General features: G+C 40.1%; 1 long non-coding RNA gene and 1 other non-coding gene across 3 annotated transcripts; one reads left to right on the top strand and one right to left on the bottom strand.

The window, feature by feature from the left end:
* The first annotated feature begins 28,128 nt into the window (after positions 1-28,128).
* LOC104106776 (uncharacterized) lies at positions 28,129-55,267 on the top strand. Of its 2 annotated transcripts, XR_011415514.1 has the most exons (9): positions 28,129-28,314; positions 28,394-28,522; positions 40,666-41,833; positions 43,338-43,420; positions 44,363-44,429; positions 51,241-51,323; positions 52,292-52,358; positions 52,857-53,642; positions 54,739-55,267. It is a non-coding gene; the product is annotated as an uncharacterized lncRNA (long non-coding RNA). The 2 variants fall into 2 exon arrangements; XR_004509719.2 differs by lacking the exon at positions 51,241-51,323.
* On the bottom strand, positions 41,158-41,264 carry LOC117279307 (small nucleolar RNA R71). Its single transcript, XR_004509720.1, has one exon. It is a non-coding gene; the product is annotated as a small nucleolar RNA R71 (small nucleolar RNA).
* Positions 55,268-72,089: the final 16,822 nt, after the last annotated feature.

The following is a 72,089-nucleotide window of genomic DNA, read 5'->3' as shown; positions in this document are numbered from 1 at the left end:
TTATGGGTAAAGTTTATCTTCAAAAATTTTCGGAATCCGGGCACGTGGGCCCGATGGTGATTTTATCGAATTTTTGAGCGGAGTTGGAAATTATTATAAATTGATTAATTATGAGTATTAGAGTATATTTTGATTGGGCTGCATCTTATTTGACTAGTTTTGTATCGGCGGTCACCGGTTCGAGGTGTTAGGGCTGTGTTGGAGCCAAATTTGGAACGTCGGAGTGAGGTAAGTCTCCTGTCTAACTCTGTGAGGGGGAAATTACCCCTAGGTATTGTATATTGATGTGTGCTATTGTTGTGGGGGGGGGGGGGACAATGTACGCGCGAGGTGACGAGAGCCCGTATGTAGCTACATTCATGTTATTGTCCGGGTAGGCTTAGGTTCACATCATGCTATAGCTGTATTATTTGAGCAATCTCTCACCTATTAAATTCCTCTGTTTTACATTACTACTCGAGACTAGACTTGTTATTGTAGAGACTTCACGAGTTCATGATTAGTCACCAAATAATTCTACTCCTCTTACGGTATGTTTTCGCTATATATATACTTCATTGAAAAATTTTTGTTAAAGAAATTACAACTCACACGTTTATTCGTGAGTGTGGTCAAGGACCCGTCAAGGCTTCTTACTCTTATGGGATCGGGCCGTTCGCCTCGGCAATTTAATAGATGTATCTATGGTTCGGGCCGTTCGATCCTCGACAGTGCACAATTTAAACTTTTATGTTGGATCGGGCCGTACGCCTCGGCATTTCCTATATCATATCCTCATGGATTCATGCGTAATATTTGGCAAAAAGCCAGTGTATCTGTGAGTTTTCCCGATTTGAGTTATGACGATCTATCTGATGAGATCCACACACACACACACACACACACACACACACACACACACACACACACACATATATATATATATATATATATATGCTCCGGTTAAGGAGAAAATTTCTAATGGAGAGCTTAAGTTCCTTGTAAAGAGGGGGAATTTGTACCACGTGATTTATTACTTGTTTACCTCATTTATTTACTCTGCCTTATATTTACTGTACTTGATATTATTGGACCATTAGTGAATGTCTATGTCGACCCCTCGTCACTACTCCTCCGGGGTTAGGCTAGATACTTACTGGGTACACATTGATTACGTACTCATGCTACACTTGCTGCATATTTTTGTGCAGGTACATATGTGACTAGTGGCCTTGTAAGAGCAGAGGCGTGTATGCATACGGGGACTAACGTGAGCTGCATTTCACATTACGACCCGCAGTCGGTAGAGTCTCCTTCAGAGTATTTATATTTCTTCTGTCCAAATTTGTATTCCGGACAGATGCTGTATTTTATTTTATATTCCTAGTTGATGCTCATGCACTTGTGACACCGGGTTTTGGGGTGACTATGAGTTGTTTTGTATTGAAATTTGTTAAAAATATTATCATTTACTCTGTAAATTCCATATTCTATTGTTTAATGAAAGGAAAAATATGATTTCAAAATATTAAAAAGAGAACCAAATTGAGTATTTATTATTGGCTTGCCTGACATCGGTGTCCGACGCCATCACGACCTTTAATAGATTTTGGGTCGTGACAATATGGTATCAGAGCGCTGGATTCACTTAGGTCTCACGAGTCATGAGCGAGTCTAGTAGACTCTTGCGGATCGGTACAAGGACGTCTGTACTTATCTTCGAGAGGCTACAAGGCTATTAGGAGCACTTCCCTTCTTGATTCCTCATCGTGTGAATTGATTCTTTTGAGGCTTGTACCGTTATTTATTTCCTATAAAATCTTATGCAACATGAAGCGCTTGTTATAAATTGGGAATTAAGGAATTGTAATGGTACTACAGATGTGGTGCATGATGTTTCTCCTTGCGTATTTGATTGTGCTAGAGTCGTCGCCTTGCGGAAGGCCGTCCTGTCGTTTCAGCTCAGCATCAGTATTTCTTATGGTTTTGAGATTTGGCATTGATTATTATGACGATTCCTGCATTGTTATTGCACCGTGATTGTGTAATGGTAGGATGCCTGTCTATGCATCGAGGCAATGAATGACTTGAAATGAGGTTTTAATCAGTGCATGATTCGGAGGCTCAGTGTTTTATTTCCAGCGGAGGAAAGGCAATCGAACTATGAGTGTTTAGGTTTATGGAGTAACGAGACTTGGTATTTTGAGAGTGGTGGAATTTCATCTGTGATGTGGTGTCGTCGTCCTTGATTGAACTTGTTAAGCTCGCCGGTGTTACGGTCTTCTTCAAATTGCCTTCGGGGTAGGGTGATGTGAAATGACGCTTGAGATGCGATTGCTAGAGATAACGGAGTGTAGCAATTTCGGAATCGAATTGGTACTTCTAGTATTGATGGCTTGAGAAAGATGATCTTCTAAGAGGTTTAGAGTTGGTGGCGACTCATATGTTCGGATATTACAAAGAGGGATTCGGGTTTGGAGCAACAATTGGGCAGTGAAGGACGAGGAAGTACACGTGGGAGGTGTCTTGCGGTAGTTGAATTGATAGGAGGTCACGTGTGAAAAGTAGAAGTCGAGGAGTTGCTTAAAGGAGAGGGTTTGACCAAAGTGGGAGAGCGGCAGAGTAGCATATGGGTTCCGTGGTAGGATAGCCATACGCCTTGAGGGAAGCTTAGAGCAATTTGGGAATCGTGATGGGCAGTGACTAGGACCATGGATTTTATTTGGATGCAACATGACTTCGAGTTTGGAATGCGTTGTTAGACTTTTAGCTGATGTCGATAGGGAAGAAGGAACCTTGGCGGGTCCCAGGGTTATGTAATTGTAGCTTCAAGCTAAGTGGGAGAACCCTACCGTCTATGATTAGATTGTGTTATTGTCACCTTGTGCGGTTTCTGGTTATCGGTGTATTGGTGGGTTATTACGGCTAAGGAAAGAAAACATCAGTGGTAATTTGAGCAAAGGATTTGGGGGAATGTGTGCTATATTTGGCCTTGTCGATTCGTGTTCAGGCTTTGGGAAGACTCAGAGTTTATGCTTCATGTAGATATGATATACAAGGAAAGAAATTCAGCCGGTTGCTTCTTTGAGAAAGTGTTCATGTGCTAGCAGAGCCTTGGAGTTTGATTATATTCGGGGACAAGTCAGCGTGGGTGACTCTCAACAATGGTCCTAGTAGGTTCAAAATTAAAGTGCGGTGCCTAAGGATTTCGAGCCAGTAGTATGGTTAAATATCGAGCTTTTGCAGTGGGTTATGATAGGGGCTTGGAGTGTTCCATCTTATGTTCAGTCTGCGGTGTAGCATTAGAAGAATGGGGAAGGTAACTTCGGATTCATGAAGATATTATCAGGATGGGTGTACCAGTTGAAGATGCGAATATGCGCACAAGGAGGGTATGAGATGGTTCGTGGGTCTTGAGACAATGTGGTCTCGTGAAATAAGGTCACTCGAGATGAGTGCGAATTTGGGTTCGTTATGTTTGAATGGGACTATTATTATTCCTAAGGCAAGTCCAGAGTAAATTAGAAGAAGTCGGATCAGTTAGCAATGGTTGAATTGGTATGATGGCGGCAATGGTCAGTTTCTTCAGCGTGTTAAGACATACATGTGATGTGTGGCAGTATGTGCGAGACTTGGAGACTGCTGTAATTGATTTTATTTGGAAGCATTCGAGTATTAAGACCTGTTATGTGTAGATGGGTCCGGGGAGAGTTATGGAGGTTTAGACCACTACTTGAGGATTGTATTTTCTATGGTGATGGGAATTCAGTCGCGTGTTACAATGGTTCTCCTGAAATGAGTTAATTGAAAGGTTTTTATATGTTGAAGTGTGTACCCTATTAGTGGTTCAGGAGTTATGATGAAATTCTTGTACTCTTGCGTAGTGGTAAGTTAGGTGCAGTGAGCAGCATGGGAATTGGAAGTCGAGGATCAAAGTTGCGGTTCGGGGTTGGCAAGGATGTCACGAGCTCGAATGAGTAGGAAAGAATTCAGATGTTTAAAGTAAGCTGATATTTTCTTTAGCGACGCCTGAGAATTGTGTCCTGTGTAAGGGGCTTTGCGTCCTAATTTGCGGATTTCTGATTTGCTTTACAATATTTGTATGGTCGGTGGAATGGGTGTGAAGACTTGTTACCTGGTGCAGAAGGTCATGGGAGTGTGTCCCATGGGAAGATGGTATAAGTATGACCTGTAGTCACTTGATTGATTGAGGATTTGAGACCAAGTACGGAGATTTTAGTACTATCGCTGATGTGAGAGTTTAGGCGTGGAAGGCGCTCTATTCATTGGGTTGTGAATTGTGGAAATTTGTTTCGGATTTGATAGTTGTTCTTGTGTATCATGGGAAAAAGATTTGTTGTGGATCCTTGAAATGTTATTAGCGCAGTGCGGTATGATCAGAATTGACTTGAGTTTTGTGGATGGATCTAAATGTGAATGTGGGCTCTATATCAGGCCGGGTGTGTTCATTTCGGCATAGCGCTATTTTTGGAGGGGTCTTCGAGTCTTGGATGTTATTTCTGTTTTCGGCCCTTCCGTGTAGTCTCTATTGTACCATTGGGTTATGAGGCAGTTTGATTATTTGCGCTCGTATTGAGATCCCGGATAGTTTGTGGTGTATATGAGCAGGATGGCTCCCGAGATGCAGGTCATTTATTGCACCTTAGTGGTGCTTGAGTTTTATAGCGTATGGCGCTACCCGTCTTCCCAGGATTTGTATTATGCACTTGGCGTGCTTATGGTTGATATTCGGGCATTTCTTGACTATAAGCGTTACGGCTCGATGCGTGTTTTCTTTTGATTATTATATGTGGATCGGGTGGCACGCCGCCACAGGTATATGGTTGGATTGGGTGGCACGCCACCACAGATATGTTATTTGGATCGGGTGGCATACCGCCACGGGTATCATGGTTGGATCGGGTTGCACGCCACAACGGTATCATGTGTGGATCGGGTTGCACGCCGTAACCGTGTGATGTTGAGCACAGTTCCCTATATCTATTCCTGTGTGTTTTATCATTTTCTGAGAAAGATTCATGACACCTTTTCGATTGTTTAATTAGTTACGTGGGTTGAGTAGTTCTTTCCAGAGTTCGTTTTTCTTATGTACCATATTCAAGTTTGTGTATTATCTGCACATGGTGGCATCATATGAGACCTTTGGTTGTGTTTGTGGTGGCTTATTGCCGGAACGACTTGTACTGGGTGCGACGAGATTTTTGGACCTGGGATCAGTGCGATCAGATTTATATGAAGCATTTAGAGAGAAAATATTGTTATTTGGTTCATAATGAGGTAATGGTTCTTGTCAAGAGAAGACACCCAATGATTTGTTGACTCAGCAGTTGGTTATGGATTTCTGCATATCTTTTCCATCGTGGCAGCATTGCAAGTGTTGGAACAGGACTTATACGTGTCATGAGGTGTAGCACGGGAGGTGCACGAGGTATTAAACAGTGATTTTGGACAAACTCCAGAGCAGTTCTTAGCACGTTCGAGGACAAACGTATGTTTAAATGGGAGAGAATGTAACGACCCGACCGGTCATTTTGAGCTCTAGCGCGTCATTCAGCGGTTCGAGACTCTGAGTAGCTTCACTTCAGGTATTATGACTTGTACGCGTGGTCGAAATTTAATTTCGGAAAGTTGAGAGTTGATTTGGAAAGAAAATTCTAATTTCTGAAGCTTTAAGTTGGAGGAATTCACTAAAGTGTGATTTTTAAGTAGACGACCTCGGAATCGGGACTTGAAGGTTCCAACAGGTTCGTATGATGATTTTGGACTTAGGCATATGTCCGAATCGAGTTTTGGATGACCCGGGAGCGTTTCGGCGCCTATTATTGAAGTTGGCATTTTGGAAGAATTTCATAAATTTGAGTTGAAGTGAATTTCAATGATATCGACGTCCTTTTGGGTTTCCCAGTCTGGGAATAGCTCTGTATGATGATTCCGATCTTAGGAGCGCGTCCGTAAGTGGATTTGGAGGGCCGTAGATCATTTTGGGGTCATTTGGGCGAAAGTTGGAAATTTGGATAATTTTAAGAAGTTTGACCGGGAGTGGACTTTTTGATATCGGGGTCGGATTCCGATTTCGGAAGTTGGAGTAGGCCCGTAATGTCGAATGTGACTTATATGCAAAATTTGAGGTCAATCGGACGTGATTTGATAGGTTTCGGCATCGAATATAGAAGTTTAAAGTTCTAAAGTTCGTTAAGCTTGAATTGGGGTGCGATTCATGATTTTGATGTTGTTTGATTTGATTTAAAGGCTCGAACAAGTCCGTTTTATGATTTCAAACTTGATGGTATGTTTGGACGGGGCCTCGGGGGGCCCCGATGCCGTTCGGACGATGCGCGGATTGAGTTGGAAACTTAAAAGGGCTGCTAGTTGCATCAGTTCTGGTGTAACCACACCTACGAGCCTTGGGCCGCAGGTGCGAGCCCGCAGGTGCGAGTGTTCAGTCGCAGAAGTGGCTCTAAAGCGTTTGGCCAGGGACCGTAGGTGCGGAATTTCGTACGCACCCGCGAATGCGCAGGTGCGAGGAGGAAAGGCGCAGGTGCGGGACTGGGTGCAGAAGCGGGCTCCCGTCCGTAGAAGCAGCCCTCCCTGGACTTGAAGGCCTCCGCTGAAGCGGACCAAGCACTGCAGGTGCGGTACCGCAAATGCGGCCAACGCACCGCAGGTGCGAAGATCGCTAGGCAGTGAGGTTTTTATAAAATAGGGTTTTGGCCATTTTCATTTCATTTCCTCCATGAGAGCCGACCTTGGAACGATTTTGGAGCACCATTTTCACTGTCCATAATGAGGTAAGTGATTTCTACCACTTGTGAGTTAAATATACGAATTTAGGCTTGAAAATATATGGAAATTAGTAGAAATTTGGGATTTTGAAGAAAAACCTAGACATTGGTATTTTTAGATTTTTACCACGAAATTGGACTTGGAATTTGGAATAAATTATATATTTGAGTTCGTGGTGTTATGGGTAAAGTTTATCTTTGAAAATTTTCGGAATCCGGGCACGTGAGCCCGAGGGTGATTTTTTTGACTTTTCGAGTGGAGTTGAAAATTATTATAAATTGATTAATTATGAGTGTTAGAGTATATTTTGATTGGGTTGCATCTTATTTGACTAGTTTTGGATCGGCGGTGGCTGGTTCGTGGTGTTAGGGCGGTGTTGAAGCCGATTTTGGAACGTCGGAGTGAGGTAAGTCTGCTGTATAACTCCGTGAGGGGAAAATTACCCCTAGGTATTGTATATTGATGTGTGCTACTTTTTGTGGGAGGCTACGTACGCGCGAGGTGAAGAGAGCCCGTGCGTAGCTACATTCATGTTATTGTCCGGATAGGTTTAGGTTCACATCATGCTATAGCTGTATTATTTGAGCAGTCTCTCGCTTATTAAATTCCTCTGCTTTACATTACTACTGGAGACTAGACTTGTTATTGTAGAGACTTCACGAGTTCACGATTAGTCACCGGATAATTTTACTCCTCTTACGGCATGTTTCCGCGATATATATACTTCATTGAAAGGTTTTTGTTAAAGAAATTACAACTCACAAATTTATTCGTGAGTGGGGTCAATGACCCGTCAAAGCTTCTTACTCTTATGGGATCGGGCCGTTCGCCTCGGCAGGAATTTGTATTTCACTCTTATGGGATCGGGCCGTTCGCCTCGACAGGAATTTGTATTTCACTCTTATGGGATCGAGCCGTTCGCCTCGGCATGATTTATGTACCACACTCTCATGGGAGCGGGCCGTTCGCCTCAGCAGTTTAATAGATATATCTATGGTTCGGGCCGTTCGACCCTCGGCAGTGCACAGTTTAAACTTTTATATTAGACCAGTCCATACAGTTCGGAATTTCCTATATCATATCCTCATGGATTCGTGCGTAATATTTGGCAAAAAGCCAGTGTATCTGTGAGTTTTCCCGATATACATATATATATATATATATATATATATATATATATATATATATATATATATATATATATATATATACACACTCGCTCCGGTTAAGGAGGAAATTTCTAATAGAGAGCTTGAGTTCCTCGTAAAGAGCGGGAATTTGTACCACGTGATTTATTACTTGTTTACCTCATTTATTTTCTCTGCCTCATATTTACTTATTTTTTTTACTGTACTTGATATTATTAGACCACTAGTAAGTGTTTATGTCGACCCCTCGTCACTACTCCTCCGAGGTTAGGCTAGATACTTACTGGGTACACGTTGATTGCGTACTCATACTACACTTGCTGTACATTTTTGTGCAGGTACATATGTGACTAGTGGCCTTGTGAGAGCAGAGGCGTGTATGCATACGAGGACTTACGTGGGTTGCATTCTACATTACGACCTGCAGCCGGCAGAGTCTCCTTCAGAGTATTTATATTTCTCCTATCCAAATTTGTATTCTGGTCAGATGCTATATTTTATTTTACATTCCTAGTTGATACTCATGCACTTGTGACACCGAGTTTTGGGGTGACTATGAGTTGTTTTGTATTGAAATTTGTTAAAAATATTATCATTTACTTTGTAAATTCCATCTTCTACTGTTTAATGGAAGGAAAAATATGGTTTCAAAATATTAAAACAAGAACCAAATTGAGTATTTATTATTGGCTTGCTTGACAGCGGTGTCCGGCGCCATCACGACCTTTAATAGATTTTGGGTCGTGACACTTTAATTACAATTAGTGCAAAAAAGGTTTAAGCAAATTTGTAATTATAGATAATATTTTAGAACATTATTTTATGTATGTTTCATTAGGACTAAGCATGAAAACCTAATCAAAGCTAACGGTATAACACTAGAGAAGAAAATGAATTTGAGTGGATTTTATTTTCTAATTTCTCATGTTATTCAATGAGAATACAAGTTATACCTACTTTTGAAATTCGAATTACAATTAAATTCTAGCTTTCTAGATATTGTTTTTGTATAATATTTGAAAAGTACACTGATCAATAAAAAGATAAATTACTAAAAAGATATTTAATAATATAAAAGATCTATCAACTCAAAAATCTAAAAGTGCAATATTAGATTAATTTTTTATTCTTCAAAAATTGGATAAAATTAATAACTACAATTAAATATTTAAAACTATGAATGAGCTAATATATTAAGAACTTGAATGAATAAAAACAATGTTAAAAACAAATAATTAAGTCTTTGAATTACTAATTATCTAAAGAATTCAGTTAATTATTTTTTAATTCATCATATAAGTAAATTAGTTTTCAAGTTAACAAAAATCTTAGGATACATAAATTTATCCCCATAAAAAGAGTATTAGCGGTGAACAAAATGAACAAAATTAGTTAAAATTAGAATTAAGAATCAAATTAGTAAAAATACAAACTTAAAATAATAAGGATGAAATAGTGAAAGACAATATATTCTAAATAAGTGGACATAAATTATTACTATTATTATTATTATTATTATTATTATTATTATTATTATTATTATTATTATTATTATTATTATTCCAAAAATGGCAACTTTTACAGTTTCTGTATATTAAGTTAATAGTTGTAAAATAGTAACTCAAGACCAGTTATTTTTAGATTTTATATTGTCACTTATTAATTTTTTCTATGAGCTATAAAACCAACCTCATCATTTCTAAAGACCAAAACATTCAATTTTTCAAATTATTTGAGTTATCTTCGTTAATAAAAATATTTTATGTTATTTGTTTGTTTTCAGTATTAGGCTATAGAAATAATAATAATTTTCGTAAGATACTCCCATAGAAATTCTTAGAAATCACAATAAGGTATACGAGGATTTTTATTGGCAAGATTCCTTCCTTTATTGAGCTAACAAAATGGGATCACCAGTCATCATTTTCAAGAACTTGTATTTTTCTTTAATTTTAATTTTATAAGTCAAGTTATTAGTTAATAATATTTATATTTATTTTTTAAATTATATATTCAATGATATAGACACACGCGCAAAGCGCGTACCCTAAGACTAGTACTATATTAAAAGCACGAATGCCCTATCGAAATATCGTTCGCCTTTTTTTACCCTTTAATATTAAATTTCGCGCTAGACAAAATCGTAATTTAATTATTTTTCTAATATTTAAGACTTTAAAATCAACTAAAATTATGATTTTAAGATCTTTCCTTATTTTAATAAGATTTTACATCCTTTCCTAGAATTTAGGACCCTAGGAATTTAAAGTTTTATTGCATTTGTCGTAAGCTTTCAAAGTTTATTAGGAGTTTAAATAGGAATTCCATAATTATTAGGACGAAAATATTCTTAATATATAGAGGTACCAATTTACTGCACTTTGGAATATAAAATCCTAATTGGTGTAGATGTCCAGTTCCCAACATCAAGATTTCAAGTGTTTGTTTTATGTACCAGTTTGGTTATAAGAGAGGATATTTTGATGGCTTCATATTAGTTGGAAAAAAAATAAAAGGAGGTGTTAACGATACTTTTTGAAGATTCCATATATATGTTAATAATAATAGATCCAAGAAACATGACTTGGAATTAGATAAGAAATTTAACACTAAATATCAAAGAAGTCTTGCTAAATTTTGTCAATTGTTCATCAAAACTACAGGCTAGAAGCTACGGCGGAAAAGTCCTGATAAATTGGCTTTTTTTTATTGTTCCTCTTGTATTTTTATCTTCTAGCTTCAAAATTCATAAGTTTTAAATTGAACCGACTAGTTTCTTGGTACTTGGTAGAGATGATTGTTTATATTTTTGGTTAGATAATTTTATTTTAATTTTATTATCTATTGAATTAACTTGACATCTTAAAAGCTGATGAAACAATGTAATCATAATATATAACACAAAAGGATAAAAAAGAGTGCAAGATCAAGTTCCTAATTTCGTTTGCTAAGCCGGAAAAATCTTGGCGACAAGAGTATTACTTCTTCAGTATGTGGCATTTATATTGACGCGTCCAGTATCAGATATGCATATGTTTGTCAAGGTATAATTCTAAAAAATTATTCATCCTAGAATTTGAGATATGAATTTACTTATGTATTAATTCTTTTTTTCAAGAGTCAATGAAGGAAAAGTACAATTATTACTTCACAATACGCTCCTTTAGACTTTTTTTTATATATGAAATTGTTGAGTTTCTTGAATTTAAAGGCCTCTTTTTTTTTTTTATGGAGCAATTAAGGTGATCATTTTGATGGACAATTATTGGCAAGAGATTAAAAAATATGTCAAAGTGTGTTATGCTGCCAATAGGTAATTTTTCCTCATGACTTTACAAATATGGAGTTATTTTGTTCAAGGTCAGAGAGGGTTCAAGATTTTCAATTGTCTTTTGCATAGACTTTATTATTTTGGTAATATAGATTATAAAATCAAGAAACTCAAATAAAATATTAATCGATGTTTTTATTCTTTAAAAATAAATTTCACATTGGATATTCTTATATAGTTATATCGGTAATATCTTAAAGAGTTAAGAAAAAATAATTTTTAGGACTCAATGACAAGAAACTCCCCATCCCTACTTTCTTGATACTTTATTTTTAATTTTCTTCTAATATATATTTTATAATTAAAATATATTTTAATAATATTTGTTTATGTCATTTTAAAAAAAAATATGGGGTACACGCGTAATGTGCGTACCCTAAGACTAGTATACCTAAAACACCAACATATATAACCTTTAATCATCTTTTTATTTTTCTATTTACTTTATTTGATAAGGATAAATTGTTACCTTTTATATTGTCTATCCAATTTTAAATGTAATGAACTAAACATCCAAAAAAAAAGTATATGCACTAAATAATTAAGTGATTATGTATTAATCTCTATATTCCAGTTATTGCATTGTGCTCCAATCTGCCAACCTAATGACTCAAAGTTCTTTGCAAGTAAAACACTTCCACCGTCATTTATTATGAAACATTACCGGCAAGGGATGATGCTGCAACCAGGCGGCTTGACCGTATAATTTCAGAATAGTGATTTAGCTATAATAGTTGTATGTGCATGAAAATTTGGTGAGTCATTGAAGGTCATTTCCTCATAAACATAACTCTTAAAGTGTGTGGTGCCAGGACCCGGCCGGCTTGGATAAAATAGGTATTTGACAATAAAAAAATTAAAAAATTTAGTTGAGTGGCCTTCCGAATGTTATAGGTATAATTAAGTGACTTTGCTGTTATAAACGAAAGAAAAATAATTTTAGTAGGTAATTTCGGATAATTGAGTGATCATTTGAGTAATGGACTCCCAACATGAGTTAGTCAACATCCAATCATACTCTATCATTGTCAATATTCTCCTTATATACTTATTTCAAAGTGTACCCCCGTATTTTGCTGTTAATTCTACACTTGTTAAATGTCGAGTTTAACAAAATATGGATTAAAGTTTGTATTTAATAGCCTTTTTAATTAGGCATTCTTTTTGGAATTATTATGATAATGGGAATAGAATAAGTTAAGAGAACTTTCCATAGCCTTTCTTGTTTGACTCTTTTATGTTTTTGTCGCGGAAGATTGTGGGTTAACTAGCATACAATCAAACACAAAACAAATAGAGAAGACAAATCGACACAAAGATTTAACGAGGTTCAGCTAAGCCTAATCCTCGGGGCAGAAGCAGAGAGAGTTTTTCACTGTGAATGAGAAGAAAAACACAATACCATCTATAGAATCCCCAACTATAACCCATATATATAGATCCCAAATAACCCCAAACCTATAAGAGAAAGATTTCCCAATTTGACAAGGAATATAGGTTTTCCTTTCCCAAATCTATTAGGACAATGGGTTTTCCTAAACCTATAGGAATTATGGGTTTCCTAAAAATACAAGGAAATAATTCAAGCCACAAAATAACAAATCTTTCCCTTGGCTTGAATTCTCTTCATTAACAGGAACAACGTCTCTCTACCTTGCCCTCAGCCCTTACGAGGGCTCTATTCATTGTCGCACACATCAACCAAGTCTAGGCAACGCCTAAACTTATTAAGAGACTCAATCTTTTTAGCCATAATACTAATCCGTTGATTAGGTTCTGTATTCGGAATAGCTTCTGGATAGCTATAACACTCAAACGCATCAACGTTCTCTGTAACTGCCGAAGCAAATCCCACAAGATTCATATATCCAAGAAGATTCCCATAAATTATATTTGCAAACCTTTGCGGTCGGTTGATCGCTCTCTTCTCTCTGCGTGTTGCAGTGCTATATGGTTGTTGTTGCGCATGTGCATCAACATTATCATCTTGATCAATATTTTGCACCTCCTCTACTTCCTCTACTTTAGAACTACTGGGCTGTGCTAGTGGAGATTCAATTTCTAGATCTATGCGGTCACTGACACCACGATCTGTTTCTGCTATTGTCTTCTTCCTCTGACTGTCCAGTGAGGCAGATTCATTGAATATAACATCCCTACTGATAATTAGCCCTGGAGTCTTTTGATCTGTGCACCGCAACCTATAACTTTTCACTCCAGTTACTTACCCTAGAAATATGTACTTTTTTGCCCTCGGCTCAAGTTTTTCATCCCTCACATGAGCATAAGCAGGACAACCAAATATCTTTAAATTTGAATAATCAGCGGGCGAACCAGACCATACCTCAAAAGGAGTTTTGAACTCAAGTTGTGGATGGAGATCTGTTGACCAAATAACAAGCTGTATTGATTGCTTCAACCCAAAATTCTTACTAAAACATAAGTGTGAAAGCATGCTCCGTGCCCTATCACAAAGCGTTATGTTCATACATTCTGCAATACCATTTTGTTATGGTGTTTTGACACAAGTGCGGTGTCTCACTATGCCCTCTCTGTTGCAAAAATTATCGAACATAGAATTGCAAATTCCAACCCATTGTTAGTTCGAAAATGCTTAACTTTCTTTTCGTCTGCCTCTCAACCATCGTCTTCCATTTAACAAATGTCGGAAATGTCTCATATTTTATTTTCAGAAAATACACCCACACAATCCTTGAGTAATCATCAATTAAAGTCATAAAATACCTGGCACCACTCTTGGAGGGAACTCTATTTGGACCCCACAAGTCTGAATGTATATAATCTAACTTGTCTCTAGTCTTGTGCTCGGACTTCTTGCTGAACTTTACCCTTGTCTGTTTACCAAACACAATGCTCACAAAAAATCAAAACTTGATTTTTGTACCCATTCAGCAAATTCTGCTTACTTAACAAAGACAATCCCTTATCTGTCACGACCCAAAATCCATTAAAAGTCATGATGGTACCTAACACCGCTGTTAGGCCAGCCAACCTTGACTAATTAATTTAATTACTCATTTTAGTATTTTTGAATCGAAAATTTCTTCAATTAAATAGTAAAGATAGAACTCATAGAGTAAGTGATAAATATTTTAGCAACTAAATTACTAAACAACCCATAACCACTCCTAAAACCCGGTGTCACAAGTGCATGGGCATTAACTAGAGAGTAAAATAAAATACAACATCTGTCTGGAATACAAATTAGACAGGAAAATATCAATAACTCTGAAGGAGACTCTGTTGGTTGCGGATCGTAATATAGAATGCAGCTCACCTAAGTCCCCGCATTTTAACCACAGCTCTACGCCCACAAGGCCGCTAGACATATCTGTACCTGCACAAAAATGTGCAGCAAGTGTAGCATGAGTACGTAAATAACATGTACCTAGTAAGTATCAAACTTAATCTCGAAGAAGTAGTGACGAGAGGTCGACTTTGACACTCACTAAGGGTCAATAATATTAAAATAGAAATATTTAAATCATCATGATTTATAGAAATGACAATAATGTTCCTTAACCGACATAAATAATTAATTCATTAAATTTCAATAATTTTCCATTTATCAATTTACTTCACAAGCTGCAATAAAATATCAAGGTATCGTGTAATTATTATTATTAGGTACGATGTCTGCTGAGGTCGTTCAGCCCGATCCAGAGTATCGTGTACACTACCGAGGGACGTGCGGCGCGATCCATAGATGCATCTATACTGCTGAGGCGTTCAGCCCGCTCCTCAAGGAAGGAGGACATATATATATATATATATATATATATATATATATATATATATATATATATATATATATTATAACGCAGGAGGATGTATAAATTTTTTGCAACAGTTAATTATTCTGAACAAAATTTCAAGTATGTGAGATTTCACTCTTTTACCATTTCCTCTAACAATTTGCAACATAATTCTATTGCTTTAATTAAATAGGGATACAAGTATCATAAGAAATTCATGATTTGAGTCCTAAACTACCCGAACTTTAGCAATATTAGTAGCTATCCACGGACTCTCGTCACCTCGTGCATACGTAGCCCCCACAATCAGCAACAATTATTAATTTAAATCACCTATAGGGTAAATTCCTGCTTACAAGGTTAGACAAGAGAATTACCTTGTCTCAAAGCCCACTTCCTATCACGATGTCGTTTAAAAATCCCAATTCGGTACCGAAAAATCCGAAACTATTCAAATGTTATATAAAATAATTAATACACGCTCAATAATTTAAAATTAGACTATTAAATTAATTACCCAACCCCAATATGGTAAAATTCTTCAAATTTAACCCGGGCCCACGTGCCCGGATTCCGGAAATTTTCGGAGGAAGACGTTACCCATAATCTCAAGAACTCAAATATACAATTTCCATCCAATTCCATGCCAAAATTCGTGGTCAAAATCCAAAAATACAAATTTCTAGTTTTTTTTTAAAATCCCAAATTTCTACAAATTTTCATGTTTAAATCCATATGTAAACCAAGTACTTAACTTACAATAGGTGGGAATCAGCGGCTCGCTTCTGCGAGACCGCTTCTGCGGTGCATGCGCCGCACCTGCATTGGATCCCGCTTCTGCGGTCGCGCATCTACGCCCCTCTCGTCCGCACCTACGACTTCTGGGCTGCCAACACTTGGCCGCTTCTGCGAGCTTTGAGCTTGCTTCTGCGAGCTCGCACCTGTGGCTAGCCCTCTGCAGGTGCGGTTACACCAGAAGCCTGGTGCAACAACTGCTCTTCAAAAATCCAAACTTGATGCGTTTACCGTCCGGAATCCACCCGAAGCCCTCGGAACCTCAACTAAATATACCAACATGTCCCAAAATATATTACAAACTTAGTCGAGGCCTCAAATCACGCCAAACAACATCGAAACTACGAATCACCCTCCAATTCAAACTTAATGAACTTTGAAATTCCAAACTTCTACGATCGATGCCGAAGCCTATCAAATTACGTCCGATTGACCTCAAATTTTGCACACAAGTCATAATTGACATTACAGACCTACTACAACTTCCGGAATCAGAATTTGACCCCGATATCAAAAAGTCCACTCCCGGTCAAACTTTTCAAAAATCATCCAAATTTCCAACTTTCGCCAATTGACGCCGAAATGACATACGGACCTCCAAATAAATTTTTGGACACGCTCCTAAAACCAGAATCACCATACAGAGCTATTCCCAGGCTCGGAATCCCAAACGGACATTGATAACATTGAAATGCACTTCATCTCAAATCTATGAAATTCTTCCAAAATGCCAACTTCCATAATAGCTGCCGAAACGCTCTCGGGTCATCCAAAACACTTTCCGGACATACGCCCAAGTCCAAAATCATCATACGAAACTGTTGGAACCTTCAAATCCCGATTCCGAGGTCATTTACTCAAAACTCATACTTTAGTCAATTCCTCCAACTTAAGGCTTTCGAAATTAGAATTTGTTTTTCTCCAAATCAACTCCGAACTTCCTGAATTTCAATTCCGACCACACGTACAAGTCATAATACCTGAAGTGAAGCTACTCATGGCCTCAAACTGCCGAATGACGCGTCAAAACGACCGGTCGGGTCGTTACATTCTCTCCCACTTAAACATACGTTCGTCCTCGAACGTGCTAAGAACTGCTCTGGAGTTGTTCGAAATCACCGTTTAACCCTCGTGCACCTACCCGTGCTACCACAACTCAGTTGAGCACATTAGCTCAAGAAAAGCTGAAGATCCTCCCTTTATTTAGGCAAATAAGTCTTAAATCCAAATTCCAACATCCGAAATTCTCTACTAGGCCTGCTTCCAACATACGAACACCGTTTCAATGACTACACGATGTACCACTACGTGATTGTATACTCTCACTGAATTCACACCATGTACCGCGTTATTCATATGACCACAATAACATCCTCTGACAACAATAGCCAAAATTCCACGAATCCGATGCTCACAACACACCTCATGATACATATAAGTCCTGTTCCAACTCTTGCAGTACTGCCTCAACGGAAGAGATGTGTAAAAATTCATAACCAACTGTATAGTCAAAAAATCATTTAGTCCCTCCTCCTGACAGGAACCATTACCTCATTATGAACCAAATAATGGTATTTTCTCTTTAATATGCCTCATATAATTCCAATCGCATTGATCCAGGTCCAAATATCTCGCCTCACCCAGTATAAGTCGTTCCGGTAATAAGCCACCACAATCACTACAAAAAGTCTCATATGGTGCACCCCAATCCACACATGATACCGTTGCGGCGTGCAACCCGATCCAAACAACATACCCGTGGCGGCGTGCCACCCTATCCACACATGATAATAAATAGTGAAGTACCCATCAAGCCAAGATGCTTATACCTACGAAATACCTGAATGTCAACTACAAGCACGCCAAGTGTACAATACCATCAAATAGCGCCATATGCTACAAAACTCAAGCACGACTAAGGTGCAATAAATGACCTACATCTGGAGAGCCATCCTGCTCATATAACACCACAAACTATACGGGATCTCAATACGAGTGCGAATAATCAAACCGCCTCACAACCCACATGGCGCAATAGAGACCACATGGAAAGGCCGACAATAGAAATAACATCCAAGGCCCGAAGACCTCTCCTAAAACAACGGTATGCCGAAATGAACACATCCAGTCTGATATAGAGCCCACATTCATATTTAGATCTATCCACGGACCTCAAGCCGATTTTGATCGTACCGCACTGGGATAATAACCTTTCAAGGATCCACAATAACCCTTTTTCCCTTAACACACAAGACCAACCGTCAAATCCGAAACAAACTTCCACATTCTAAAACCAAATAAACTGAGCGCCCTTCAGGCATAAATTCACACATTAGCGATACTACCACAATCTCCATACTTTGTTCTAAATCTTTAATCAATCAAGTGACTACATGTCACACTTATACAATCTTCCCGTGGGATACACTCCCACTATCTTCCACACCAGGTAACAAGTCTGCACGTCCATACCACCGGCCACACTGATGCTGTAAGGCAAATCAGGAATCCGCGATCAGTACTTAAAGCCTCTTACACATAACACCGATCTTAGGTGATGCTAAAGACAATACCAGCTTACTCTAACCATCTGAATCCTTTCCTGCTCATCCGAGCTCTTGACATTCTTGTCATACCAAACTGTAACCTTGATCCTAGACTCCCAATTCCCATGCCGCTCACTGCACCTAACATACCAATACGCGAGAGTACAAGAATTCCATCATGACTCCTGATCCACTAATAGACTAAACACTCCATTACATAGCAACCTTTTACTTAACACATTTCAGGAGAACCATTTCAACACGCGACTGAATTCCCATAACCACAGAAAATACAATCCTCAAGTAGTGGTCTAAACCACCATAACTCTTCGGGATCCATCTACACATAACATGCCATAATACTCGAGTGCCTCCAAATAAAATCAATTACGGCCGCCGCCAGGTCTCGCACGTACCTCCACCAATCACATGTATAACTTAACACGCTGAAGGAACTGATCATTGCCACCATCCTGCCAATTCAACCATTGCTAACCGATCCGACTTCTTCTAATTTTACCCTAGACTTTCCTTAGAAATAACAATAGCTCTATTTAAATTATATCGAACTCACTCCTCACTTGCGCCGAGTGACTCCATTTCACGAGCCCACATTACCTCAAAACCCACGTACCATCTCATACCCTCTTTGTGCTCACGTTTACATCCTCAACTGGTACACCCATTGTGATAATTCCTCTATGAATCCGAAGTCATTTTCTTCCATTCCTCCCATGCTACACCGTAACCCAAAGATAATGTAGAATACTCCAAGCCTCTTTCATAATCTGCCGCAAAAGCTCGATGCTTAACCATTCTACGGACTCGAAATCCTTAGGCACCACACTTAAATTTCTCAATCCACTAAGACCGTTATTGAGAGTCACTCACCCTGACTTGGTCTCGACTATAATCAAACTCCAAGGCCCTGCTAGCACATGAACACCCTCTCAAAGAAGCATCCGGCTAGATCACTTTCCTTGTACATCACCTCCACACGAAGCATAAACCCTGAGCCTTCTCAAAACTGAACATGAACAGATAAAGCCCAAGTATAGCACACATTCCTCCAATCCTTCGCTCAAACTACCACTAACGTTTTCTTTCCTTAGTTGTAATAACTCACCAATATGCAGATAACCAGAAATCTCACAAGTAGATAACCATGCAATCCAATCGTAGACGGTGGGGCTCTCCCACTTAGCTTGAAGCTACAATTTCATAACCCTGGAACCTACCAAGATTCCTTCTTCTTCATTGACATGACCTCGCACAATCGACTCGCCAAATTTCTCGAAATCTTTCTGTTAACCATTTCATGAACACTCTAAATCACTAGCCACATTTACATGCTCGACCTCTTACCGGATAGCCAGTAAAATTCTTCGTAGAAACTTCGTCAACCACGCAACTGCTAACCTGCGCACAGGAGATATCCCACCTGCGGAAATTCAATGCCGACATCCTCCAACCACGCTGCACCGAGTACAATTACCACGAAACCAATAAACCATCCTGAGCCCGTGCTCGTTCACCAGCTGTACAAGTCCGTTCACTCCTCATGGACATCAACTAAAGGTGCGACAATACATTCCAATCCAAAGTCATGTTATATCCTTCTTCATATCACGCAACTCCTTTCTGTCGCATCCAATCCTCCGCCATATAATAGCCAGTATTCTCATTATGTCTGTAGACCCAGTCAGTGTCCACCATAAATCCCAAATGACTCTAAACTTTTCTCAAGGCGTATAGTCATTCTACCACAGAACCCATATGCTACTCTGCCACTCTCCCACTTTGGTCAAACTCACTCCTTTAAGCAATTACTCGACTTCTGTTTCTCACGCTTGGCCTTCTAGAAGTTTAATCACCGCGAGACACCTCCCACATGTCCTTCTTCATCCTTCGCTGCCCAGTTGTTGCCTTAAATCAATATTTATCTCTGTAGCACTTGAACTAATAGACCGCCACCAACTTTAAACCTCCCCAAAGATCATCTTCCTTGATCCATTAACATTAGGATCACCGATTCGATTCTGAATCACAGCACATTACGACCCCTAACAGCCGCTTCCCCGACACTATTCACAATACTCTGCCCCAAAGGCGAATTGAAGATGACCATAACACCGACGAACTTAACGCATTCCATCAAGGACGACGTCACCACATCATAGATGAAAAATTCCACCACGCTCGAAAATACCAAGTCTCGTTACCCCATTGACCTAAACCTGAGCATTCGTAGTCCGATTGCCTTTTCTCCGCCAGAAATAAAATACTAAATCTCTGAATCATGCACCGAGTAAAACCTCCTTTCAAGTCATTCACTGCATCGACGCATAGATAAACATCCTACCATTACACAATACTGTGCGATAGCAACACACGAATCGTCATAACAATCAATGCCCAATCTCAAAACCTTAAGTAATACTAATACTGAACTGAAACGACAGAGCGACCTTCTGCAAGGCGACGACAATAGCTCAATCAAACACGCAGGTAGAATCACCCTGTACCACATCTGTAGTACCATTAAACTTCCCCGATTCCCAATTTATAACAAGCGCTTCACATCGCATAAGATTGAATAGGAAGGAAACGAAGGCATACGCCTCAAAGGAATCAACTCGCACGATGAGGAATCAAGAAAGGAAGTGCTCCTAACAGCCTTGTAGCCTCTCGAAGATAAGTACAGACGTCTCCGTACCGATCCGCAAGACTCTACTAGACTCGCTCATGACTCGGGAGACCTAATTGAACCTAGTTCTTTGATACCATGTTGTCACGACCCAAAATTCATTAAAGGTCGTGATGGCGCCTAACACCGCTGTCAGGCCAGCCAACCTTGACTAATTAATTTAATTACTCATTTTAGTATTTTTGAATCAAAATTTTCTTCAATTAAATAGTAAAGATAGAACTCATAGAGTAAGTGATAAATATTTTAGCAACTAAATTACTAAACAACCCATAACCACTCCCAAAACCCGACGTCACAAGTGCATGAGCATTAACTAGAGAGTAAAATAAAATACAACATCTGTCCGGAATATAAATTAGACAGGAAAATATCAATAACTCTGAAGGAGACTCTGTTGGCTGCGGATCGTAATATAGAATGCAGCTCACCTAAGTCCCCGTATTTTAACCATACCTCTGCACCCACAAGGCCGCTAGACATATCTGTATCTGCACAAAAATGTGCAGCAAGTATAGCATGAGTATGTAAATAACGTGTACCCAGTAAGTATCAAGCATAATCTCGAAGAAGTAGTGATGAGAGGTCAATTTTGACACTCACTAAGGGTCAATAATATTAAAATGGAAATATTTAAATCATCATGATTTATAGAAATGACAATAATGTTCCTTAACCAGCATAAATAATTAATTCATTAAATTCCAATAATTTTCCATTTATCAATTTGCTTCACAAACTGCAATAAAATATCAAGGTATCATGTAATTATTATTATTAGGCACGATGTCTGCCGAGGTCGTTCGGTCCGATCCAAAGTGTCGTGTACACTACCGAGGGACGTGCGGCGTGATCTATAGATGCATATATATACTGCCGAGGAGTTCAACCCGCTCCACAAGAAAGGAGGACATTTTTTTATGAACCTCCGGAATGAGAATATATATATATTTATATATATATCTACCGAGGGACGTGCGGCGTGATCCATAGATGCATCTATACTGCCGAGGAGTTCAACCCGCTCCACAAGAAAGGAGGACATTTTTTTATGAACCTCCGGAATGAGAATATATATATATTTATATATATATCTACCGAGGGACGTGCGGCGCATTTATGAGATTAACGCATAAGGATGTACAAATTTCTACAACAGTTAAATATTTTGAACAAAATTTCAAGTATGTGAGATTTCACTCTTTTACCATTTCCTCTAACAATTTGCAACATAAATCTATTGCTTTAATTAAATAGGGATACAATTATCACAAGAAATTCATGATTTGAGTCCTAAACTATTCGGACTTTAGCAATATTAGTAGCTACGCACGGACTCTCGTCACCTCGTGTGTACGTAGCCCCCATATAACAATAATTATTAATTTAAATCACATATGGGGTAAATTCCCGCTCACGATCACGATCACGATGTTGTGTAAAAATTCCAATTCGGTGCCGAAAAATCTGAAACTATTCAAATGTTATATAAAATAATTAATACATACTCAATAATTTGAAATTAGACTATTAAATTAATTACCCAATCCAATATGGTAAAATTCTTAAAATTCAACCCCGGCCCACGTGCCCGGATTCCGAAAATTTTCGGAGGAAGACGTTACCCATAATCTTAAGAACTCAAATATACAATTTTCATCCAATTCCATGCCCAAATTCGTGGTCAAAATCCAAAAATATAAATTTCTAGTTTTCTTTAAAATCCCAAATTCCTACAAATTTCCATGTTTAAATCCATATGTAAACCAAGTACTTAACTTGCAATAGGTGAGAATCACTTACATTGCATTGGATGGCAAAAATACTCCCTTGAAGAGCTTCAAAAACCGCCCAAGCCGTGGGGAAAATGGGTGAAATGAACCCAAACCCAGCTTTAAAAAAATATTCTGCCCAACCACGATTTTCGCTTCTGCGGCTAGCCAATCGCATCTACGGAAATAACCTAGTAAATGCGGCTTTCCCCCTTAGCCGGCTTGCCCGCTTCTGCGATCAGCGGCTCGCTTCTGCGGTGCATGCGCCGCACCTGCATTGGATCCCGCTTTTGCGATCGCGCATCTACGCCCCTCTCGTCCGCACCTGCGACTTTTAGGCTGCCAACACTTGGCCTCTTCTGCGAGCTCGCACCTGCGGCTAGCCCTCCGCAGGTGTGGTTACACCAGAAGCCTGGTGCCTTGATCCATTTATCGTGCGGAATCTACCCGAGACCCTCGGAACCTCAATCAAATATACCAACACATCCCAAAACATATTACGAACTTAGTCGAGGCCTCAAATCACGCCAAACAATATCGTAACTACGAATCACCCTCCAATTCAAACTTAATGAACTTTGAAATTCCAAACTTCTACGATCGATGCCGAAACCTATCAAATCACGTCCGATTGACTTCAATTTTGCACACAAAGTCATAATTGACATTACATACCTACTTCATCTTCCAGAATCGGAATCCGACCCCGATATCAAAAAGTCCACTCCCGGTCAAACTTCTCAAAAGTCATTCAAATTTCCAACTTTTGCCAATTGATGCCGAAATGACCTACAGACCTCCAAATAAATTTCCGGACATGCTCCTAAGAACAGAATCATCATACGAAGCTATTCCCAGGCTTGGAATCCCAAACAGACATTGATAACATTGAAATGTACTTCAGCTCAAATCTATAAAATTCTTCCAAAATGCCAACTTCCATAATAGGTGCCAAAACGCTCCCGGGTCATCCAAAACCTGCTCTGGACATACGCCTAAGTCCAAAATCATCATACGAACCTGTTAGAACCTGCAAATCCCGATTTTGAGGTCGTTTACTCAAAACTCATACTTTAGTCAATTCTTCCAACTTAAGACTTCCGAAATTAGAATTATTTTTTCTCCAAATCAACTCCGAACTTCCTGAATTTCAATTTCGACCACACGTACAAGTCATTACCTGAAGTGTAGCTACTCATGGCCTCAAACTGCCGAATGACGCGCTAGAACTCAAAACGACCGGTCGGGTCATTACATTATCACTCATATGACCAAGTCATAAGTGCCACAACTGAGACTGATTCAGATCACTTTTCCCAGAAGCTACAACAACTTCTCCTTCAACTACACTGGCCTGAAAATGATACAATTTAGAATGCAGTTTACCCTTCATGAGTACCATGGAGCCTTTACACACTTTAAGTATTCTATTCTCGGAGTGAAATTTATACCCTTGATCATCCAAAGTCGAAAGAGAAATCAAATTTCTCTTTATCCGAGGAATATGCCAACACTTAATATTTCTGATAATTCCATCGAACATTATCAATTTGATGTTACCAATCCTCTCTACTGGTAATGGATTATCATCTCCCATGTAGACAATCCTACTCATTTGTTTGTAAGTTGCAAACCAATTCTTGTGTGAACACATGTGGAAAGTAGCACCAGAATCAAGAACCCAAGAATTCTGCCCATGACTAGAGCTTACAGCACAGACTTCCCCTACATAGTCACTATCATCAGAATTATTTCTAGTGTCAACAATATTTGCCGAATTATCTATTTTCTACTTCCCTTTTTTCTCCTTCAGCTTAGGACAATCTCTCTTGTAGTGACCTTGTTCCCCGCACTCATAACAATTTTGCTTCCTTGCTCTAGACTTTGATCTGGAGGTTGACTTTTTTCTGTTAAAGCCCTTTTATCGTATTCTTCCTTTAATCACAAATCCTCGTCCTCATGAATTCTGCTGTCCGGAAAGCACTTTTTCAACTCTTTATATTTTAGTTCATTACTAACATCTTCCAGTAAAATATTATCTTTCCTATATAGCAGCATATCGACAAAAGTATAATAAGACGATGGTAAAGAATGTAACACAATCAAGGCCTGACCCTCACTCTCAATTTTGATATCCACATTCTTCAGGTTTATTATAATTGAATTAAACTCATCAGAGTGAGTTTTAACAGATGTACCTTCGTTCATACAAAGATTGTATAACCTCTTTTCCAGGTAAAGGCGATTTGTCAGTGATTTCTTAGAATACAGATCTTTCAGCTTCTTCCATGCCATTGCTGCAGAAGTTTCTTCAACAATTTCCGGAAGAACGCTATCTGTAACGCTCATGAAGATCGCACTCAAAGCCCTCTCCTTCAGGTCTGCCTTCTTTGACTCTTTCATCTCTTCAAGAAAATTCTCATCAATTGGCTTCCACAACCCTTGTAAGACCAGGGAAGATTTTATCCTAATCTTCCATAGACTGAAGCTAGAACCCCCGTCAAAATTTCTGTACTTCATACTTTGTTGAAGATGATGAAGATATCTTAACCCTAGATTATATGTAGAAATCAGAACCTTGCTCTGATATCAATTATTGCGAAAGATCGTGGGTTAACTAGTACACAATCACATACAAAGAAAATAGAGAAAACAAATCAACACAAGGATTTAACGAGGTTCGGCTAAGCCTAATCCTCGGGGCAGAAGCAGGGAGAGTTTTTCACTATGAATGAGAAGAAAAATACAATACCATCTATAGAATCCCTAACTACAATCCCTATATATAGATCCCAAATAGTCCCAAACTTATAAGAGAAAGGTTCCCCAATTTGACAAGTACTATAATTTTTTCTTTCCCAAATATATTAGGACAATGAGTTTTCCTAAACCTATAGGGATTATGGGTTTCCTAAAAATACAAAGAAATAATTCAAGTCACAAAATAATAGTTTTCAACTTTGAAATTAAGAAGAGGCACTTCACACTATTTTATTTATGTATAGTTTAAAGTGTTAAAAGTATACGTAGCATTAAAGATCAATAAATTGAATGAAGTTTGTATATTCTTGTTATCATTACCAGTGTTTTAAAAGACGTTTTCGGGGCGAGGCGCACCAAAAATGCCCCGGGGCGATGGTGTGGGGCAAAAGTCTCAAGAGGCGTACGCCCAACAATTCGGGGCGTACGTCCGGGCGTTCGGGGCGAGTTTTTTCAGTGAGGCGTAAGCCCCCAGAGATTTTTTCAAATTAAAATAAAATTTATTGAATAAGTCCTTCATATAATACCCAAATTTTCAAAATTCAGCTTAGTAATTATTCAAAAGTTTTAAAAAAGGAATTGAAATATATTAAATTAAAAAGACAAGACCTTTTCTTATTGATTGAAGGCCCCATTCATAATTTTTTCCAATGCTTTATCTTGTCCGCTAGTCTGCTAATATCTCCCAAAAGCAACGAGTATTTTTTTTTTTATAAATACAAAGAGAACTCCATTCTTCTTCATAGCAGCACGTTCAAAGTTCAAATTGAAGGTTAGTCATCCTTTTTGTTCCTGTATGTAGAAAACTTTATTCTTTTCGACTCAAGTTACTTGAGCTTCTAAGTAGCGTATAATAAATTATTTTGACTATATATATAGATGTGCTTCATCCCCATAAAAAACTAGTCAAAATAATCTATTTTATATATATATATATATATATATATATATATATATATATATTTCACATATTTAGTTTTCTTTATTTTTATGCAGTTTTACCTGTTTATAAATATTTACTGTAATTATATTATTTTATAAAATATTAAAAATTAAATACCTATGGGGCTTACGCCCCGTGCCTCGGAACTTATGCCTCGCTGAGGCATATGCAAAATATCTCGCCTTACGCCCGTGCCTTTTAAAACACTGATCATTACTACTCTTTAGAAATGGGAATCGAGAGGAGCTTATGGTTCAAGTGAATTGCCAAAACAACCAAGTCAAGAATAATCAGGCAAGCTCTCGGTCAGAGCATTAAAATCGAGAAAAGTTATTATTAAAATAATATTATGAGCATTAAGTATTTAGGTCTAATATTATGAGCATTAAGTATTTAGGCCGCTCATCCTCTTTTTCCTATAGATACATTTTTGAACTACTATTATTATTAATATATGTGTTAAGGTACTACGTATTTGATACCTTTTATATTTTTACTGTTAAAGCTTTATAACGAAGAGATCATTTAATTTTATATTGAAGTTTGAAAGATAATGCAACGAGAAGTATTTTCCTTTTTCAAAGTTAATGGAATAAAAGATGGCGAAAATTTAGCAAATCTGATAAAGGAAGAATCACTAAGTATACACAAAAACTAATTATTTAATGCGAAATATCATATTAGTCATAACATTATTTACTAAAACAAGAGAGTAAGTCAATTCTCTTTCTAAAATATTAAGATTTTTCATAAAAAAAAGTACTGTAGGAAAATTTGAATCTCAACGTGCTTTACATTTATAACCAAACATGATAAGGGCATTTTTGAGTGCAAAGTGCTAACTTTTATATTAAATATTTCGTACTTGCAATCTCCGGTTTGAGTAATTGGCTTTACATAAATTGAAGAATTTAAATGGTTTATTATTTTGAAAGAGAATGAAGTAACGTCACCAATTATTTTCTTTTTAAAATAAAAACACTTGAGTGTACGCATAATTGACACCAATAGCATTGGAAAAAAATGTTAGTTAAGTTATTTATTAATTTTAATTATTTTAAAGTTTTTCTTACTTTCTTTTGTCTTTCCTTAGATGAGATGAAATAAATAATTAAAATTTGAAAACACTCAAATTGTCTCTAATTTAAAATTACAAATTCGAATATAATTTATTAAAAGTTATAAATTGTATTTACTTAGGAACTAATAAATAATTAAATAATTATGATAAATAATGTATATTAAATAAAGCGTACTTAAAAAGTTCCTTAATGATACCATGATGGTGTAAGAATCGACAGAGAAATAATACGATATAATAAAATTTAAGTAACAATCAAAAAAAATATTTTATTTAAAATAACAATACGATATAATACAACATGTAACAAATATCCAAACAAGCCGTAGGATTCGACAAAGAAAAAATTAAATCAAAATATATATCTAGACACAAAGTGCTCACATTGCCCTTGGGCCCACGCTTAGCTCAGGCATAGCTACACTAGTAAGTTAAAAAAGTTAAATTACTTTTTCTTTCATGCTAAATTAATTGATGGTAGTTAACTGTTTCTTTCAATTGAGTGCAACATATAGACTAGAACAAATTATTTACTAGGACGTGAGTATATATTGTTACTGATTTGGGTCAATTTATAATTTCGCCTCATCAAGAAATTCCCTTCAGCGCTTTGTTACTCGTTCCAATTTCTCTGATCCCTCTGCTGGTTTCCTCCTAGCCGCCAAACATGCAGTAAATACTCCTTCTCCTTCGCCTCTATTCTTTCTTCTTGTAAAACATGCGAATTGATCTGTGTTTCTTTGTATTGTAGGTGGATTCTTATGTGAAGAGTGGTATGGTAATAGGATTGGGCTCAGGTCATGCTTCTGCTTTGGCTATACAATATCTAGGTCAGCAACTTGGGGTTGGTGCTTATAAAAGATGTCACTGGCATACCCACGTAAGTTCAAATGTCTAATTACCTAAATGTCTTGATGCTGGTAGTACACTTATTACACACATGCTTCTTGGTTACAGTCCCTTTAACATAAAAAACTGTATTTTGCTTCGGCTGTTGTATTCCAATTATATGAAGATCATTTACTGCGATCACAAAAGGAAATATAAAGAAGGGAAACATGATACGATCATACAATTTGATTTTGGTTTGTGTTCGTTTCGAGTGTTTTCCTTGTTGTAGTTCATAGTATAGATTAATTTGCCTGTTGAATAGACATACTTCATGTATATTTTTTTCCTTATCCCGTTTTACTTCATTTTCCTTTTAGGTTCTGTTTGGTGTGTAGGAAATGCTTTATCTCGAAAAATCATTTGTGGATCATTTCCAGTAAAAAGGGCAGCCCAGTGCACTAAACTCCTGCTATGCGCGGGTCCGGGGAAGGGACTGACCGCAAGGGTCTATTGTATGCAACCTTACACTGTATTTCTGCAAGAGGTTGTTTCCACGGCTTGAACCCGTGACCTTCTAGTCACATGACAACAACTTTACCAGTTACGCCAGAGCTCTACGGAGGGAATTTGGGGTCATGACAAGTTGGTATCAGAGCTCTAGGTTCATAAGTGTTATGAGTCACAAGCAGGTTTAGTAGAGTCTCGCGGATCGGTACAGAGACGTCTGTACTTATCTTCAGGAGGCTATGGAACTGTTAGGAAAATATTCACTTCTTTGATTCATTATCGTGCGCAATTGTTAACTTAAAAATTTTAAACCATTGTCTTTCTATTCTCTCACAAATGGTGAGGACACACACAATTGGATCCGAGGATCAGACACCCATGCCCCCTGCTGGAGCCGCAAGAGGCCGGGGTCAGGGCAGAGGCCGAGCCAGGGGCCAAGGAAGACCACGTGGTGCAGCCAGGGCACCTGTACGAGCTGCTGCAGAGGAGCCACCAGTAGCTCCAGTTGGAGAGCAGGCACCTGAGACGCCTGTTACTACCCCTGCACTTCAGGAGACTCTTGCCCAGTTTTTGAGCATGTTTGGCACTCTAGCTCAGGCAGGGTTGATTCCATTTGCTCCTGCCACATCTCAAGCCGGGGCAGGAGCACAGACTCCCACCGCTCGTACCCCAAAGCTACGGGCCCAGGTTGACCATGCCCTAGAGGTTATACTAGTGCAGCCAGTTGTCCCAGTTCGGCCCGAGGCTAGGGCAGCAGTTTCAGAGGGGGCGGGGGGGGGGAGCAACTCATGCTCGAGAGGTACAATAAGTACCACCCTCCCACATTCTGCGGTTTAGCTTCAGAGGATGCTCAGGGGTTTCTTGACGAATGTCATCGTATCCTCCGTACTATGGGTATTGTGGATTCTAGTGGGGTTTCTTTCACGACATTCCAGCTTAGAGGAGCGGCTTACCAGTGGTGGCGAGCATACGAGTTGGATAGTCCGGCTGAGGCAGCTTCACTCACTTGGACTAAATTTTCAGAGATGTTCTTGATGGAGTATGCTCCTTAGAGACTTAGAGATGCATTGCACGCATCGTTTGAGCAGCTGCGCCAAGTTTCTATGACTGTATCAGAATATGCGGCCCGATTTAGTGATTTGGCTAGGGATGCACCAGCCGTAGTTGCTACTGTTCGAGAGCGGGTTCGTCGATTTATTGAGGGGCTCCACCCTAGTATCAGATTCAGTATGGCCCGAGAACTGGAGATGGATATCACATACCAACAGGCGGTGTCAATTGCTAAGAGATTGGAGGGTATGTGAACTCAAGAGAGAGAAGAGAGGAAAGCTAAGAGACCTCAGGATTTGGGCACATATAACAATTCTCGTGCCCCAGCTGCAGCCCGTCATGATAGAGGCTATGTGAGTCGTCCTATTCATTCAGCACTTCCAGCTTCCAGTGGTATTCCGGCTACTCCCAGACCTCAGGTTCTATATTATGCACTGCCGGTGTCTATTGTACCTCCTGTACGGGGTGCTTTTAGTGGGTAGTCTAGTCGATCAAGCCCGAGCCAGTCCCAGCAGCCACGTCCTCCGATGGCTTGTTTTGAGTGTGGTGACACTCATCATATCATGAGGGATTGCCCCAGACTTAGGAGGAGTGCACCTCCATAAATTTCTCAGGCCCCACCTATTCCACAGGACCCTCAGGCTTCTCAGGCCATGATCACTGCACCAGTTGCTACTCCACCTGCACAGCTAGTTAGAGGTGGAGGTCGGACAGGTAGAGGTCGCCCTAGAGGGGGAGTCCAGGCCAGATATTATGCCCTTCCTGTTAGGACGGAGGCAGTTGCATCTAATTCCATTATCACAGGTATTATTCCGGTCTGTCATAGAGATGCATCAGTCTTTTTTGATCGAGGCTCCACTTATTCTTATGTGTCATCTTATTTTGCCCCGTATTTGGACGTATCCCATGATTCTTTGAGTTCTTATGTTTATGTATCTACACCCGTGGGTGAATATATTATTGTGGATAGCGTGTATCGGTCGTGTTTAATTGCTATCAGTTATTTAGAGAGCAGAGCTGATTTATTATTGCTCAGTATGGTGGATTTCGATATTATTTTGGGCATGGACTGGTTGTCTCCCTATCACGCTATCCTTGATTGTTACGCCAAGAAGGTGACGTTGGCTATGCCAGGTCTACCGCGGCTAAAGTGGAGAGGTACCTTGGATCATGTTCCTAGCAGAGTTGTTTCATTTCTTAAAGCTCAATGAATGGTTGAGAAGGGGTGTGATGCGTATCTAGCCTATGTGAGAGATGTTAGTGTTGGTACTCCTACCGTGGAGTCAGTTCCTGTAGTAAGGGATTTTCCTAATGTATTTCCCGCGGATCTTTCGGGTATGCCACCCGACAAAGATATTGACTTTGGTATTGATTTGTTATCGGGCACTCAGCCCATTTTTATTCCACCATATTTTATGGCCCCAGCAGAATTGAAGAAATTAAAGAAGTAGTTACAGGAGCTGCTTGATAAGGGTTTTGTTCGGCCCAGTGTATCGCCTTGATGTACTCCTGTCTTATTTGTGAAGAAGAAGGATGGTTCAATGCGGATGTATATTGATTACCACCAGTTGAACAAGGTTACAGTGAAGAACAGGTATCCATTGCCATGTATTGATGACCTATTTGATCAGCTTCAGGGTGCCAGAGTGTTCTCTAAGACCGACTTGCGTTCAGGCTATCATCAGTTGAAGATTAGGGAACCAGATATCCCGAAGACTGCTTTCAGGACTCGGTATGGTCATTACAAGTTCCTTGTGATGTCTTTCGGGCGGACCAACGTCCAACAACATTTATGCATTTGATGAATAGAGTATTTCAGCCCTATCTTGACTCCTTCATCATTTTATTTATTGACGACATTCTGGTGTATTCCTGGAGCTGGAGGATCATGAGCAGCACTTGAGGACTATGCTTTAGACTTTGAGATAAAAGAAGTTATATGCAAAATTTTCAAAGTGTGAATTCTGGCTTGATTCAGTGGGATTTTTGGGTCATATAGTTTCGTGCGAGGGGATCAAGGTAGATCTGAAGAATATTGAAGCAGTACAGAGTTGGTCCAAACTGTCCTCAGCTACGAAGATCCGGAGTTTCCTTGGTTTGGCAGGGTATTATCGCCGATTTGTAGAGGGTTTCTCTTCTATTGCTGCACTTATGACCAAATTGACCCAGAAGGGTGCTCCGTTCAGGTGGACTGAGGAATATGAAGAGAGCTTTCTAAAGCTCAAGACAGCTTTGACTACAGCCCCAGTATTGGTATTGCCTACAGGTTTAGGGTCTTATACTGTGCATTGTGATGCATCACGCATTGGTCTCGGTGCAGTGTTGATGTAAAATGGTAGGGTGATTGCCTATGCGTCCAGACAGTTAAAGGTATATGAGAAGAATTATCCAGTCCATGACCTTGAGTTAGCAGCTATTATTCACGCCTTGAATATTTGGCGGAATTATTTGTACGGTGTCCATTGTGAGGTCTACACCGATCACCTGAGTCTACAACATCTGTTTAAACAGAAGGATCTTAATTTGCGGCAACGGAGATGGTTGGAGTTGCTTAAGGATTATGATGTCAGCATTCTCTATCATCCTAGAAAGGCCAATGTAGTGGCCGATTCCTTGTGTAGTAAGGCGGAGAGTTTGGGCAGCTTAGCTTATCTACCGGTAGCAGAAAGGCCTTTAGCCTTGGATGTTCAGGCGTTGGCCAAGCAGTTTGTCTGATTGGATATTTCTGAGCTGAGCAGAGTTTTGGCTTGTGTGGTTTCTCAGTCTTCTCTTTATGATCGTATCCATGAGTGTCAGTATGATGTCCCCCATCTGCTTGTCCTTAAGGGCACAGTTCAACACGGTGATGCCAAAGAAGTCACTATTAGAATGACGGTGTATTACGGATGCAGGCAAGCTACGTGTACCCAATATAGATGACTTGCGTGAGTTGATTCTCTAGGAGGCTCACAGTTCGCGGTACTCCATTCATCTGGGTGCTTCAAAGATATATCAGAACTTGAGACAACACTATTGGTGGAGGCGGATGAAGAAAGAGATAGTGGAATATGTAGCTCGGTGCCTAAATTACCAGCAGGTGAAGTATGAGCATCAACGACCGGGTGGATTGCTTCAGAATTTGGATATTCCAGAATGGAAATGGGAGCGGATCACTATGGATTTCGTTGTTGGGCTCCCACGGACTCGGAGGAAGTTCGATGCAGTTTGGGTGATTGTGGATAGATTAACCAAGTCAGCTCATTTCATTCCTATGGTTACTACTTACTCTTCGGAGCAGCTGGCTCAGGTTTACATTCGCGAGATTGTTAGGCTTCATGGCGTACTGGTATCTATCATCTCTGACCGGGGTACATAGTTTACATCACGGTTCTGGAGGGCCGTACATCGTAAGTTGGGTACTCGGGTAGAGTTGAGTGAAACATTTCACCCTCAGACGGACAGACAATCATAGCGTACTGTCCAGATATTGGAGGATATGCTTCGTGCGTGTGTGATAGATTTTTGGGGTGCTTGGGACCAATTCTTACCACTTGCGGAGTTTGCCTGCAACAACAACTACCAATCGAGCATTCAGATGGCTCCGTATGAGGCCTTCTATGCTAGGTGGTATCGGTCTCCAGTGGTTTGGTTCGAGCCGGGCGAAGCTAGACTATTGGGTACGAACTTGGTTCAAGATGCTTTGGAAAAGGTTAAATTGATTCAGGATCGGCTTCGTACAGCTCAATCTAGATAAAAGCGTTATGCGGATCGAAAGGTTTGTGATGTTGCATTCATGGCTGGTGAACGGGTCTTGCTCCGGGTTTTTCCTATGAAGGGAGTAATGATGTTCGGAAAGAAGGGCAAGTTGAGCCCTATGTATATTGGGCCTTTTGAGATTCTTGAAAGAATTGGAGAGGTGGCTTATAGACTTGCACTACCACCTAATCTCTCTGTAGTTCATCCAGTGTTCCATGGTTCCATGCTTCAAAAGTATCACGGCGATCCATCTCATGTGTTAGACTTCAGCTCAGTCCAGTTGGATAAGGATCTATCTTTTGTCGAGGAACCAATGGTCATTTTGGACAGACAGGTTAGAAAGTTGAGATCGAAGAGCATTGCCTCAGTAAAAGTACAGTGGATGGGTCATCCGATCGAGGAGGCAACTTGGGAGACCGATCATGATGTGCACAACTGTTATCCTCATCTATTCACCACTCCAGGTGTAATCCTAAACCCGTTCGAGGAATAACGTTTGTTTAAGAGAGGGAGGATGTAACGACCCGGCCTGTCATTTTAAAAGTTGTAGCCCTATTCCCATATTTACTACTCATTCTATGCTTTATAACTGTTATGTGACTTGTCGGGGTATTCAGTTCGGGTCCGGAGAGATTTCGAAATGAATTGAGACACTTAGTCTCAAGGTTAAAAGCTTAAGTTGAAAATATTGATCGGATGTTGACTTATGTGAAAAAGACCCAGGAATAGAATTTTGATGATTCCAATAGCTCCATATGGTGATTCTGGACTTAGGAGCGTGTCCGAAAATGTTTTTGGAAGTCCGTAGTGGAATTATGCTTGAAATGACGAAAGTTGAATTTTTGGGAAGTTTGACCGAGGAGTTGACTTTTTGATATCGGGATCGAAATCCAGTTCTGAAAATTTTCATAGCTCTGTTATGTCATTTATGACTTGTGTGCAAAATTTGAGGTCAATCGGACTTGATTTGATAGGTTTCGGCATCAAATGTAGAAATTAAAAATTCTTAAGTTCCTTAAACTTGAATTGGGGTATGATTCGTGGTTTTAGCGTTGTTTTATGTGATTTGAGGTTTCAACTAGACTTTTTGGTGTATTTGGTTGAGGTCCTGAGGGCCTCGGGTGAGTTCCGGATGGTTAACGGATCAATTTTGGACTTTGCATTCCAGCTGAAGAATGTTGGTTTTCTGTCACTGATTTCCTTCTACGCGATCGCACGAGAATGTCTGTGATCGCGTAGGCTAAGTTGGAGCAGTGTTATAAGGTCTGGGTGTTGAAACGCATGCGGTGAGATAAGGGTGGCTTGATACGCGTGGCTAGTAGGGAAACTACTAGAAGTCATGCAGTGTGATAAGGGTGGCTAAAACGCGGGATGCTATTTCGGGAAAAATATTTTCTTTAAAATTATATGTGAAGGCTCCCGCGGTGATATAAGAAAATGAGATAATGTGAATTTATTTATTATTCGGGACTGCGAGGCGGTACCTAGGGAGTGACCTTGTTGATATTTATTTATGGCTGCATTTGCCTTTGATTATTATTGTGATTTTTCTTGTTATTACTTGATTCATCCCCATTGTCATTTATTGTTATTATATTGTTAAACATTTCACCATATCTTTTATTATTTCCAGTAGGGCCTGACCTGACCTCGTCTCTACTCTACTGAGGTTAGGCTTGGCACTTACTGGGTACCACTGTGGTGTAGTCATACTACGCTTCTGTACATCTTTGTATGTAGAACCAGGTAATTCCTACTAGCCCAAATATCAGTGAGCTACCTGTGTATGGAAACTTCAAGGTATATCTGCCAGCATCCGCAGACTCCGGAGTCCCGTTCTATCCTTATTATGTTGCTTCTTTATTATTTTTAGACTCTGATATATAGAGACATTGAGAAAAAATTCTTAGAAGCTTGTGACTTATTCCTACCGGGTTTTGGGAGTTGTAATTATGTGAATTGCAGATTTATTTATTTTAGATTTCTATTGTTATTCCGCATTGATAGGATTACCTAGTCTTAGAGACTAGGTGCTATCACGACATCTTACTGAGGGAATTTGGGGCCGTGACAGCGCGCCGAGCAGAATTGAGCCCGAGCCATCCCGGGAAGTCACCCGCAGAAATGAACCGGTCACGGAAAGGCCGAATGAAAATGAATCGGGGACTAACCCCGAGATCATAAAGATGCTCGAGGAGCTGACAAAACGGGTAGAATCGGGAGAGAAGAAAATCGAATCCAATGACAAAAAGGTGGAAACCTACAATTCCACGGTCGACCAAATCCTAGGAGCACCGCTGATATTAAAAGGCCTGGATTCTAAGAAGTTTGTTCAAAAACCTTTTCCTCCGAGTGCAGCTCCGAAGCCGATCCCTAAGAAGTTCCGCATGCCCGAGATTCCTAAGTACAACGGAATAACTGACCCAAATGAGCATGTGACCTCCTACACGTGCGCCATCAAAGGGAATGACTTGGAGGATGATGTGATCGAGTCAGTCCTGCTGAAAATGTTCGGGGAAGCTCTGTCAAAGGGAGCTATGATATGGTATCATAACCTACCTCCTAATTCTATTGACTCGTTTACTATGCTTGCAGATTCCTTCGTAAAAGAACACGCCGGGGCTATCAAGGTCGAGACCGGAAAGTCAGACCTTTTCAAAATAAAATAGAGGGATAATGAGAAGCTCAGAGAATTTGTGCCCCGGTTACAATTGGAACAGATGGTCCTTCCTCCGGTCGTGGACGATTGGGCCGTTTAGGCCTTCACCCAAGGACTCAATGTTCGAAGCTCATTGTCTTTACAACAGTTGAAACAAAATCTGGTAGAATATCCACATGTTACTTGAGCCAACGTGTATACCCGATATCAATCAAAAATCAGGGTCGAAGATGATCAGCTTGGGGCCCCTTCCGGGTCCGTTTATCCCGTGAGAGCCGTCGACGGAGTCAAGAGAGACGTTGGCCATGAACCAAGATCAAACAGGGATCGGTATCAGCCATACAATGGAGACCAAAGAAGCAGTGGGTCTCGGTGAAACACTATGAGAAGTGAAAGGAGGAGTGATCGAGGTCAGAACAATTGAGGATGCGTGAGCAAATATAGTTTCGACAGGACCATCGGGCCTAAGGAAGCGCCAAGGTTACCGGAGTACAATTTTAATATCAACGCCGCCACCATTGTATCTTCCATCGGACACATCAAATACACTAAATGGACCCGCCCTCTACAGTCTGATCCAGCCCAAAGGGATCCTAACCTAATATGAAAATATCATGGCACTCACGGCCACAGAACAGAGGATTGCCGACAATTAAGAGAGGAAGTAGCCAAGCTATTCAACAACGGACATCTCCGAGAGTTCCTGAGCGATCGAGCCAAGAATCATTTCAGGATTAGAGATTCTAATAAATAGATCATGCAGGAAGAACCTCATCACGTCATTAACATGATCATCGGTGGGGTCGACGTTCCGCAGGGGCCGATGCTAAAGCGGACCAAAGTATCCATCACAAAGGAAAAATGGACTCGAGATTACGTGCCAGAGGGAACCTTGCCTTTCAACGATGAGGACACTGAAGGGATCGTGCAGCCCCACAATGATGCACTGGTAATATCTTTACTCATAATTAAATCTTGAGTTAAGCGTGTGTTAACTAATCTAGGTAGCTCAGCCAACATCATCAGATCGAGGGTCGTGGAACAACTCGGTCTACAATATCAATTCATGACTGGAGTCCGATTTCTAAACGGATTCAACATGGCATGTGAGACCACTAAAGGAGAGATAACATTACCGGTGAACGTCACCGGGATCATTCAGGAAGCCAAGTTCTATGTAATCGAAGGAGATCTGAGGTACAATGCTTTATTTGGGAGGCCATGGATCCACAACATGAGGGCAGTACCCTCAACTCTGCACCAAGTGTTGAAATCCCTAATGCCAGGAGGGATAACAATAATTTACGTAGAACAACTGACCGCAAAGGAGATGTTCGTGGTCGACGAGGTGGTCCCGATATCCGTACTAACCAACGTCTAGTAAATCGGAAGTTTGTAAAAAAATCAATGGAGGTTTATATTGACGATATGTTGGTTAAGTCCCTGCGAGCAGAGGACCATTTGAAGCATTTGCAGGAAACCTTCGACATATTAAAGAAATACAATATGAAGCTGAACCCAGAAAAATGTGCATTTGGAGTCGGATTAGGAAAATTTCTCGGATTCATGGTGTCCAACCGGGGGATCAAAATCAATCCTGATAAAATCAAGGCCATAGAGAACATTACCGTAGTGGACATTATCAAGGCCGTACAAAGGTTAACTGGACGCATAGCCACTTTGGGTCGATTTATCTCGAGGTCCTCCGACGAGAGCCACCGGTTCTTCTCACTGTTGAAGAAGAAGAATAACTTCTCATGGACTCCGGAGTGCCAGCAAGCCTTGGAGGAACTCAAATGGTACCTCTCGAGCCCACCTTTGCTTCACACTCCGAAGGCAGACGAACAAATGTACCTATACTTAGCAGTATCCGAGGTGGAGGTAAGTGGAGTCCTGCTCCGGGAAGAAGAAGGTATGCAATTTCCTATCTATTATGTTAGCAGAACTCTAAGCGAGGCCGAAACTAGGTATCCTCACCTAGAAAAATGGGCGTTCGCTTTGCTAAGCGCCTCTAGGAAGCTAAGACCATACTTTCAATGTCACCCCATATGTGTTGTAACTACTTACCCATTGAGGAACATAATGCATAAACCCGAGCTCTCGGGATGACTGATAAATGGGCCGTGTAAATCAGCGGATAGGATATCGAATATCGACCCCGGACCGCCATCAAATCTCAAATTTTGGCAGACTTCGTGGCCGACTTTACGCCGGCCCTAATACCCGAGGAAGAAATAGAGTTATTGTTGAACTCAGGGACTTTTTCGGGAATCTGGACCCTCTTTACGGATGGTGCCTCAAACGCAAAGGGGTCCAGACTTGGCATTGTATTGAAGTCACTGACAGGTAATGTAGTTAGACAATCTATTAGAACTGTAAAATTGACTAACAACGAGACCGAGTATGAGGCCATGATTGCAGGTCTCGAACTGGCTAAACGCTTGGGGGCAAAGATGATCGAGGCTAAGTGCGACTCCCTCCTTGTGGTGAACCAAGTTAATGGGATGTGTGAAGTCAGAGAGGAGCGAATGCAAATATACCTGGATAAACTACAAGTGACGCTACGATGAATATAAATTATTCATATAATTTCATATGCAAAAAATAAGTTTAAAAAAAAAATGAATAATGATATCCTATCCTCGCATATTTTCTAACAAATCTTGTAGGAAGAAGAAATTATAAAAAAGAAGGAAAGAGTCTAAAAGAAAAGAGAATCTTCATATTCACAAATGTGGAATATACACATGGACTTATGGAAAGAGATAATTAGAGATGAAAAGGAGCATAGTTGCATATGTGGAATCTATATACGCAAGGTCACATTCGCATACATGGAACCTACATTTGCAAGACTAACTCATGAAGTCAAGAGTAAAGCACAAGTTCCATAGTCGCATATATGGAATCTACGTACACAAAGGTCACTTCGCATACATGGATTTCACATTCGCAAAAGTGAAACATGACAAAAACTACTAATTTTTTCCTATAAATAGCAAGCTCTCTTTGTATAAGAAAATCCAATCTTTGTAAGACAAGAACTAGTCTTGGTCTTTCTTTCTTTGTAGTAAAAATACTTAGTCTTTTAAATATTTCTAGTCTTCTAAATATCTTTTGTAGCTTTTCTTACTCCATAATGGAGTAATCTCTTTTCGTTAGGATAGTTGATGAACCTTGACATATTTTATAATACTATCTCAGTTTTTATATATTCTTGCCTTGCAACTTTTTATTTATATTTTGTGCTGAAATGATGGTTTTTAATTACTCTATTATCACTTCTATATATTTTATTTCTAAGTTATTCATATATTTTTTTTGTAATTCTCGGGGAGCAAAATTAATATATAATAACTGATGAATAAAATAGTAGAGTGAAAATAATTTTTCAGTAAACTATTATTTCAAGTCATTAATCTTGCTTGCCTCAGTTTTAAGTCTCACGGAGGAATTGTTATAGGCAAGATTATTGATATTTAGTAATAATATTCTCACGAAGTTTTTACTTTCTTTTAGCACAAGTCAAGCAAGTAAAATATTTCGGTTTAAACGTCACCAGTCTTAAGTTGATTAATTAACATAATTCTCACAGAGTGTTATTAATTGATTATTGTTTAGTGAGCAAAATATATTTGTATTAGATATAAGCAATTATTCTTTAGATAAATAAATGTAGAAATTGATATTTTATTATAGTAATATTATCAAGTGAATTCAATGATTCCCAACTCTTTTTTAAAATTATAAATCTTCTAAAAGTTATTTGTTTTGTTTAAGTAATTCACAAGTTTTAAACCTCACTCACTTTTCATCAATTTGATTCTCTCAAATAGTAGTTAAAATATTACAAATCTGTAGCATCGATTATCCAAGAAATTCCAATACACATTGACCTCATCCAATTTTTGGCGCCATTGTCGGGGATTAGCATACATCTACTTCAGATTAAATATTTTGTTACTAATTTGAGTACTTATTATTATAATTATTGTTAAGTTATTATTTTTATTTATTTTTCCAAAAAACATTTAGTTGTTATTTAGTAATACTACTACAATAGTTCGTACTTTTTTATCTAGTTCTATTATTATTTTAGGAACTACTTTAATTTTCAAAAAAAAATAAAAAGGTTTTGCATTTCTTTTATTTAAAACTTTTGTGTAGTTTATGACCCACTCTTCTACAAAAAAGTTGGCTAGTTACGATCCAGAAATTGAAAAATCTCTTCGATTGTGCAGTAAAGGACAAACATCATCTTCTCAAAGCATAGCTCGTGAAGGAATAGAGAATCAGGGAGTAGAAGACATTCAACCACCAGTCCATGTATAGGATCAGTTTGATGAAGTAGCACCAAGGCCAGCAAGCAGAATCCTAAGGGATTATGTTAGACCTGACCGCTTCAACTGTGAATCTAGTGTCAGAAAACCCCCAGTGGCAGCCAACAACTTTGAAATCAAGACAGGCCTGATTCAAACGATTCAACAGTCTTGCATCTTTACTGGAGACGCAAGTGAAGATCCACACAGTCATTTAATTGACTTTTTGGAACTTGTTGAAACATCTAAGTATAATGGAGTACCTCATGAAGCTATCAAGTTAAGGCTATTTCCTTTTTCTTTAAAAGGAGATGCCAAACCTGGTTGCGAAGTTTGCCACAAGGTTCCATTACCACATGGGACCAAATGACTCAGAAATTTTTAAACAAATATTTTTCCCCCGCTAAAACCACAAAGTTAAGACAAGACATCTCTAATTTCTTGCAGACTGACACTGAGTCAATTTATCAAGCTTGGGAAAGATTAAAAGCAATGTTAAGAAAATGCCCACACCATGACATTACTAAACATATGCAATTGTATATTTTTTATCATGGGTTAAAACCATCTTCTAGAAATGTGATTGATGCAGCTGCAGAAGGTTCTGTAATGGGAAAAACTACGGAAGAGGCATTACAATTGTTGAACGAGATTTTTGAGAATGCCATCCAATGGTCATCTGAGCATGTAATCATCAAGAAGGCTGCTATGGTAAATCAAGTTAATGCTTTAAATACACTAACACAATAAATTATTTCTTTGGAACAAAAGTTTGAATCTTTTCAGGTGAATACACAATAACCAAGCCAATCTGAGGCTTGTGACATGTGTGGAGGAAACCATCTGAACAATGAATGTCAAACAAGCAATCATAATGACGAACAAGTCCATTCTATCGGTTAAAAACTGTCCCCTTTTGGGATTCCAATGGCATAAAAGTATCCAGGATTTCAATAGAGCAATCCAAATGGTGCAGAGAACTCTCAAAGCTTCAGTAAAAGTGCAGTGGAGAGGCCAGCTAGTCGGAGAAGCTACTTGGGAGATAAGCGGGAGATGCGGAGCAAATATCCACACTTATTTAAGGCTCCAGGTATAATTCTAAACCCGTTCGAGGACGAACGTTGTAAGAGGGGGAGAATATAATAATCCGACTGGTCATTTTGAGTATTACAACCCTTGTTTCCTCATTTACTGCTTAATTTATACTTTATAGTTTTTATGTGACTCGCCGGGGTGATTGGTTTGGGTTCGGTGAGGTTTTTTAATGAATTAAAACACTTAGTTCCAACATTTAAAGCTTAGGTTAAAATAGTGACTAGATGTTGACTTATGTGTAAAAGACCTCGGATTTGAATTTTGATGGTTCCGTTAGCTCCGTTGGGTGATTTTGAACTTAGGAGCGTGTCCGAATTGTGATTTGGAGGTCTATAGCGGAATTACGCTTAAAATGACGAAAGTTGCATTTTTGGGAAGTTTGACCGAGGGGTTGACTTTTTGATATCACGATTGGAATTCGATTCAGAAAATTAGAATAGGTCCGTTATGTCATTTATGACTTGTGTGCAAAATATGAGGTCAATCGGACTTGATTTGATAGGTTTCGGCGTTGAAAGTAAAATTGAAAGTTCTTAGTTTCATTAGGCTAGAATTGTGGTATGATTCATGGTTTTAGCGTTGTTTGAGGTAATTTGAGGGTTCGACTAATTTCGTATGATGTTATGGGACTTGATGGTATGTTTGGTTGAGGTTCCGGGGGCCTCGGGTGAGTTTCAGATGGGTGACAGATCATTTTTGGACTTGGCTTGTTGGTGAAGAGTGCTGGTGTATTTTTCTGCTTTCCTCTTATGCGTTCGCGAGGAGGGTCTCGCGTTCGCAAAATGTACTTGGAGGTGGATGAGAAATTGTTCTTCGCGTTCGCTAAGGTTTGGACAGTGAATGCATCACGAACGTGAGAAGGGCGACGCCTTTGTGAAGAAGAGAGAAGGCAGCTGGGGATCCCGTGCATTTGGCCTTCGCGTTCGCGTAGAGGTTGTCGCATTTGCGAAGTGAGGGGCCAGCGAAGCTTCGTGTTCACGAGGCTTGGGATGCGTTCACGAAGGGTTATGAGGGGCAGTCAGATTGTTCTACGTGAATGCGAGGATGGGGTCGCGTTCGCGTTGAAGGCATATCTGGGCAGAATTAAAAGATCCATAACGAGGGTTTTGAGTTCATAACACAAAATTGAATTGGGAGCTCGGTAGAAGGCAGTTTTTGGAGAGATTCTTGCGTGGGTATTTGGGGTAAGTGATTCCTAGCTAGTTTTGGTTAATTTCCATGATTATGCTTCTGATTCCATCATCTAATGGGGGAATTAAGTTGAAAAATTTAGAAAACCCTTTTGATTTAATTTGAAGATTTGAGGGTCGAGTTGATGTCAGAATTAAGTAAAATTGGTACGGTTAGCTTATGGTTAAATGGGATTTTGGATTTATAACTTTTGTCGGGTTCCGAAATGTGGTCCCCACAGGCAATATTTGGGCTGAAATTTTGGATTTGATGGAAAAATTATATTTTCTTATGGAATTAATGCCTATATTTTTTATTGACTGAATCAGATTATTTGTGGCTAGATTCGAGGCGTTTGGAGGCCGATTCGCGAGGCAAAGGGATTGCAGAATAAAGAATTACATGGTTTGAGGTAAGTAACAGTTAAATTTGGTCCCGAGGGTATGTAAACCCAGATTATGTGTTATGTGATTGGTTCTGAGGTGACGCACATGCTAGGTGATAGGCGTGTGGGCGTGCACCGTAGGAATTGTATCTTGGTCAATTCCATGGAACTGTGTAGTTGAATAATCTGTTGATATCCGTACATTTTCCACGTAGTTAGAGAAATTAATCTATAAATCATGTTTAAACTATTTGTTGACATTGTTGGGACCCATAGAGGTCATGTACATGTTGAATTATTTGCTAAATTGATTACTCGCATATTTCATCTCAGTCTCTCTTATTCATTATTGATGCATCATATCTTTACTGTTGGGCTGCTTATCATGATTTCGGAGAGCCCGAGAGCCTAGAGAGGTTGATGATTGAGTGAGGCCGAGGGCCTAATTATGAGGATTTTTATGGGATCAGGCTACACGCCGCAACATGTTTTGTTGATTTATGCCATGGTTGGCTTGTTGTAGCTCTTGGGCTCAAGGAGCCCCTCCGGAGTCTGTACACATCCCCAGTGAGTGCAAGTACCTACTGAGTGTGAATGCCGAGTGCTGAGTAATTGAGAGGAATGAGTGGGTGTGAGGAAAGAGTGTTTGTGAGGTTGGAGTGAATGGGAGGACTGAGTGACTGTTGCTTTGAGAGGATGCATTGTTTTCATTATTTTTGCACTTCAACTATCATATATCACTTTTTTAGAAATTTCTGAGAGATACTATTTTTCGTTTCATTTGAACTTGATATGAAATTACTGTTGGGGGCTCAAATGTTGAGCTTGAAAGTATGCATACCTTCTTATGTTGAAAATTACTGTAATTGGACTTAGCTGTGAAGCTCGTCACTACTTTCAGTTCTTTATTTAGTATTGTTATCTCATGAGTTGGTTGTACTCATACTATACCCTGCACTTCGTGTGCAGATCCAGGTACTTCCGGACACAATGGGTGTTGATTCTTTCGCACAATTGATTTTCCTGAGATTCAGAGGTAGCTGTCGTGTTTCGCAGACCTTGTCTCTCTTTCCCTATCTACTTGTTTACTGTATTTGGTTTTAGACTATTATAGATCATATTTTTCATACTTGTAATGTATAGATGCTCATGTACTAAGTGACACCGGGTTTTGGGAGTGTATTTATATCCAGTATTTGTGGGATTTTCTCTTAAACTTAGTTATTAAGTTTTTCGTATTTAAAAGAAATTATGGGTTATTGATTTTGTCAGCTTGCCTAGTATTAAGGTAGGCGTCATCACGACGGGTGAGATATCAGGTCGTGACAAGTTGGAATCAGAGACTAGGTTACATAGGTCTCACGAGTCATGAGCAGGTTTAGTCGAGTCTTGCGGATTGGTACAGAGATGTCTTTACTTATCTTCGAGACGCTGCCGAACCCTTAGGAAAATTTCACCTTCTTGTATTCAGTCGTGCGAATTTGTTGATTCCGGAAACTAAATCTCTGTTATTCTATTCTCTCATAGATGGTGAGGACACGTACTACCAGATCAGATGGTTAGACACCAGTGCCACCAGTTAGGACCGCAAGAGGCCGGGTCCGAGGTAGAGGTCGCGGTGCAGCTCATACAGCAGTTGGAGCAGCACCTGTAGCACCACCAGTTGCTCCAGCTTAGCAGCAGACTCCAAATATAGCTGAGCCGACAGGACTAGCTCAGGCACTAGCTGTGTCCATTGTGATTCCAGGCCTTTAGGAGGCTCTGGCCTAGATATTGATAGTTTGTACTGGCCTTACTCAGGTAGTTTCGGCTCAGGCCGCACCTGCCACTTCTCAGGACAGGGGAGGTACTCATACCCTTATTGCCTGTACTCCAGATTAGGTAGTGTAGGGACTTCAAATATCGGGGGCACAACCAGCCCTGCTAGTTGCAGCTACTCCGGCTCCGGTAGTCCCTGTTATGGCAGATGATGAGCAGAGGAGACTTGAGAGATTTGGAAGGCTTCGACCTCCATCATTTAGCGGTGCTGAGTTAGAGGATACTCAGGGTTTTCTGGATAAGTGCCAGCGGATGCTTCGGACAGCGGGTATTCTGGAGACCAATGGGGTCTCGTTCACTACTTTTCAGTTTTCTAGGGCTGCCTTCAGATGGTGGGAGGCTTATGAAAGGTGCAGGCCGATCGGTGCAGTACAACTTACATGACAGGAGTTCTCCGTTATCTTTTGGAGAAGTTTGTGTTGCAGTCCCGCAGAGAGGAGCTAAGCAGACAGTTTGAGCAGTTACATCAGGATGGTATGTCTGTGACGCAGTACGAGATGAGATTTTTTGAGTTGGCTTCTCAAGAAGTTTGGTTGGTTCCCAATGATAGGGAAAGGATTAGGAGATTCATTGATGGCCTCACATATCAGCTGCGGTTACTTATGACTCGGGAGAGGGTATCTGGTGCTACGTTTGATGAGGTAGTTGACATTGCTAGGCAGATAGAGATGGTCCGTATCCAGGAGCATGGCGAGAGGGAGGCCAAGAGGCCTTGTGGACCAGGTGATTTCGGTCGTGTTCCTTCAGGGGGTCAGTTTTACCACGACAGGGGTCGTCCTTACAGACACGCTCAGACGGGTCATCCAGTTCACCGTGGTGCATCTTCCGGCCATGGTTCATATAGTTCTCATCAGGGTCAGTCATCTCTCAATGCCCTTCAAGCCCAGAGTTCGTCCTGTGGCCCTTAAGTTCAGGGTTCATTTGCACCGGGTGCTTCTAGTAGTTATTCTGGTTCTCGAGGCCCGATTCAGTCTTCACCACCACAAGTACCGGGGAGTTGCTTTGAGTGCGGGGGAGTTTGGGCATATGTGGAGGTAGTGCCCTCGTCGCTCGGGAGGTCCAGTGCAGTAGAGATGTCAGACTACGACTTCAGCACCAGTTACTTCGCTACCCGCCCAACCAGCTAGGGGTCACCCAAGAGGGGGAGGCCGATCAGGTGGAGGTCAGGCTCGATTCTATGCTTTTACTGCTCGATTCTATATTATTTAACCATGGTTCTACTTATTCGTATGTATCATCGTACTTTACTCATTATCTGGATATGCCCTGTGAGTCCTTAGTTTCACCTATTCGTGTATCTACGCCGGTGGGCGATACTATTATTGTGGACCGTGTATATCGGTCTTGTGTGGTAACTATTGGGGGACTGGAGAATAGAGTTGATCTTTTATTGCTCAGTATGATTGATTTCGATGTAATTTTGGGTATGGATTGGTTGTCTCCATGTTATGCTATTCTGGACTGTCATGCAAAAATCGTGACATTAGCAATGCCAAGGTTGCCGAAGGTTGAATGGAGAGGTCTTCTAGACTATGTTCCCAACATGATAATTTCTTATTTGAAGGCCCAACATATGGTTGGAAAGGGATGTTTGTCATATTTGGCCTTTGTGAGAGATGTTGACGCATATACTCCTACTATTTATTCAGTACCGGTAGTGCGAGACTTTCCAGATGTATTTCCTATAAATCTGTCGGGTATGCCACCCGACAGGGATATTGATTTCGGTATTGACTTGGTGCCGGGCACTCAGTCCATTACTATTCCTCCATATCGTATGGCCCTAGCCGAGTTGAAAGAATTGAAAGAGCAACTTCAGGAACTCCTTGATAAGGGGTTTATTAGGCCTAGTGTGTCACCTTGGGGTGCACCGGTTCTGTTTGTGAAAAAGAAAGATGGTACCATGCAGATGTGCATCGATTACAGGCAGTTGAACGAAGTTACACTCAAGAATAAATATCCTTTGCCGCATATTGATGATTTATTTGACCAACTTCAGGGAGCGAGGGTATTCTCCAAAATTAATTTGAGATCTGGATGTCACCAGTTGAAAATTTGGGATTCAGACATTCTAAATACGATATTCAAGACTCGTTATGGCCACTATGAATTTTTTGTGATGTTTTTTCGGCTAACCAATGCCCCGGCAACATTTATGCACTTGATGAATAGTGTATTCCAGCCATATCTTGATTCATTTGTCATAGTATTTATTGATGATATTCTGGTGTACTCACGTAGCCAGGAGGAGCATGCACAACACTTGGGTATTGTATCGCAGAGGCTGAGAGAGGAGAAACTATATGCCAAATTCTCTAAGTGTGAATTCTGGCTCAGTTCAGTGTCATTCTTGGGGCACATAGTGTCCAGTGAAGGAATTAAGTTGGTTTCGAAGAAAATGGAGACAGTTAAGAGTTGGCCTAGGCCATCTTCGGCTACTGAGATTCAGAGTTTTTTTGGCTTGGCTGGTTATTATTGTCGCTTTGTGGAGGGTTTCTCATCTATTGCATCGCCTTTGACTAAATTGACCCCGAAAGGTGCTCCGTTCAGGTGGTCGGATGAGTGTGAAGAGAGCTTTCAGAAGCTCAAGACAACTTTGACTTCAACCCCAGTATTGGTGTTGCCTATAGGTTCAGGTCTTATACTGTATATTATGACGCGTCACGTATTGGCCTCGGCGCAGTGCTAATGCAAGACGGTAGGGTGATTGCCTATGCGTTCAGATAGTTAAAGGTATATAAGAAGAATTATCCGGTCCATGACCTTGAGTTAGCAGATATTGTTTATGCCTTGAAGATTTGGCGGCATTATTTGTACGGTGTCCATTGTGAGGTTTATACCGATCACCGGAGTCTACATCATCTGTTTAAACAAAAGGATCTTAATTTGCGACAGCGAAGGTGGTTGGAGTTTCTTAAGGATTATGACATCACCATTCTCTATCATCCCGGAAAGGCCAGTGTGGTGGCCGATGTCTTGAGTCGTAAGACGGAGAGTTTAGGCAGCTTAGCATACTTACCGGTAGCAGAGAGGCCTTTAGCCTTGGATGTTCAGGCCTTGGCCAACCAGTTTGTCAGATCTGATATTTCCGAGATGAGTTGAGTTTTGGCTTGCGTGATTTCTCACTCTTCTCCTTATGATCGTATCAGAGAATGTCAGTATGATAACCCCCATCTACTTGTCATTAAGGACACGGTTCAGCACGGCGATGCCAAGTAAGTCACTATTGGGGATGATAGTGTATTACGGATGCAGGGCAGGCTGTGTGTGCCTAAAGTAAATGGTTTGCGTGAGTTGATTCTCCAGGAAGCTCACAGTTCGCGGTACTCCATTCATCCAGGTGCCGCGAAGATGTATCAGGATTTGAGGCAGCCCTATTGGTGGAGGTGAATGAAGAAAAATATAGTTGGTTTTGTAGCTCGGTGTTTAAATTGTCAACAGGTAAAGTACGAGCATAAGAGACCGGGGGGATTGCTTCAGAGACTTGAAATTCCGGAGTGGAAGTAGGAGCGTATTGCCATGGACTTCGTAGTTGGGCTCCCATGGACTTTGAGGAAGTTCGATGTTGTTTGGGTGATTGTAGATCGGCTTACTAAGTTTGCACATTTTATTCCAGTCGATACTACTTATTCTTCGGAGTGGTTGGCTGAGATTTATATCCGCGAGATTATTCGCCTACACGGTGTGCCAGTCTCCATAATTTCAGAACGGGGCACGTAGTTTACATCACAGTTTTGGAGAGCAGTACAACGAGAATTAGGTACACAGGTTCAACTGAGTACAACATTTCACCCTCAGACGGACGCCCAGTCCGAGTGCATTATTCAGATATTGGAAGATATGCTACGCGCTTGTGTTATAGATTTTGGAGGTTCTTGGGATCAGTTTCTACCACTTGCAGAGTTTGCCTATAATAATAGCTACCATTCGAGCATTTAGATGGCTCTGTATGAGGCTTTATATGGGAGACAGTGTCGGTCTCCGATGGGTTGGTTTGAGCCGGACGAGGCTAGACTATTGGGTACTGATTTAGTTCAGGATTCTTTGGAAAAGGTCAAATTGATTCAGGAGCGGCTTCGCACGGCGCAGTCTAGATAGAAGAGTTATGCCGACAGAAAGGTCTGTGACGTTGCTTACATGTTTGGGGAGAAGGTTCTTACTCAAGATTTCACCCATGAAAGGTGTGTTGAGGTTCGGAAAGAAGGCAAAGTTGAGCCCTCGGTATATTGGACCTTTTGAAACACTTAAGAAGAATGGAGAGGTGGATTATAAACTTGCTTTGCCGTCTAGTTTATCGAGTTTTCATCCAGTGTTTCATGTATCTATGCTCCGAAAGTATGTCGGGGATCCGACTCATATTTTGGATTTCAGCACAGTGCAGTTGGATGGTAATTTGACTTATGATCAAAGAACATAGCTTCAGTGAAAGTGCAGTGGAGAGGTCAGCCAGTCGGAGAAGCTACTTGGGAGATAAGCGGGAGATACGGAGCAAATATCCACACTTATTTAAGGCTCCAGGTATAATTCTAAACCCATTCGAGGATGAACGTTTGTTTAAAATGGGTAGAATGTAACGACCCGATAGGTCGTTTTGAGTATTACTACCTTTGTTTCTCCATTTACTGCTCAATTTATGCTTTATAGTTGTTATGTGACTTGCCGGGGTGATTGGTTTGGGTCCGGTGAGGTTTTTGGAATGAATTGGAACACTTAGTTCCAAGGTTTAAAGCTTAGGTTAAAATAGTGACCGGATGTTGACTTATGTGTAAACGACATCAGATTTGAATTTTAATGGTGCCGTTCGCTCCGTTGGGTGATTTTAGACTTAGGAGCGTGTCCGGATGGTGATTTGGAGGTCTGTAGTGGAATTACGCTTGAAATGACGAAAGTTGCATTTTTGGGAAGTTTGACGGAGGGGTTGACTTTTTGATATCAGGGTCGGAATCCGATTCTAAAAATTAGAATAGGTATGTTATGTCATTTATGACTTGTGTACAAAATTTGAGGTCAATCGGACTTGATTTGATAGATTTCGGCATTGAAAGTAGATGTTGAAAGTTCTTAGTTTCATTAGGCTTGAATTGGGGTATGATTCATGATTTTAGCATTGTTTGATGTGGTTTGAGGATTTGAATAAGTGCGTATGATATTATGGGACTTGATGGTATGTTTGGTTGAGGTCTTGGGGGCCTCAGGTGAGTTTCGAATGGGTGACAGATCATTTTTGGACTTGGCTTGGTGGCTGAAGACTCCTGGTGTATTTTTCTGGTTTCCTCTTATGCGTTCGCGAGGAGGGTCTCGCATTCGTGAAGTGTACCTGGAGGCGGATGAGAAATTATTCTTCCCATTCACGAAGGTTTGGACAGTGAATGCATCGCGAACGCGAGAAGGGCGACGCGTTGGCGAAGAAGAGATGAGGCAGCTGGGGACCTCGTGTATTTGGCCTACGCATTCGTGTAGGGGTTGTCGTGTTCGCGAAGTGAGGGGTCAGCGAAGCTTTGCATTCACGAGGCTTGGGATGCGTTCACGAAGGGTTATGAGGGGCAGTCAGATTGTTCTACGTGAAGGCGAGGATGGGGTCGCGTTCGCGATGAAGGCATATCCGGGCAGAATTAAAAGATACAAAACGAGGGTTTTGAGTTCATAACACAAAATTGAATTGGGAGCTCGGTCGAAGGCGATTTTTGGAGAGATTCTTGCGTGAGTGTTTGGGGTAAGTGATTCCTATCTAGTTTTGGTTAATTTTCATGATTATGCATTTGATTCCATCATCTAAAGGGTGAATTAAGTTGAATAATTTAGAAAACCCTCTTGGTTTAATTTGAAGATTTGAGGGTCGAGTTGGTGTCAGAATTAAGTAAAATTGGTATGGTTAGATTCGTGGTTGAATGGAATTTCGGATTTTGTAACTTTTGTCGGGTTCCGAGATGTGGACCCCACGGCGAATTTTGGGTGAAATTTCGGATTTTGATGGAAAATTTATATTTTCTTATGGAATTAATGCCTATAATTTTTATTGACTGAATCAGATTATTTGTGGCTAGATTCAAGGAATTTGGAGGCCGATTCGTGAGGCAAAGGCATTGCAGAATAAAGAATTACACGGTTTGAGGTAAGTAACAGTTCTAAATTTGGTCCTGAGGGTATGAAACCCTGGATTATATGTTATGTGATTGGTTTTGAGGTGACACACATGCTAGGTGACGGGCGTGTGGGTGTACACCATAGGAATTGTGACTTGGTCAATTCCATGGAACTGTGTAGTTGAATAATTTGTTGATATCCATACATTTTTCCATGTATTTAGAGAAATTAATCTATAAATCATGTTTAAACTATGTGTTGACATTGTTGGGACCCATAGAGGTCGTGATCATGTTGAATTATCTGCTAGATTGTTGTTTCATACTCAGTCACGATTTTTACTCGCATATTACATCTCAGTCTCTCTTATTCATTATTGATGCATCATATCTTTGCTATTGGGCTGCTTATCATGATTTCTGAGAGTCCGAGAGACTGGAAAAGTTGATGACTGAGTGAGGCCGAGGGCCTAATTGTGAGGATATTTTTGGGATTAGGTTGCACGCCGCAACATATTTTCTTGATTTATGCCATGATTGGCTTGTTATAGCTCTTGGGCTGAAGGAGACCATCCAGAGTCTGTACATATCCCTAGTGAGCGCAGGTACTTATTGGGTGCGAGTGCCGAGTGCCGAGTGATTGAGAAGAATGAGTGACTGTGAGAAAAATGTGTTTGTGAGGTTGGAGTCAATGGGATGACTGAGTGACTGTTGCTTTGAGAGGATGCATTGTTTTCATTATTTTTGTACTTCAGCTATCATATATCACTGTCTTGGAAATTTCTGAGAGATACTATTTTCTGTTTCATTTGAACAAGATATGAAATTACTGTTTGGAGCTTAAATGTTGAGCTTGAAAGCATGCCTACCTTCTTATGTTGGAAATTACTGTAATTGGACTTAGCTGTGAAGCTCGTCACTACTTTCAGTTCTTTATTTAGTATTGTTACCTGCTGAGTTGGTTGTACTCATACTACACCCTACACCTCGTGTGCAGATCCAGGTACTTCCGGACACAGTGGGTGTTGATTCTTTCAGACAATTGATTTTTTCGAGATTTAGAGGTAGCTGCCATGTTTCGCAGACCTTGTCTCTCTTTCCCTATCTCCGTGTTTACTGTATTTGATCTCAGACTATTATAGACCGTATTTTCCAGAGTTGTAATGTATAGATGCTCATGTACTTAGTGACACAGGATTTTGGGAGTGTATTTATATCCAGTAGTTGTAGGATTTTCTCTTAAACTTAATTATTATGTTTTCCGTATTTAAAAGAAATTGTGAGTTATTGATATTGTCGGCTTGCCTAGTATTGAGATAGGCGCCATCACGAAGGGTGAGATTTCGTGTCATGACAAATGAAGGAATGTCCCGATGAACCAATTATTTTGGGCAGACCATTTCTTGCCATAGGTAGAGCAATCATAGATGTTCATCAAGGACAATGAATTTTGAGAGTTGATGAAGAAAGGATCATTTTTTATATGCAAAAGATATTAAAATTTTCAGGAGATGAGACATCATCTTCGTGTTTTTCGATTGACATGCTTAATTATTTTACAGATGAATTCAGAGATGATCAATTAATTCCAGACTCAATGAAAAGATGTTTGGCCAAATGTGGCACCATACAAGACGATGATCCTATCATCAGAAGAGAAGCCAAAATACTAGAAAACGATTTTGAAGATGTGGAGATGCAACCAGAATAAGTTCAACCAAAAATTGAACTCAAAGTTCTCCCATCTTATTTAAAATATGTTTATCTTGATGAAGAATTATTTCATCTTCTCTTACTGCAGGACAAGAAGAAAAACTAATTGAAGTGTTGAAAGCACATAAAAAAGCCTTGGGGTGGACTATAGAAGATATCAAAGGGATTAATCCAGCTGTTTGTACGCACAAAATTATCATGGAGGATAGCTACAAACCAATAGTCCAGCCCCAAAGAAGATTGAATCCAGCAATGCAAGAAGTAATAAAAAAGGAAATTGTAAATCTTTTAGCGACAGGTATTATTTATCCCATTTCAGACAGCCCTTGGGTAAGCCTTGTTCAAGTAGTACCAAAGAAAGGAGGTATGATAGTTATAAAAAATAAAAATAATGAACTCATACATACAAGGACTGTCACGGTATGGAGAGTCTGTATTGATTACAGACGTCTCAATGATGCTACTAGAAAAGATCATTTTTCTTTATCATTTATTGATCAAATGTTAGAAAGAATTACATGATATGATTTTTACTGCTTTCTTGATGGCTATTCAGGGTATAAGCAAATACCAATTGCACCTGAAGATCAGGACAAGACAACTTTCACATGATCTCATGGAACATATGCCTATAGGTATGCAACGCCCCTGCTACATTTCAACATTGCATGTCAGCAATATTTTCTGACATGACTGAAAAATTTCTTGAAATTTTTATGGATGATTTTACACTCTTTGGCAAAATATTTGAGGACTGTCTTCACCACTTGACCTTAGTCCTTAAGAGATGTGAAGAGACAAACTTAATTCTTAATTAGAAAAAATGTCATTTTATGGTTATTGAGGGAATTGTTTTAGGACATAAAATCACTGCTAAAGGGATAAAAGTTGATAAGGCTAAAATTGATCTTATAGCAGGATTACCCCCTCCCACAACTGTTAAAGGCATTAGAAGCTTTTTAGGCCATGCATGTTTTTACAGACGGTTCATAAAAGACTTTTCAAAGATTTTAAAACCGTTGACTAACCTCTTGATGAAAGATATTAAGTTTGACTTTTCAGGTGATTGTTTGAAAGCATTTGAGACACTTAAGGAAAAGTTATCAACTGCTCTTATAGTTGTGTCCCTAGACTGGAATCAACCTTTTGAGGTCATTTGTGATTTTAGTGATACATCAGTTGGAGATGTTTTAGGCTAGAGAAAGGATAAGATCTTTCGACTTATTTACTATGCTAGTAGAATAATGAATGAGGCTCAACTAAATTATGCCGCAACAGAAAAAGAGTTACTAGCAGTAGTATTTGCTTTTTATAAGTTTCGAGCTTATTTGATAAGAACCAAGATCACTGTTTTTACTGATCATGCAGCTTTGAAATACCTCTTAGCAGAGAAAGATGCTCGACCTAGATTGTTAATATGCATTTTACTTCTACAAGAATTTGACCTTGAGATAAAGGACAAAAAAGGAATAGAGAATCAAGTGGCTGACCATTTGTCTAGATTAGAAAATTTTTCCCTCGAGTTTAGTGAGATAAAGGAAGAATTTCCTGATGAACACATTTTCTTAGTTAACTCAATTGTGACTCAACAACCCTAGTTTGCAGATATTGCAAACTACTTGGTTGGAAAGTGGACACCCCAAGATCTTTCTTACCAGCAAAGAAAAAAGCTTATATCTGATGCAAAGTATTATTTGTGGAATGAACCTTACTTGTTTAAAAATTATGCAGATAATATCATTAGAAGATGTGTGCCTGAAGAAGAGATGAATAAAATTTTATATCACTGTCATGATGGAGCAATTGGAGGTTATTATGCAGCAAATCAAACAACCTTTAAAGTTTTGGAAGTTGGATTTTTCTGGTCGACTCTCTTTAAAGATGCCCGAGCATATGTTGCAAAATATGACTGGTGTCAGAGAACAGGTAACATCACTAAGAGAGATGAGATGCCATTGCAATCAATACAGGTATGTGAAATATTTGATGTTTGGAAAATAGATTATATGGGTCCTTTTCCTTCTTCTCATTCTTTTGAATATATCCTTGTGGTTGTGGATTATGTGTCAAGATGGGTTGAAGCCATCCCCACAAGGAAAAATGATGCTCGAACTGTGTGTAATTTTCTCAAAAAAAATATTTTTACCAGATTTGGCACACTACAAGTTATCATTAGTGACTAAGGGACTCATTTTATAAATAGACAATTTTTTACTTTGCTGACAAAATATGGCGTGACTCATAAAATATGAACACCATATCATGCTCAAACTCAAGGGCAAGTTGAAGTTTTCAAACGTGAATTAAAAAGAATTCTTGAAAAAACGCCAATTGGAACATCTCCATATATATATTAGTCTTTAGGAAAGCTTGTCATTTGCCAGTTAAATTAGAACACAAATCCTTTTGGTCACTAAAAGCATTAAACTTTGAATTAGCCTCTACTGGTAAAAATAAATTTTTTCTGGTTAATGAGTTTGAAGAAATGAAAAAACAAAAAAATTGCATGACAATTTGATCCGACAAAAAAGTTTTAAAATTGGAGATCAAGTGCTTCTTTATAATAATCGACTCAGGCTATTCCCGGAAAAGTTAAAATCAAGGTGGACATGTCCTTACAATGTAACAAATGTTACTCCATATGGAGCAATTGAAATCCAACAGAATAATGGAGATGACAAATTTAAGGTAAATGGTCAAAGACTCAAATTGTACTTTTGAGGACATTTTGAGCAACATTCATCGGTCACTTTGATAGACTGATGAATTTCACAAGTAATAAGTCGAGCTGACGACGTTAAACTCAGAACTATACTGACATACCCGTAGCCATTGAGGGTGAAGCAATGGAGCCTTATAAGTCCAATATAGAATTAGTAATTAAATATTTAACCAATTAATCTGGTCAGTATCCAGGTTATTGTACAACCAGAGCATCTCATGAAGGCCTCTACAAAATCAGAGTAACCTACACAGGAGCAACTCCATGGTGATCGGCATGCCTAATTAACTAGTTAGTTAACCATTTAATGATTCAAGTCTAATGTTGGCTCAGGTAAGTTTTGGTTTATATTTAAACCAGGACCAAATGACTCATAAGGTCTTAAATTAGCCAGTTTATTATACATAAAATATGTGTGGTCATAGTTTTTTTCAAGCTTTCTTCTGTGATTGTAAATTTGAAAGCCAAAAAGATTTTTTTTATATACATTAGTATTCATTTTTTTCTTTTCCTTAAAGTTATACTTATATATGTATATCTCTCATCACGCGTTTTATCCAGAAGGATGAAACGGTTCACGTGTGGAGTGGGTAAATTCTGATGCATTTCTAATATATGTTATATATGTATCTAATTAATGGATATATATGTTTATATAAAGTTCTATTTTCTTATATCTTTATATATAATTATTTTTCTCTCCTCTATCCTATTTGTAGGTTTTTAATTAACCAAATAAATTCTTTACTCTATGTCCAATGGTTAATTCTTTTCATCTTCACCATATAAATACAATATCTATGATTTTGATGTTGTGAAGGCAAGAGCAAGCGTCTTAATCTTAGAAAATCATTGGAATTGAGAATAATTATGATCGCAAAACAGGTAGAATCAATAAACTTTGCTCGAACTAGCTCTAAATGTTTCGCAAGACGAAATAATGGGTGATACTGATTTTTGAAAAATGAAATTAGACCTTCTTTGATTCACCATTTTTTAGCCTTCTTATTTCTATCACGAAATAATGGGTGATACTGATTTTTGAAAAATAAAATTAGACCTTCTTTGATTCACTATTTTTTAGCCTTCAAACACACACACACACACACACACACACACACACACACACATATATATATATATATATATATATATATATATATATATATATATATATATATATATATATTCTTTTTAGAACCCTTCTTTGAGCCTTAATCCTTTTTTAATACCTTGATTATAAAAAAAAAAGAAAGACTAACTATATATATACATATATATATAGTCATGAGATCTTCCAGCTAAAATTAAGCTGAGATTGGTGTATATATTATTTAAAAAAGGATGAAAGAAAAACAAAAGTTAAAAAAAATAAGTTTATTTATGTGAATGTAAGGTGCTTGAAATTACAAAACAAAAAAAAAGTCAAAAAAATGTTACCAAAGGGAGGAAATATCGAGCACTAAGAAATGGTTGTTCCAAGCTGGAAAATAAAAGTCACTCTAAAAATATCCTTATCTTACCAGCCTGAAACCTGGCATTACAAGCCAACAAAAGCCCTAGAAATATTCTTGAAATCAGTGTTGAATCTATATTAGTAGAGAAAAATACGAGGAGCAAGCCTATGGGCAAGAGTATGATACTAACTGAATAAGTGATCATAAATCTATCAATTCTGAAAGATTCAATGGAAGAAGATTGCAAGTTCTTGTTAATCAAAGCAGAATTCAGAAATAAGGTAAAAGATTTGGTGAATTTAAAAAGGTTAATTGCATTGACCATATTGGAGGATGTTTATTTTGTATAAATTTTCTATCCTACAACAGTCATGGATTTTATATTCTTGTTAATGAAGCTTGATATATTTTATAATACTATCTCAGTTTTTATATATATTCTTGGCTTGAAACTTTTATTTACATTTCATACTGTGCTGAAATGATGGTTTTTAATTACTCTATCCTACAATAGTCATGGATTTTCTATTCTTGTTAATGAAGCTTGATATATTTTATAATACTATCTTAGTTTTTATATATTCTTGGCTTGAAACTTTTATTTACATTTCATACTGTGCTGAAATGATGGTTTTTAATTACTCTATTATCACTTCTATATATTTTATCTCTAAGTTATTCATATATTAATTTTTTAATTCTCGCGGAGCAAAATTAATATTTAATAACCAATGAATAAAATAGTAGAGTGAAAGTAATTTTTAAGTAAATTATTATTTCAAGTCATTAATCTTGCTTGCCTCAGTTTTACTTCTCACGGAGGAATTGTTGTAGGCAAGATTATTGATATTTAGTAAACATATTCTCACTAATACTTTCTTTTAGCACAAGTTAAGCAAGAAAAATATTTCGGTTTAAACGTCACTAGTCTTAAGTTGATTAATCAACATAATTCTCACAGAGTATTATTAATTGATTATTTCTTAGTGAGCAAAGTATAATTGTATTAGAAATAAGCAATTATTCTTTAGAGAAATAAATGTAGAAATTAAGATTTTATTATAGTAATATTATCAAGTGAATTCAATGATTCCCAACTCTTTTTTAAAATTATAAATCTTCCAAAAGTTATTTATTTTGTTTAAGTAATTAACAAGTTTTAAACCTCACTCACTTTTCATCAATTAGATTCTCTCAAATAGTAGTTAAAATATTACAAATCTGTAGCATAGATTATCCAGTCTCTGTGGGATGATATCTTAAACTATATTATAATTTAACAGAGTACGAGTAGGAAATTCCAATACACATTGGCCTCGTCACGCTACACTGGTTCAAGGAGTGGACTCTGCAACATGTACCTCGGGATCGAAACAGTGAGGCCGATGCTCTTGCTAACTTGGGATCGTAGGTCGACGATGATGAGTTCAACTCGGGGACGGTCGTACAACTCATGAGATCGGTAATGGAAGAAGGTCATGCTGAGATAAACTCAACAAGCCTAATCTGGGACTAGAGAAACAAATATATGGAGTATTTGAAGATCGGAAAATTGCCCTCGGAACCTAAAGAATCGAGGGCTCAACGTACAAAGGCGGCCCGATTTAGCTTGTTCGAAGACGGTAACTTATTCAGGAGAACGTTCGATGGCCTTCTTGCAATATCTCTAGGGTCGGGAGATACCGAGTATGTCATGAGGTAAATCCATAAGGGAACTTGCGGGAACCATTCGAGTGCCGAGTCATTGGTTCGAAAGATAATCAGAGTTGGCTATTACTGGATCGATATGGAAAAAGACGCAAAGGAGTTCGTACGAAAATGCGATGAGTGTCAGAGGCATGCTCCGATGATCCACCAGCCCGGGGAGCCGCTGCATTCGGTCTTGTCACCCTGGCCATTCATGAAATGGGGGATAGACATCATTGGTCCCCTGCCTTGGGCACCCGGTAAGGCTCAATTTATCTTGTTTATGACTGATTATTTTTCTAAGTGGGTGGAAGCCCAGGCATTTGAGAAAGTCATGGAGAAGAAAGTTGTTGATTTCATCTGGACCACATAATACGCCAGTTCGGAATGCCGGCCGAGATCGTATGCGACAACGGGAAGTAGTTCATTGGCAGCAAAGTGAGCAAGTGTTTTGAGGACTATAAGATCAAAAGAATCCTATCGACACCCTATCACCCTAGTGGGAACGGGAAAGCAGAGTCCACGAACAAAACCATACTCTAGAACCTCAAAAAGAGGTTGACCGATGCCAAAGGAAAATGGAAGGAAATCTTGCCCGAAGTCCTATGGGCATATCGTACGACCGCAAAATCCAGTACCGGGGCCACTCCGTTCTCGTTGGTCTACGGTGCCGAAGCCCTTATACCGGTCGAAGTAGGAGAACCGAGTCTCCGTGTCTGATATGCAACCGAAGAGTCAAACGACGAGGCCATGAGTACGAACCTAGAACTGTTAGATGAAAAGCGCAAAGCCGCCCTCGTCTGAATGGCCGTCCAAAAGCAACGGATCGAAAGGTATTACAATCGAAGAACCAACCTTTGACACTTCAGTGTCGGGGACTTGGTGTTAAGAAGGGTGACGCTGAGAACTCGGAACCCGAACGAAGGGAAGATGGGACCGAATTAGGAAGGCCCATATCGGATTATCGAGATCACCGGCAAAGGATCGTACAAACTCGAAACGGCGAACGGTGAACGGCTACCGAACAACTGGAACATAACCCACTTAAAACGATACTACTGCTAAGGTACGACTTCATTCATTTCTTTTCTTTACATATTGGACTAATGTTTGCAGGTAACGGTCAACGAATAATACAACTTTTAGGCTTGAAAGCATGCGTTGCACTCTTTTTTCCTTGAATCGGTTTTGTCCCAAATGGGTTTTTCGGCAAGGTTTTTAATGAGGCAACAGTGGATTATGCTAACTTAGAATTGAAGACCAGATGTGAACCAGTGTCAAAGATCACATTAACAGTATCCGAGGTTTCTCTAAAGTTCGACCTCGAATACTGGGGGCGTCACCATCGGATAATGATTTTAGAAAGGAAAGAAACTTTGAGCTCGAATAGTCAAGGCTCAGTGGATAGAATTTACTGTAAGGGCCAAACAGTCAAATGAACCGTGCCCACATAGACCACCCAAGCCATAACAAAAAGCTTGAACACATTTGAAACTTTGTATATTGCGTACAAAAATGAAAGAAAGTTTCTACCTTGCAGATAAATGCTTTGTCTATAAAAATTAATACATTCTGTTCCCTTAAGACATAGAGCCCAGTTTCTACCTTGCAGATAAATGCTTTGTCTATAAAAATTAATACATTCTGTTCCCTTAAGACATAGAGCCCAAGGGCCACCTCTATCCGGGTCCAAGAGATCACTCTCTCTCGGGGATTGTCGTCCAAAGACAAACTCGGACGGTGTAATGACCTGATTAGTCGTTTTACTTTCTAGAACCCCGTTCCCCTAAATAAGACTTCCCGTACATGCTTTTACTATTTTATGACTTGCGGGATGGTTAGTTCAGGATTTGGAAGGGTTCGGGTCAAAATTGGAACACTTGGTTCCTTAAGGTTGGCTAAAAAGGCCAAGTTTGACATCGGTCAACATTTTAAGTAAACAACCTTGGAATCAGGATTTGACGGTTCCAATTGGTTCGTATGATGATTTAGGACTTGGGCGTATGTTCGGATTGAGTTTTGGATGACCCGAGAGCGTTTTGGCGCCTAATAGTGAAAGTTGGTTCTTTGAAGGTTTTAGAAGTTTTTTAAATTTGGTTTGGAGCAGGTTTTGGTGATATCGAGGTCCTAACGGAATTTCGAGACCGGAAATAGTTTCGTAATGTCATTTTACACGCAAAAGTTGGTGTCATTCCGAGTAGTCTAAGTATGATTCGGCGCATTTGGAGCAATTTGGAAAACTTGAAGTTCATATTTTGATTCAATTTGGTTTTGGGGTGCGATTCTTAGTTATGTTATTGATTTTCGCGTTTTGAGAGTTCGAGCAGGTCCGTATCATGTTTTCAGACTTGTCGGTGCCTTTGGATGGGGTTCCGAATGGCTCGGGTGAGTTTCGGACCCCTCAGAGCAAAGTTAGAAAAAAACAAATAATTCCAGTTCTCATTTCCTTCTTCGCGAATGCGGAAGGCCTCTCGCGTTCGCGTAGAAGGAATTGGGGCTGGGGGATTTTGTGCTACACGTTCGCGAAGGTCTGGGACCGGTGACCTTCGCGTTCGCGTCAGGCAACTCGCGTTCACGTAGAGAAGTCTGGGCTGGGCTTCGGTCGTTGATTGTTCTTCGCGTTCACGGAGCAGCCCTCGCATTCGCGATGCCTTGGACGCGTTCGTGATGTGTTGTATCCGGGGTCCAGAGCCGTTTTCCTTTGCGAACGCGAGGACCCTTCCGCGTTCACGAATAAGGAGGCAACTGGGGAGTGAAGTTTTAAAACGGGACTTAGGAGTTTTGGGGGGTCATTTATTACACTATTAGGCGATTTGAGAGCTTTTAAGGATGGGATTTCGACCTAGCTTTGTAAGGTAAGTAATTCCTACCTAATGTGAGTTTAATACATAGATTATGGGTGGGTTTTATTATGAATTTTTTTAGAAATTATGGGTTTAGATGAAAAACCTAGGTTCTAATAAAAATGAGATTTTACCACGAAAATAGTTATAGAACTTAGTGAAAATCATATATTTATGTTCCTAAGGGTATGGGTAACGACTTTCTTCAAAAATTTTCGGAGTCTGGGCACATGGGCCTAGAGGTGAATTTTAGAAATCTTGCATTTAGAGTTGGGTAATCATTTTGATAGTTGGGATATGAAGTTTTGAGAATAAATTGATTAATTTAAATAATATTTGACTAGTTTCGAGTCATTTGGCACCGAATTTGGAGGTTTGAGTATGACCTTGGACCGGAAAGTAGGCCTTGAGACGAGGTAAGTCTCTTTTCTAACTTTGTAAGAGGGAATTTACCCCATAGGTAAATTATAACTAATATGTGCTCCTACGTGTGGGGGCTACGTACGTACGAGGTGACGAGAGTCCGTACGTAGCTACTAATTATGTCTTTGTCCGGGTACTCTAGGACCCATACCATGCTATACTTAAAATGTTTGCACTCCTATTTGTTGATTTAATTGTTTAAGTCATATTGGAAGTTTATAAAAGAATTGTAAAAGGTTAAATTCACTTACTTAAAGTTGCGACTGGAACACTTGACTATAAATGAGAATTTGTGTGTTATTTGAAATGTTTTCTATTTGTGGAGCGGGTGGAACGCCTCGGTAGCAGATATATGCATCTATCGTTCGTGCCGTTCGATCCCCGACAGTGCAAAGTTTAAATATTATATTGGATCGGGCCGTACGAACTCGACATAATATGCTCATGAAAATCGTTGGAACTATTCATGATTTATATTGCTTAAAATGCCTTGAAATACAAGCTGTTAAATAATGAAACTAAACTTGGGATTTAATATTTGCGAAAGATGAATTTACCATTTCCTAATATTTGAGCTTTCAGTATTGTTCATGAAATCCATGCTTAGTATAAAATTTGATATATCATTGTTGGCCCATAGTAAGTGTCAAAGTCGAACCCCCGTCACTACTTCTTCGAGGTTAGACTGGTTATTTACTGGGTACATGTTGTTTATGTACTCACGCTATACTTATGCACTTGACTATGTAGGATTTGATGCAGGTACATCTGGTTACCAGTTCGGTGCACATATTTGATCCCTGCTACGAGACTATACGGTGAGCTGCCCTTCCGAGTCGTTCTGCAGCAGCCAGAGTCTTTCTTTTGTTTATTTGTTATGTCTATTCCATTTCAGGAAGTAGATTAGAATTCTTTTGTATATTCTACTAGTAACCCATATACTTGTGACACCGGGTCTTGAAACACACTAGTAGACTTATGATTTTTGGGTTGTATTTCTATGGTTATGATTTCATTTAGCTGCTTTCGTTTTGCTCACTTTAAATTCCGTTATTTGTTAAAACATTTTTAAATTTAAGGAAAGTTAGCTGTTTGAAAAACTTATTAAAAACGGAAATCACTAGATTGTCCACTGTCGTCTTGCCTAGCAACGGTGTTGGGCGCCATCACGGTCTAAACCAGAATTGGGTCGTGGAAACATGGTATCAGAGTACTAGGTTCACGTAGGTCTCACAAGTTATGGGCAGACCTAATATAGTCTTGCGGAGACGTCCGTGCTTATCTTGGAGAGGATATAGGGTGTTAGGAAACTACTCTTTATTCATCTCCTATCGTGTAGTTGATGGTATACTGAGTTCCTTTCTCTCATTCTCTCACAGATGGTGAGAACGCGTACGGCGGGCACTCCAGACTTGGGAGGAGCTGCGCCCACCGTTGCTAGAGGCCGAGGCAGGGGCCGGGGGAAGGCACCAGCCCGAGGTAGGGGACGAGGATGTCCTAGAGCTGCCCCAGTTGCACCACCAGCGGATCCAGTAGAGGATCCCATCATTGAGGAGCAGGATGAAGTGCCCGCAACAGAGCCAGCCCCAGTAGATTTCATGTCAGCATCGGGCTTTCAGGAGGTCATGGGTTGTATGTTGTGGTTCATGGACACTATGACTCAGGCTGGTTTATTTCCAACGGACCCCGCCACCTTTCAGGCGGGAGGGGGAGCACAGACCCCTACCGCTCAGGCTCCTGGGCATGCATCCGCAGTATATCATACCTAGGGTACTCTCCCCACTGGCGGAGCCCAGCCAGTCACAACAGCTGTACCTGAGCCTAGACTAGCTGCGGCCGGTGAGCCGCAGAAGCTTTTAGACAGATGGACTAGGCTTCACCCTTCGGTCTTTGGATGTGAGCGACACGAGGATCCTCAGGAATTTATTGATAGGTGCAGGGACAGACTGCACAACATGAGGATATTGGAGTCTCACGGGGTGGATTTTACTACCTTTCAGTTGGAGGGCAGAGCACGTAGGTGGTGGCAGTCTTATATTCTTGGTAGACTAGTAGATTCTCCTCCCATGACTTCGGACCAGTTCACACGCTTATTCTTGGACAGGTATATTCCACCCTCTCAGAGGGAAGAGTTGCGATTCCAGTTTGAGCAGCTTCAGCAGGGTCAGATGTCCGTGACCAATTATGAGGCGAGTTTCTCTGAGCTTTCTCGCCATGCACTCATGATACTCCCTACTGAGGCGGAGAGGGTGCGGAGGTTTGTTGTGGGTTCGCACTCAGGTATTCAGGCTAGTATGGCCCGAGAGGTGGAGATAGGCACTTCCTACCAGCTAGTAGTGGAGATTGCTCGGAAGATCGAGGGCTATCGTCAGAGGGGTTGGGAATAATTACAGCAGGACAAGAGGGTCCGTTACTCCGAGGAGTTCAGAGGTGCCCCAGCTGGGGGTAGAGGTCAGTTCAGGAGGGGTCAGCCCAGTAGGCCTCCATATCCAGCACCGCCGCCTCCACGGGGTGCTCCAGTGTGACCTTATTTTAGAGCTATGCCAGAGAGTTCTTACAGATCGCTAGCTGTTCAGGGTCCTTCCAGTGGGTACTCCGGTCATCAGGGTTCTTCTAATGCTTACTTCAGTTCTATGCCAGAGAGCTCATCGCCCACCAGCTATTCATGGTTCTTCCGGTGGGTATTCAGGCTATCAGGGTCAGACTTCAGGGTAGTAGATCATCGCATCGAGAGGTTGTTTTGAGTGCCGGGATCTTAGTCATGTGCGGAGATTTTGCCCCAGGCTTCAGGCAAGGCAGTGCAGCAGGGCCAACAGATTACAACTTTAGTAGCCGTACCAGCCGTCCGGCAGCCCAGAGGTGGAGGGCAGGTGGGTAGAGGCCGTCCTAGAGGTGGAGGTCAGGCAAGCGAATGCCAGCCAGGTGGCGCTCCAGCCAGATTTTATGCTTTCGGCCAGGACAGATGCAGTGGTCTCAGATGTCGTGATCACAGGTATTATCTCTGTCTGTGGTAGGGATGCTTCAGTATTATTTGATCCAGGATCTACCTATTCGTATGTGTCATCCATGTTTGCTCATTTTCTGGATATTCCTCGTGAGTCCTTGGGTACTCATGTTTATGTGTCCACTCTTGTGGGCGATTCTGTTGTTGTGGATCGGATTTATCGGTCCTGTGTGGTTACATTTTGTGGACATGAGACTAGAACAGATCTTCTGTTGCTTGATATGACCGACTTTGAGGTCATCCTGGGCATGGACTGGCTATCCCCATATCACGTCATCCTTGATTTCCATGCCAATACTATTACCTTAGCGATGCCAGAGTTTTCGAGGTTGGAGTGGAAGGGTTCATCTGTCAGTACATCTAGTTGGATCATCTCTTTTCTGAAGGCTAGACATATGGTCAAGAAGGGTTGTTTACCTTATCTAGCTTATGTTCGGGATACTACGGCGGAGTCTCCGGCAATTGATTCAATACCAGTAGTCCGGGAGTTCTCCGATGTGTTTCCTTCTGATCTTTCAGGCATGCTACCAGATCGTGATATTGATTTCTGTATTGACTTGGCTCTAGGCACTCAGCCTATATCTATCCCACCATACCTTATGGCTCCGAAATAATTGAAGGAGTTGAAGGAACAAATTGAGGAGTTGCTAGCAAAGGGGTTCGTCAGGCCGAATGTATCACCTTAGGGTGCACCAATATTATTTGTGATGAAGAAAGATGGGACTATGCGTATGTGTATTGATTACTGCCCGTTGCCGTATATTGATGATTTATTTGATCAGTTGCATGGTGCTAGGGTGTTTTCTAAGATTGACTTGAGATCGGGGTACCATCAGTTGAAGATTTGGGACTCAGATGTTCCGAAGACTGCCTTCCATACAAGATATGGCCATTATGAGTTTCTAGTGATGTCCTTCGGTTTGACCAATACCACAGCGACATTTATGGATCTGATTAACAAGGTATTCAGGCCTTATATTTATTCCTTCATTATTGTCTTCATTGATGACATCTTGATTTACTCACGTAGCATGGAGGATCACGAACATCATTTGAGAGTAGTGCTTCAGACCTTGGGGGAACAAAAGCTAAATGTTAAGTTCTCCAAGTGTGAGTTTTGGTTAGATTTCGTGGCATTCTTGGGGCATGTGGTATCAGGTGAGGGTATGAAGGTGGATCCCAAGAAGATTGAGGCAGTTCAGAGTTGACCTCATCCCACTTTGGCGACAGAGATCAGGAGTTTCTTGGGATTAGCAGGTTATTATCCCCGATTTGTGGAGGTCTTTTCATCTATTGAAGCACTCTTGACTAGATTGACCTAGAAGGGCGCTCCGTTCCGTTGGTCCGAGGATTGTAAGGCGGCTTTCAGTAGCTCAAGACAGCTTTGACTACAACACCAGTTCTAGTGTTGCCCTCCGGTTTGGGGATGTATACAGTTTATTGCGACACTTCATGCGTTGGTCTGGGTTGTGTACTGATGCCGGATGGGCGAGTTATTATATACGCTTCACGTCAGCTGAAGATTCATAAGAGGAATTACCCTGTGCACAACCTAGAGTTAGCCGCGATTGTTCATGCTCTTAAGATTTGGAGGCATTACCTTTATGGGGTGTCTTGTGAGGTTTACACAATCATCGCAGCTTGTAGCATTTGTTCAAGATAAGGGATCTCAACTTGAGGCAACGCAGATGGCTTGAGTTACTGAAGGATTATGACATCACTATTCTTTATCATCCGGGCAAGGCGAATGTGGTCGCGGATGCCTTGAGCAGAAAGGCAGAGAGTATGGGTAGCTTGGCATTCATTTCAGTAGAGGAGAGGCCACTAGCCTTGGACATTCGGTCCTTGGATAACAGACTCATGAGGTTAGATATTTCGGAGCCTAGTCGAGTTCTTGCATGCGTCGTTGCCTAGTCTTCATTATTTGAGCAGATCAAGGCTCGATAGTTTGATGATCTGCACTTAGCGGTTCTCAGAGAAACGGTACTACAGGGTGGTGCCAAGGAGGTTTCTATTGGCGAGGATGGTGTTCTGCGATTCCAGGGTCGTCTATGTGTTCCTAATGTCGATGGCTTGAGGGAGAGGATCCTAGAGGAGGCACACAGTTCCCGATATTCCATTCACCCAGGTGCTACGAAGACGTATCGCGACCTGAAGCAACATTATTGATGGCGGCAGATGAAGAAAGACATAGTGGAGTATGTAGATAGATGCTTAAATTGCCAGCAGGTTAAGTGTGAGCACCAAAGGCCTGGAGGCCTACTCCAGCAGATGACTATACCCAGGTGGAAGTGGGATCGCATAATTATGGACTTCGTAGTTGGGTTGCCGCGGACTTTGTGGAGGTTTGTGCAATTTGGGTCATTGTAGACAGAATGACCAAGTCGGCACACTTTATTCCTGTGATGACTACATATACCTCAGAGAGATTGGCCCAGATTTATATCCAGGAGATAGTTCGGCTGCATGGTGTGCCCGTTTCCATCATTTCAGACAGAGGTCCTCAATTTACATCACATTTCTGGAGAGCGGTACAGAGTGAGTTGGGGACCCGCGTAGAGCTTAGTACAACATTTCATCCGTAGACCGACGATCAGTCGGAGCGGATAGTTTAGATATTGGAGAACATGCTCAGAGCATGTGTGATTGACATTGGAGGGCAGTGGGATCGATTCTTGCCTTTGGCCAAGTTTTCTTACAACAACAACTATCAGTCCAGCATCGAGATGGCTCCATTCGAGGCTTTATATGGTCGGCGGTGTTGTTCTCCCATTGGGTGGTTAGAGCCCGGCGAGGCTAGGTTGTATGGCACTGATTTGGGGAAGAATGCCTTGGAAAATATAAATTTGATTTAGGAGCAGATTCGCACAGCTCAGTCCCGACAGAAGAGTTATGCGGATCAGAAGGCACGTGATTTGTCATTTATGGTGGGCGAGAAGGTTCTCTTGAAAGTCTCGCCGATGAAGAGGATTATGAGATTCGGAAAGAAGGGAAAGTTGAGCCCAAGGTTTATAGGCTCCTTAGAGGTGTTGAGGCGAGTTGGTAAGGTTGCTTATGAGCTTGCTTTGCCTCCCAGGCAATCGGGAGCCCACCTGGTTTTCCACGTGTCAATGCTCCGGAGGTATCATACGGACTTGTCGCATGTGTTAGACTTCACCACGATTCAGTTAGATGAGAGTCTGAGGTATGAAGAGGAGCCAGTTGCCATTGTTGATAGGCAGGATCGCCAGTTGAGATCCAAGAGGATTTCCACGGTAAAGGTTTAGTGGAGGGACCAACCAGTCGAGGAGGTGACCTGGGAGTCCGAGGAGGACATAAGGAGCAGATATCCACACTTATTCAGCACTCTAGGTATGAATGTAAACCTGTTCGAGGACAAACTTTTGTTTAAGATGTGGAGAATGTAACGACCCGACTGGTCGTTTTACTTTCAAGAACCCCGTTCCCTAAATAAGACTTCTCGTACGTGCTTTTATTGTTTTATGACTTGCGGGATGGTTAGTTCGGGATTTGGAAGGGTTCGGGTCATAATCGGAACACTTGGTTCCTTAAGATTGGCTAAAAAGGCTAAGTTTGACTTAGATTAATATTTTGAGTAACCGACTTCAGAATCGGGATTTGACGGTTCCAATTGGTTCGTATGATTATTTTGGACTTAGACATATGTTAGGATCGGATTTTGGATGATCCGGGAGCGTTTTGGCGCCTATTAGTGAAAGTTGGTTCTTTGAAGGTTTTAGAAGTTCTTTAAATTTGGTTTGGAGTGGGTTTGGAATTCTGAGATTGGAAATAGTTCCGTAAAGTCATTTAAGACTTGCACGCAAAATTTAGTGTCATTCCGAGTAGTCTACGTACGATTCGGCGCATTTAGAGCAATTTGGAAAACTTGAAGTTCATATTTTGATTCAATTTGGTTTTGGGGTGTGTTCTTAGTTTTGTTGTTGATTATCGCGTTTCTAGAGTTCGCGCATATCCGTATCATGTTTTCAGACTTGTTGGTGCCTTTGCACAGGATCCCGAGTGGCTCGGGTGAGTTTTGGACCCCTCTGAGCAAAGTTAAAAAAACACCAGAAAATTCCAGTTCTGGTTTCCTTTTTGGCGAACGAGGAAGGTCTCTCATGTTCGCGTAGAAGGAATTGGGGCTGGGGGGATTTTATGCTACACGTTCACGATAGCTAGTCCGCGTTCGCGAAGGTCTGGGACCGGTGACCTTCACGTTCACGTGAGGTAACTCGTGTTTGCGTAGAGGAGTTTGGGCTCGGCTTGGGCAGCTGATTGTTCTTCGCATTCGCGAAGGGTAGGACAAGCCAGCCTCCGCATTCACGATGCCTTCGACACGTTCGCGATGTATTGTCTCCGGGGGCCAGAGCCGTTTGCCTTCACGAATGCGAGGACCCTTCCGCATTCGCGAAGAATGAGGCAGCTAGGCAGTGAAGTTTTAAAAGGAGACTTAGGCGTTTTCGGGGGTCATTTATTACACTCTTGGGCGATTTGAGAGCTTTTAAGGATGGGATTTCGACCTAGCTTTGTAAGGTAAGTAATTCCTACCTAATGTGAGTTTAATACATAGATTATGGGTGGATTGTAACATGAAAATTTGTAGAAATCATGGGTTTAGATGAAAAACCTAGGTTTTGATAAAAATAAGATTTTACCACGAAAATGGTTATAGAACTTGGTGAAAATTATATAGTTATGTTCCTAAGGGTATGGATAATGACTTTCTTCGAAAATTTTCGGAATTCGGGCACGTGGGCCTGGGGGTGAATTTTAAGAATCTTGAATTTAGAGTTGGGTAATCACTTTGATAGTTAGGATATGAACTTTTGAGCATAAATTGATTAATTTATATAATATTTGACTAGTTTCGAGTCGTTTGGCACCAAATTTGGAGGTTTGAGCATGACCTTGGACCAGAAAGTATCCCTTGAGATGAGGTAAGTCTCTTTTCTAATCTTGTAAGAGAAAATTTACCCCATAGGTAAATTATAACTAATATGTGCTTCTACGTGTGGGGGCTACGTACGTATGAAGTGACGAGAGTCCGTACGTAGCTACTAATTATGCTATTGTCTGGGTAGTCTAGGACCCATACCATGCTATACTTGAAATATTTGCACTCCTACTTGTTGATTTAATTGCTTAAGTCATATTGGAAGTTGATAGAAGAATTGTAAAAGATTAAATTCACTTACTTAAAGTTGCGAATGGAACACTTGACTATAAATGAGAATTTATGTGTTATTTGAAATATTTTCTATTTGTGGAGCATGCCGAACGCCTCGGTAGCAGATAGATGCATCTATGGTTCATGTCGTTCGACCCTCGGCAGTGCACGGTTTAAATATTATGTTGGATCGGGCCGTACGACCTCGGCATAATATGCGTATGAAAATCTTTGGAACTATTCATGATTTATATTGCTTAAAATGCCTTGAAATACGAGCTGTTAAATAATGAAACTAAACTTGGGATTTAATATTTACGAAAGAAGAATTTACTATTCCCTCATATTTGAGCTTTCAGTATTGTTCATGAAATCCATGCTTAGTATAAAATTTGATATATCATTGTTGGCCCATAGTAAGTGTCAAAGTCGACCCCTCGTTACTACTTTTTCGAGGTTAGACTGGATACTTACTGGGTACATGTTGTTTATGTACTCACGGTATACTTCTACACTTGACTGTGCAGGATCTGAGGCAAGTATGGTTACTAGTTCGGTGCGCATATTTGATCCCTGCTACGAGACTATACAGTGAGCTGCCCTTCCTAACCGTTCTACAACCGGAGTCTTTCTTTTGTTTATTTGTTATGTCTATTCCATTTCAGGCAGTAGATTAGAATTCTTTTGTATATTCTACTAGTAGCCCATATACTTGTGACATCGGGTCTTGGCACACACTAGTAGACTTATGATTTTTGGGTTATATTTCTACAGTTATGATTTCATTTAGCTGCTTTCGTTTTGCTCACTTTAAATTCCGTTATTTGTTAAAATGTTTTAAATTTAAGGAAAGTTAGCTGTTTGAAAAACTTATTAAAAACCGAAATCACTAGATTGTCCACTGTTGGCTTGCCTAGCAACGGTATTGGGCGCCATCACGGTCTAAACCAGAATTGGGTCGTGACAGACAGCTTGGGCTATCGAAGACCGGGGGCGCAAAACCTATTAGACAATGCCCGAACTTTAAAGGCTACGGCCATCCCCATTCAGGGACTGTTATCTTGGGCAAGCCCGGATGACTCAGGGTAATAATCCCATTGGACAACACCCGAATCTAAATGGTTACGGCCGTCCTAGAACGGCTCGGAGACGTCACAAATCCGTAACCAAAACACAAGGCCTTCAAATTTTCTAAATCGGTTCGAAGGCTACCCTGGGAAAAATTATAAAATATTCTAAGTAAACATTTCGGGGAAAGCTTCCGGTCATACCAAGGCCCTCACGAGTCTTAAGAAAAATAATATCGAAAACGAACAATGTTCGACCCTCCGAATAAGAGCGAATTATTACGTGCCAAGGCATCCGAAATCTTTGTAATCATAAAGAAAAAAGCAAATAGAAACAAGCTTGAAAACTGCCGAAGGGAAAAAGCCTTGTATATCTATTAAAAGATCTTTACAAAGTCCAAACGACCTCAACAAAAAATACTAAAGTACAAAAACATCTACAAAACACCTAAGCGACCTGGTCCTCATCGGAGCCCGCCTTATCACCAAGACCTCCGGGTTCCTCTCCGTCCCCGAATCCGTCAGAACCTTCGGAGTCTCCTTCGTCCTTGGGATATGCCAACTTCTTGGCCTCGGCCTCGAACCCCTTAGCATTTTTGATCTCAGCTGATAAATCAAAACCCCGGGCATGAACCTCCTCGAGGGCCTCACTTCGGGACTGCCACTTCACATATTCAACGATATCTTTCAGGCGGTCCTGGGCTGCCTTAGCA

The sequence above is a fragment of the Nicotiana tomentosiformis genome, chromosome 4 (assembly GCF_000390325.3).
Source record: "Nicotiana tomentosiformis chromosome 4, ASM39032v3, whole genome shotgun sequence".
NCBI lineage: Eukaryota > Viridiplantae > Streptophyta > Magnoliopsida > Solanales > Solanaceae > Nicotiana > Nicotiana tomentosiformis.
The sequence above is the reverse complement of the archived record's forward strand: the minus strand, read 5'-3'. Positions and strand labels throughout refer to the sequence as shown.